At 40.9% G+C, this 72,089-nt stretch overlaps 1 protein-coding gene and 3 long non-coding RNA genes across 5 annotated transcripts in view; all 4 read right to left on the bottom strand.

Moving 5' to 3' along the window:
- The window catches only part of LOC123483487 (variant surface antigen D-like), a 1,865-nt gene extending 639 nt beyond the window's left edge, over positions 1 to 1,226 (bottom strand). Inside the window, exons 1-4 of the mRNA XM_045213647.1 lie at positions 1,195 to 1,226; positions 1,019 to 1,084; positions 419 to 715; positions 1 to 280 (exon numbers count right to left, since the gene is read on the bottom strand). The exon at positions 1 to 280 is cut by the window's left edge and continues 639 nt beyond it. Of these exons, the coding sequence (XP_045069582.1) occupies positions 150 to 280; positions 419 to 715; positions 1,019 to 1,073 (483 nt within the window). The 5' untranslated portion in view covers positions 1,074 to 1,084; positions 1,195 to 1,226 and the 3' untranslated portion in view covers positions 1 to 149. The remainder of the gene's footprint in view (positions 281 to 418; positions 716 to 1,018; positions 1,085 to 1,194) is intronic.
- A 33-nt stretch (positions 1,227 to 1,259) lies between these two features.
- Positions 1,260 to 8,788, bottom strand: LOC123483486. Its single transcript, XR_006658275.1, has 3 exons — positions 8,757 to 8,788; positions 3,530 to 3,580; positions 1,260 to 3,187 (listed from the first exon to the last, which is right to left on the bottom strand). It is a non-coding gene; the product is annotated as an uncharacterized LOC123483486 (long non-coding RNA).
- A 9-nt stretch (positions 8,789 to 8,797) lies between these two features.
- Positions 8,798 to 14,389, bottom strand: LOC121561951. Of its 2 annotated transcripts, none has more exons than XR_006658277.1 (5): positions 14,361 to 14,389; positions 11,929 to 12,075; positions 10,785 to 10,947; positions 10,501 to 10,693; positions 8,798 to 8,834 (listed from the first exon to the last, which is right to left on the bottom strand). It is a non-coding gene; the product is annotated as an uncharacterized LOC121561951 (long non-coding RNA). The 2 variants fall into 2 exon arrangements; XR_006658276.1 differs by lacking the exon at positions 14,361 to 14,389 and adding an exon at positions 12,522 to 12,921.
- Positions 14,390 to 23,361: 8,972 nt separating this feature from the next.
- Positions 23,362 to 37,713, bottom strand: LOC121558371. Its single transcript, XR_005998516.2, has 3 exons — positions 37,690 to 37,713; positions 36,992 to 37,108; positions 23,362 to 23,497 (listed from the first exon to the last, which is right to left on the bottom strand). It is a non-coding gene; the product is annotated as an uncharacterized LOC121558371 (long non-coding RNA).
- Positions 37,714 to 72,089: the final 34,376 nt, after the last annotated feature.

Genomic DNA, 72,089 nt, shown 5'->3' with positions numbered 1-72,089 from the left:
TCTGAGGAGAAGCTGATTGAAATTGGAATTGAATGGTACCTGAGCTACAGTTGGCATGCTCTAGTTCTATCTATTCATCTTCCTTTTTAATGCTACATTTCTGTTGTGGATGTAGTATTTGATAGCAACCCAGTCTCTGTCTTTCAGAGCTACTGGCTCTGCTTGGAGGCAGGAGTCACAGTCCTTTTACCTGGTATTCTGCAGCTTGTTATGAAATTAAGCAAATGCCGCTCAACAGCTTTCACTTCATCACCTGTCCACTTGCTTCTCACCTTCACAGCTTTCATAAATGGAAACAAAATACAACTGATTAACAATGAGCTCTGCTAAAGTGACAAATGGAGGATATGATACAAAGGATTCTAGTTAGTAGTTATATGATGTTATCAATACATGTGAATACAAAATCCTTACTAACCTTGCTTTCCTTTGGAGCACTTTGAGGATGCTTGGGATGTGACTATTTTACCATGTCTTGGTTGTGTGTTGCTCATGTGTACGTTATCCAAGGTGGTTGACTCAGGAGTGCCCTTCATGTTGTCCAGGGTGGTTGACTCAGAAGTGCCCTCCATGTTGTCCAGGGTGGTTGACTCAGAAGTGCCCTCCATGTTGTCCAGGGTGGTTGACTCAGAAGTGCCCTCCATGTTGTCCAGGGTGGTTGACTCTGGTGTTTGCCTCAGAAGTGTCTGGTCCCTAGAAGTCTCTGTTGTTGAGCCTTTGCAAAGTAATAATGAATGTGATTATGTTCTATGAGCTTCATGACAATACGTTTGCTTGCTTGTATTATTCACTGTAAACAACCTCAATGTCAGGCAATATGCAATTCTACATTAGATATTAACTGATATTTGAGATATAAACATAAACTGATTGCAAATCCATAAATGTGGAATTACTTATCACCACCAATGTGATTGTTAAAAAACAGATAGAGGATCATTTCGATAATCCCCCACAGAAATGTGCATTTATGTGACATAACTTAAAGATATTACCACATATATACAAGTCAGGATACCTTTGCATTGATGTAGGTCAGCAATGGTTTCTTCACTGGAATCATCATCACTCATTTCTACTTCATATGGTTGGGTAAAAAAACATTTACGGCCAATTATTTAAATTAAGGACTAACAACACTTATAATAGTTATATTTGAAGTGGCTAAAAACTATATTTCAAACTAAATTTTACCTTCAGGATTGACCTCAATGTCATCCAGCCCTTTCCCCCTGCAGGTAAGGCAGTCTTCCTTTTCGATTGCTATCAACAGTTTGCTGACTTTTGCGAGCTGCAGGGTACTCTCTGGAAGCCGATAGAATTCTCTATGGACACGGATGTCATGTCCTAGAAAGGTGGCAAGTTGATCCATTTCATTTTCTTTGAGGTTTAGTAGTGTGGACAAAGTGGCGACTTGTTTCCGCAATCTTGTTGAGGTGAGTGCCTCTGGGTTCTTTGCACCACATTGTTTGAATACTTGCGAAAGCAGTCGGAGCCTCTGTAATGGGAAAGGACACCTGGCCGTGTAAACATGTACACATTTTCTTTGTGGACTTGACACTCTTTTCTGCTTATCATGAGGAGGTCCATAGCAGTGATCATGTCAGGGGTTAGAAGCACTGGAACCTTTCTTGACCTTTTACCTCGAATCTCAACTCTCTCAAAGTGCTCTGCAAGCTTCCTCTCGAAGTCAGTAAGGCCCCTCACAATGTCTGGATTCAGCTCCGTAAGATCCCTGGATGTGAAAGACTGAAGCTCCATTTTGAAACTTCCCCTTCCCTCCTTCTGTTAAATAGTACTACCTGCATCAAAGTCACTTTAGGAAGATTTCCAAAGCTTTTGCTGTTGGGTTCTTCCTCAAGGTCCTTCATACACTTAGCACGCTCAGTAGCAAGAAACGTGTGCAGCACCGACACATCCTCTATAAAGGGTCAAACCTGTGGTTTATTCCATTTGGCTTGTTGAAGTGTACCCAATGCGGCAGCTGAAATGGACTCTGTCCACTTTTTCTGATGTAAAGTGGCAAATTGCTTTGCAGACTCTGCAACAGCAGGGCGATTTGCAGTGATGGCATTGCATTGAATAATGCCTGCAACTTTGGCTAAACTGTGTCCCAATTTCAAAGCCAATGATGGGATTTTATACGAGTTGCTTTCAACATCATAACCAGCAACATATCTTACTGCCTGTATCACATGGGGAAAGTTACAGGGCATAACAAGGACTTCGGTGCTCTTCAAAGGTGTTATAGCCCTTGCCGTTATCAATAGTCTTGCCATCACTCTAATTTTTTGGCGTATGTAGTCATTCCTTCTCTCATATGGTTTCCTGGAATTCAACAGTGACTCGCCGATACAAAGGAATTCAGTTTCACTCCTTACAACCGAGGAAACGTCATCCTGGTTCATTTCACAAGCAATCTTCCAAACAGTTTTCTTAACTGAGTCAGGTCTTGGTAAGTGCAGTTGAATCCGTTTTCGCCCAACTTGAGGCTCTCCCTCAACAGACTTCTTCGGGCAGTTTCTCACATGTCTCCATAGGGAATTTCTTGCATACAGTCCTTCGCAAAATTTGCAGTCACGGTAGTCATCAGATGGTTTTGCATTACTAGGTCTTTTACAGGCAACCATCTCTCCAGTGCCACAGCTTGCCACTTCAGTATTATGGTCAAAGTTTCATCTCTTCTTAAGAGAGCGTAACAACTCTCTTCTTTTGCGGGATCCTTTATTAAAACTGAAAGCCATTGCAACATCAGGCTTTTCACTGTGGATGGATTCGAGGTGTCTTGCCAATTTATAAATGGCCTTTTTACAATAAAGACAAAATTGCTTCTTGTTGTACTTGCTTCCTTTTGCTGTTATTGACAAAGGTGTGACATTTATGGAGCTTTTCTGGTGTGATGTGTTCTCTGATGAATTGGCACTGCAGCTTATTACTGAAGTACAAGGATTGCTGCGCATCTTTGAATAACTTAATGTTCTTGGCTTCTCTGAACTGGTGGTACTATCCCCACTGTGTGCTGTAACATTCCCTAATGGTTTGTTCTCTGACAATTTGTGGTGGAGATTCTTTTCTGTGGTTTTATATTCCTTACTACAAGAACTTGTAGTACTTATAATAGAAGCATCCGAGGAATTGCCACATGAGTCTGGAAGATAGTCTGCAGCATCCGAAGATTCATCAAGGTCTGAAAAAAAAGAAAAAAAAGCATCTAATTCTGTCAATAACTTTATACATGTATTAATACCTAGGGTATCATACTCCCTACAGTACCATCACATTGTGCATAACACCTACATACTCACAGAAAAATGTATTCTAGTAAACTGATTGAAAGACCTCTGTCTCTCAGCTATCTCTTCTCATAACGATCCTCACAACGATCATGACGGCGCCTCAGATTTTGCAGATGGCGGCTTTTTCTAAGCTGTACAAATTTCTACAATGTTTCCTCACATCAAAAATACCACAATGTGTTAACAAAGAACATGAACTATTTTATCTAATGACAAGAATGCAGCTTTCTTACCTGCTTTGCAGTAGGACACTGGAAGGGTACAATTCCACTGGACTTGCTTGCCTTGAATGAAATTATGAAGAATAAATATTTGTTTTTAATAACACAGTACCGTAACAGTAAATTAGGATATTATACATTATACTGTATGTGAAAATAATTTGGGTTAAGAAATTGACAATACTGTTTTATAGATGACCTATAAATGAAAACATGAATATGTGGATCTGGGGTTTTCAAGCAAGACTCTATAGAAATGGTTAAAACTGTAATATATCTGCTAACCAACAATATGAGGACCGTGTAACACACACACTCTACTCTGGTTGGGTCATACCATATCGGGACGTCATCTGAAACACATTTACGCCTTGAACAGACTAAGTACAAAATGAGGAGATGACGACTGAACACATCTAGAGTCAAGGTTCCTGACTTTGAGTTATCCTTTTGATGTCAAAGAAAGCTCACAACCTTAAAAGTAATGTAAATGGGTCAACTGCAATATAAATTAAATCACGCAAATTGATAAGAAATATGTTAAATGGGCAAAAACATTGCCCCCAAAAATACAAAAACATAGGCATTAGAGAGAATAAAGATTAATTTTATGTTTTGAGGGGTGGTTAGTTCTGACAAATGGTCGGGCTAATTTTGTTTATGCTATGATATCGAAACAAGTGATGGGAATTTTGATATTGTGAACATTTTACACAAAAAGGTTGGTTGTAATACAGTAAAAAGCCATGTAATTTATATATTGGAATGAACTGAGACAACAATTTAATATAAATAGAAAAGATCTACAATAAATGTGTAATAACCTGATGGAAGGATGAAGTGGATCTCTGTCTCACTTCTGGGTCTGCTGAAGGTTGAGCTGGGATCTTGTCACTTGGTGTCTGCAACGAAATACAACAATAACATGTCAGAAATATAGTGTTTTATAATATAGATCATATCTATTTAGTAAACTAATGATCATACTCAGTTCAGTCACAATATATTCCTACCACCTGTCTATCATAATCCCCTTTGGGGTGAGACTCATTGCTGAGGTCAAGGGCTGCATTGACCACAGATGTTAGGAAAGATAATTCATATATGGATCTGGGCTTTTTATGCAAGACTCTATAAAAATGGTTAAAACTGTACAATATCTGCTAACCAACAATATGAGGACCGTGTAACACACACACTCTACTCTGGTTGGGTCAAACCATATCGGGACGTCATCTGAAACACATTTACGTCTAGAACAGCCTTAGTACCAAATGAGGACTTGACGACTGAACACATCTAGAGTCAAGGTTCCTGACTTTGAGTTATACTTTTGTTGTCAAAGAAAGCTCACAACCTTAAAAGTAATGTAAATGGATCAACTGCCATATAAATTAAATCACGCAAATTGATAAGAAATATGTTAAATGGGCAAAAACATTGCCCCAAAAATACAAAAACATAGGCATTAGAGAGAATAAAGATTAATTTTATGTTTTGAGGGGCGGTTAGTTCTGTCAAATGGTCGGGCTAATTTTGTTTACGCTATGATATCGAAACAAGTTATGGGAATGTTGATTTTGTGAACATTTTACACAAAAGGTTGGTTGTAATACAGTAAAAAGCCATTTAATTCATATTTTGGAATGAACTGAGACAACAATTTAATTTAAATAGAAAAGATCTACAATAAATGTGTAATAACCTGTTGGAAGGATGAAGTGGATCTCTGTCTCACTTCTGGGTCTGCTGAAGGTTGAGCTGGGATATTGTCACTTGGTGTCTGCAACGAAATATTATTATTATTATTAACATGTCAAAAATATTGTGTTTTATAATATAGATCATATATATTTAGTAAACTAATGATCATACTCAGTTCAGTCACAATATATTCCTACCACCTGTCTATCATAATCGCCTTTGGGGTGAGACTCATTGCTGAGGTCAAGGGCTGCATTGACCACAGATGTTAGGAAAGATAATTCATATGTGGATCTGGGCTTTTTATGCAAGACTCTATAGAAATGGTTAAAACTGTACAATATCTGCTAACCAACAATATGAGGACCGTGTAACACACACACACTCTATTCTGGTTGGGTCATACCATACCGGGACGTAATCTGAAACACATTTACGTCTTGAACATCCTAATTACCAAATGAGGACTTGACGACTGACCACATCTGGAGTCAAGTTTCCTGACTTTGAGTTATCCTTTTGTTGTCAAAGAAAGCTCACAACCTTAAAAGTAATGTAAATGGATCAACTTCCATATTAATTAAATCACGTAAATTGACAAGAAATATGTTAAATGGGCAAAAACATTGCCCCAAAAATACAAAAAACATAGGCATTAGAGAGAATAAAGATTAATTTAATGTTTTGAGGGGCGGTTAGTTCTGTCAAATGGTCGGGCTAATTTTGTTTACGCTATGATATCGAAACAAGTTATGGGAATGTTGATATTGTGAACATTTTACACAAAAGGTTGGTTGTAATATAGTAAAAAGCCATGTAATTTATATATATTGGAATGAACTGAGACAACAATTTAATTTAAATAGAAAAGTTCTACAATAAATGTGTAATAACCTGTTGGAAGGATGAAGTGGATCTCTGTCTCACTTCTGGGTCTGCTGAAGGTTGAGCTGGGATCTTGTCACTTGGTGTCTGCAACGAAATACAACAATAACATGTCAGAAATATTGTGTTTTATAATATAGATCATATCTATTTAGTAAACTAATGATCATACTCAGTTCAGTCACAATATATTCCTACCACCTGTCTATCATAATCGCCTTTGGGGTGAGACTCATTGCTGAGGTCAAGGGCTGCATTGACCACAGATGTTAGGAAAGATAATTCATATGTGGATCTGGGATTTTTATGCAAGACTCTATAGAAATGGTTAAAACTGTACAATATCTGCTAACCAACAATATGAGGACCGTGTAACACACACACTCTACTCTGGTTGGGTCATACCATATCGGGACGTCATCTGAAACACATTTACGTCTTGAACAGCCTTAGTACCAAATGAGGACTTGACGACTGAACACATCTAGAGTCAAGGTTCCTGACTTTGAGTTATCCTTTTGTTGTCAAAGAAAGCTCACAACCTTAAAAGTAATGTAAATGGATCAACTGCCATATAAATTAAATCACGCAAATTGATAAGAAATATGTTAAATGGCCAAAAACATTGCCCCAAAAATACAAAAACATAGGCATTAGAGAGAATAAAGATTAATTTTATGTTTTGAGGGCGGTTAGTTCTGTCAAATGGTCGGGCTAATTTTGTTTACGCTATGATATCGAAACAAGTTATGGGAATGTTGATTTTGTGAACATTTTACACAAAAGGTTGGTTGTAATACAGTAAAAAGCTATTTAATTCATATTTTGGAATGAACTGAGACAACAATTTAATTTAAATAGAAAAGTTCTACAATAAATGTGTAATAACCTGTTGGAAGGATGAAGTGGATCTCTGTCTCACTTCTGGGTCTGCTGAAGGTTGAGCTGGGATCTTGTCACTTGGTGTCTGCAACGAAATACAACAATAACATGTCAGAAATATTGTGTTTTATAATATAGATCATATCTATTTAGTAAACTAATGATCATACTCAGTTCAGTCACAATATATTCCTACCACCTGTCTATCATAATCGCCTTTGGGGTGAGACTCATTGCTGAGGTCAAGGGCTGCATTGACCACAGATGTTAGGAAAGATAATTCATATGTGGATCTGGGATTTTTATACAAGACTCTATAGAAATGGTTAAAACTGTACAATATCTGCTAACCAACAATATGAGGACCGTGTAACACACACACTCTACTCTGGTTGGGTCATACCATATCGGGACGTCATCTGAAACACATTTACGTCTTGAACAGCCTTAGTACCAAATGAGGACTTGACGACTGAACACATCTAGAGTCAAGGTTCCTGACTTTGAGTTATCCTTTTGTTGTCAAAGAAAGCTCACAACCTTAAAAGTAATGTAAATGGATCAACTGCCATATAAATTAAATCACGCAAATTGATAAGAAATATGTTAAATGGCCAAAAACATTGCCCCAAAAATACAAAAACATAGGCATTAGAGAGAATAAAGATTAATTTTATGTTTTGAGGGGCGGTTAGTTCTGTCAAATGGTCGGGCTATTTTTGTTTACGCTATGATATCGAAACAAGTTATGGGAATGTTGATTTTGTGAACATTTTACACAAAAGGTTGGTTGTAATACAGTAAAAGCCATTTAATTCATATTTTGGAATGAACTGAGACAACAATTTAATTTAAATAGAAAAGATCTACAATAAATATGTAATAACCTGTTGGAAGGATGAAGTGGATCTCTGTCTCACTTCTGGGTCTGCTGAAGGTTGAGCTGGGATCTTGTCACTTGGTGTCTGCAACGAAATACAACAATAACATGTCAGAAATATTGTGTTTTATAATATTGATCATATCTATTTAGTAAACTAATGATCATACTCAGTTCAGTCACAATATATTCCTACCACCTGTCTATCATAATCACCTTTGGGGTGAGACTCATTGCTGAGGTCAAGGGCTGCATTGACCACAGATGTTAGGAAAGATAATTCATATGTGGATCTGGGCTTTTTATGCAAGACTCTATAGAAATTCTTAAAACTGTACAATATCTGCTAACCAACAATATGAGGACCGTGTAACACACACACTCTACTCTGGTTGGGTCATACCATATCGGGACGTCATCTGAAACACATTTACGTCTTGAACAGCCTTAGTACCAAATGAGGACTTGACGACTGAACACATCTAGAGTCAAGGTTCCTGACTTTGAGTTATCCTTTTGTTGTCAAAGAAAGCTCACAACCTTAAAAGTAATGTAAATGGATCAACTGCCATATAAATTAAATCACGCAAATTGATAAGAAATATGTTAAATGGCCAAAAACATTGCCCCAAAAATACAAAAACATAGGCATTAGAGAGAATAAAGATTAATTTTATGTTTTGAGGGGCGGTTAGTTCTGTCAAATGGTCGGGCTATTTTTGTTTACGCTATGATATCGAAACAAGTTATGGGAATGTTGATTTTGTGAACATTTTACACAAAAGGTTGGTTGTAATACAGTAAAAAGCCATTTAATTCATATTTTGGAATGAACTGAGACAACAATTTAATTTAAATAGAAAAGATCTACAATAAATATGTAATAACCTGTTGGAAGGATGAAGTGGATCTCTGTCTCACTTCTGGGTCTGCTGAAGGTTGAGCTGGGATCTTGTCACTTGGTGTCTGCAACGAAATACAACAATAACATGTCAGAAATATTGTGTTTTATAATATTGATCATATCTATTTAGTAAACTAATGATCATACTCAGTTCAGTCACAATATATTCAGTCACAATATAAGTTTACATACACTAAGTTGACTGTGCCTTTAAACAGCTTGGAAAATTCCAGAAAATTATGTCATGGCTTTAGAAGCTTCTGATAGGTTAATTGACATAATTTGAGTCAATTGGAGGTGTACCTGTGGATTTATTTCAAGGCCTACCTTCAAACTCAGTGCCTCTTTGCTTGACATCATGGGAAAATCAAAAGAAATCAGCCAAGACCTCAGAAAAAAATTTGTAGATCTCCACAAGTCTGGTTCATCCTTGGGAGCAATTTCCAAACGCCTGAAGGTACCACGTTCATCTGTACAAACAATAGTACGCAAGTATAAACACCATGGGACCACGAAGCCGTCATACCGCTCAGGAAGGAGACGCGTTCTGTCTCCTAGAGATGCATGTACTTTGGTGCGAAAGGTGCAAATCAATCCCAGAACAACAGCAAAGGACCTTGTGATGATGCTGGAGGAAACAGGTACAAAAGTATCTATATCCACAGTAAAACAAGTTCTATATCGACATAACCTGAAAGGCCGCTCAGCAAGGAAGAAGCCACTGCTTCAAAACCGCCATAAAAAAGCCAGACTGTGGTTTGCAACTGCACATGGGGACAAAGATCGTACTTTTTGGAGAAATGTCCTCTGGTCTGATGAAACAAAAATAGAACTGTTTGGCCTTAATGACCATCAATATGTTTGGAGGAAAAAGGGGGTAGGCTTGCAAGCCGAAGGACACCATCCCAACCGTGAAGCACGGGGGTGGCAGCATCATGCTGTGGGGGTGTTTTTGCTGCAGGAGGGACTGGTGCGCTTAAAAAAATAGATGGCATCATGAGGAAGGAAAATTATGTGGATATATTGAAGCAACATCTCAAGACATCAGTCAGGAAGTTAAAGCTTGGTCGCAAATGGGTCTTCCAAATGGACAATGACCCCAAGCATACTTCCAAAGTTGTGGCAAAATGGCTTAAGGACAACAAAGTTAAGGTTTTGGAGTGGCCATCAAAAAGCCCTGACCTCAATCCTATAGAAAATGTGTGGGCAGAACTGAAAAAAGCGTGTGCGAGCAAGGAGGCCTACAAACCTGACTCAGTTACACCAGCTCTGTCAGGAGGAATCGGCCAAAATTCACCCAACTTATTGTGGGAAGCTTGTGGAAGGCTACCCGAAACGTTTGACCCATGTTAAACAATTTAAAGGCAATGCTACCAAATACTAATTGAGTGTATGTAAACTTCTGACCCACTGGGAATGTTATGAAAGAAATAAAAGCTGAAATAAATAATTCTCTCTACTATTATTCTGACATTTCACATTCTTAAAATAAAGTGGTGATCCTAACTGACCTAAAACAGGGAATTTTTACTTGGATTAAATGTCAGGAATTGTGAAAAACTGAGTTTAAATGTATTTGGCTAAGGTGTATGTAAACTTCCGACTTCAACTGTATATATATATATAAAGCGGTGACAACATACATGTAAGAAGGGACATGTATTTATATATTTTATAATTCTTTGACAGATCCTATACATTATAATATATCAAAGCAGATTTACTTACCAGAGCACGCCATGGCCACTGAGATTATCCATAATCATAGGTTATTTCACTCTCTGCTTGGATGTTTTCAATAGCAAACAAGCAAAGATGAGGTTTACATTGGACTATCATCTTTTTCATTTTGCAATTTGGGGACCTGTGGGCATCATTTACCAGCCTCCCCAGTGAACCATCTTCGCAGGATGCATCTATGCTAAAATTGAAGAGGGAAACAGATTTACGTTTTCTCCACAAAACATATAAACATATAGAGATTAACTGATGTCTTATAGGGTTTTACTTACCACCATGAGCCATTGTTCCATTCAAAATCAAACAAGAAAGCATTTTGCTTTTCCCTATACTTCCCCTGCCTCTTGTCCCATTCATATTGCGATATAAACTCCCCACGGTACTCGAGGACAAAGTATCCCTTTTCAATTGGTGCTGAGGCAAATACACCACGTCCTGATGTAACAAAGTTAAGAACTTAGTATCAAGTAATACAGTTCAAATTAGGTTAATGAATTGCAGTTGATCAGACCCATTTAGCCTGCTTATCAATGTGTATGATTTAATATTTAGGGGGAAAGATCCATTGCAGGGTGCAAACTGGTAAGGACCCAAAAGGTGACATCATTCAAAATAAATTTGGTCTGAAAACTATGAAATCACGAGGAGACGTATTTTATGTTGGATTTAATGACAGATCTACAGCTAAAAACGGAAACGCCGAAACAATGGCGTTAAAGCGGGGCAAAAAGAGATGTGATCCCCGGTCAGGTTCCAGCAGTTATCACCACTAGACCTGCAGTGACTTGCACCGCTGAGTCTGCCTTTGACTCCTCGCTTTAGACCGCTTTATTGCACACTTTGTATTTAAGGACATCAGCGTACACAAAAAATCCCAAATCACAACAGGCAGGGATTACGCACACACCCACTCATGTTGTGAACACTTTGTCGGTAGGCGTACTCGGCGGTGCATTTTCGCTGTTCTGTTAACTTGAATGGTGCCGTATTTGTTCTACACGCTGATACGCATCATTCACATATATTGTAAATTTTTATCACCCAAATGCTTCTACATTCCGTTTATCGTTGGGGTTGTTATGATCAAATGTTAAAAACATTTTTGAATTTAAATCACATTACCGGCTTTCACACATAAGCGCAACGGTCTGCCGACTGGCCAGGAAATTACCACCAATATCACACATTCTAATAGAAGTTGGGAGGTGTAGTTCATAAATCTTGAATATTTTTCCCCATCCCCCAACTGCTTGCAAAAGAATCACAACATAACTTCTGAAATTGGATGTTAAAGCCGCATGTGTCTAATGCAGCGGTACGCAGTGATTTTTTTCACTTGTGTAAGACTTGAATGTGTTTCAAATGACATCCCAATATGGTATGACCCAATAAGTGTAGCGTGTGTGTATAACATACCTTTATAGTCATTGATCCATTTGACTTTATACAAGGCTTGTCACTTCCAGAAATAATAAAATGAATAGCCTCAGCCTCAGGACTAAGTCTGGCTCTTCGTTTTGACATGCTCTTCAATTGCCCATGTGCTCCTCAACTAGAAAACATCTACTTTGGATGACAAAAAGTCAGCGAGACAAATACAGAAAAGACTAATACTTGATTTGAATCGAATAAGGATATATCAAATGGTATTAGTCTGCCTTTAGTCATATCGTGCTCATGTTCTTACTAATGCAGTATCCGGTTAGCTTATTAGGCTAACCGATCAGTGCAAACCTTATGCAACTGCAATCACAATAGCAATCTTTTTCACAGTAAGCACAGTAAGCAATCTTAACACCTTCAAAGATAAATACTGTTATAAAAGTATAGTACTGTAAACTCTACAAATAACATTATCTGAACTGAACAACCAATATCATCACTTTGGCTTTAAATGGAAAAACATGATAGTGCTAAGTAACATTTGTGGTCAAGAACACTTAAATGTAAGAACAGCTTAGATAATAACTATCTCTTTAGTTGTAAATGAAGAAAAATAAATGTATTACCTTCATTTCTCTTGCACTTCTTCCAGTTCTGAATTTTCCATGTGGCAAAAGTCCTTTTCATTCCTTTCAGCTAATTTGCTAACATTAGCTTATCTGGCTAATTGATGCTAAATTACGTTTTTATTTGAGGGATTTAGAAGGATTTTATGATAATAAATAAATAATATGCCATTTAGCAGACGCTTTTCTCCAAAGCTTAGTTATAGTTGACTATGATGACATGTATTATGTGTATTCAAGTAAATCTATCTTGAATAGTTGGAAAGTGTGCTCAAACAAAATCAGGAAATGTCATGTAACTAAAGTGTGTCACGTGACTAAAGTGTGTCACGTGACTAAAGTGTGTTTAAAGTGTGTTAATGTTCCAAAACTGACCACTAGGTGGCGTATTCACAGGTGAGCAAAAGCGTAAACACACACACACACTTCAAATCATGAGATTGTGACATTTAAAGACTTTTCAGATTTTTGGTTTAGGGGCATTCTATGGTCGTCTAGAACACTGTAGTGAGCTCGGAAAAATGAGGACTCCAAAAATGTCCTCATATTTCCGAGCGTCCTGACATTGAAGGTGAGTTGTCATAAAATTGTCTTCATATGTCACCAAAACGAGTACACACTCACACACTGGACACACACACACACACACACACACTGGACACACACACACACACACACACAAACAAACACACACTGGACACACACACTTGGCACACACACACACACACACACACACTGGACACACACACACACTGGACAAACACACACACGCACTGGACACACTCACACTGGACACACACACATACCTACACACACACACACACACAGGACACACACACACTGGACACACACACAAACACACTTGACACACACTGGACTCACACACACTAACTGGACACACACACACACACACACACTGGACACAAACACACACACACTGGACACACACACACACACACACAAATACACACAAACACAGACAGTGGACACACACACGCACTGGACACACTCACACTGGACACACACACACACACAGGACACACACACACTGGACACACACACACTGGACACACACACAAACACACTGGACAAACACTGGACTCACACACACACACTGGACACACACACACACACACACACACACACACACACACAGACACACACACACACACACACACACACAACACTGGACACACACACACACTCACACACTGGACCCACACACACACACACAGACACACACACACACACACACACTGGACCCATCCACACACACTGGACACACACACTGGACACACACACACACACTGGACACACACACACACACACATACACACACACACTGGACACACACACTCACTCACTCAGTCACTCACACTGGACACACACACACACACACACACAGACATACACACACTGGACACACACACACACACACCGTATACACACACTGGACACATACACACAAAGGAATCACACAGAGTGGAAACAAACACACACACACAAACACTAGACACACACACAAACACACACACACTAGACACACACACACACTAGACACACACAAAGTTATATGCTGACTGTGTGTGTGTGTGTGTGTGTGTGTGTGTGTGTGTGTGTGTGTGTGTGTGTGTGTGTGTGTGTGTGTGTGTGTGTGTGTGTGTGGACAAATACACACAAAGGACACACACACACTGGACACACACACACACACACACACACACACACACACACAGTCTTTATATAACTTAGTCCAAGTGGTGGTCAGAATGTTTGTCTTAACTAGCCTGATAACTCCAACATGTCTGATATGAACATTGACATAAACCCTCTAAATACTTGAGTTTCTCCAGTCTGCAGTGTGGATCGTCCAGTCCAGCAGAGAGCAGTCTGACTCCTGAGTCTCCTGGGTGATTGTAGCTCAGGTCCAGCTCTCTCAGGTGTGGGGGTTTGACTTCAGAGCTGAGACCAGAGAAGCACAGCCTTCCTCTGTGACTAGACAGCCCTGACAGCCTGCAAAGAGTCAAATCATATTAAAACCACACTGCTATTCTTTGGTGGTGAAAATAGTGGCAGTATATTTTTTTCTACATATTAAGATATATCAGTGTCCTGAAACCTGACATATCTATTTATAAATGAATGTATCATTATTAACAATAACAAAATATTTTATAGTACGAATATTTGAGTACCTACCAGATCAGTTTAAAAAGCAGTATCAGTCAAAAGACAGACAGTGAGTTATCAGATTTAGATTGTATTGAGTATACAGTCCACACCATATCTATTTTGACAGTGAAGCTAACATTTTAAATGTGGCTCTGTACTCCAGCATTTTGGATTTGAGATCAAATGTTTCATATGAGGTGACAGTATATAATGTCACCTTTTATTTGAGGGTATTTTAATACATATCTGTTTCACCGTTTAGAAATGAAAGGACTTTACGTATCTAGTCCCCCTATTTGAAGAAGTCATAAGAATTCTGACCAATTCACTTATAGTGTATTAAAGTAGTCAAAAGTTGAGTATTTGGTTGTAAACTTTTTGGTTGCATTTGCAGTTTGTTTTGGTTGTGTTTTGGGTTATGTTTTGCCCAATAGTAACTGAATGGTGGATGATGACTGGATTCATCTTCTGTCTAAGTGAGTAGATAACATGTTTCTAAACACTAAATGAATCCTGATGATGCCGTGAGTAAGAAAAATCATGAATGAATCATGAATTATAATGAATGAGAAAGTTACAGAGGCTACAACAAAACATGCTAACCTCTCACCATTACCAATAACAGAGGGGGTATGATCCTTGTTCCTCTGTAACTTTCTCATTCATCATCATTCACGATTCATTCATGATTATTCATAATCATGGTAGCATCCACATGAATGTAGAAGTGTTCAGAAACATATTCTATTCTTACTGACAATACAAGTGAAGTGACTCCAAAATGACAGGACATTATTCACCATTCAGTTTCTATTGGGAAAAATATCATCCAAAACACAACCAAAACAAACTGCAAATGCATTCAACAAGTTTGTAGAATCACAAGCTTGATGTAATCACTGCAGGTAAGGAATATGGTACAAATTCTAAACTTATGACTACTTTAATACAATATATGAATATGTCCAAATTATTACGACTTTTTCAAATGGGAGAACTGGACACATAAAGTGCTTTCATTTCTAAACAGTAACACAGATATGTATGAAAATACCCTCAATTAAAAGGTGACATTCTGTACTGTCGCCTAATATGAAACATTCTATCTCAAATCCAAAATGCTGGAGCATAGCACCAAATGTAAAACTGTAAGCTTCACTGTCCAAACACATATGGTGTGGACTATGTGTGCCTGGTAAACACATGTGGATCTGGTGAACAGTTATCACTTGTTGACCAACTACAGGAATACTGACCTCAGAGTCTCCAGTTTACAGTGGGGATTCCCCAGTCCAGCAGAGAGCAGCTTCACTCCTGAATCCTTCAGGTCATTGTTACTCAGATCCAGCTCTCTCAGGTGTGAGGGGTTTGATTTCAGAGCTGAGACCAGAGAAGCACAGCCTTCCTCTGTGACTAGACAGCCTGACAGCCTGCAAAGAGTCAAATCATATTAAAACCACACTGCTATTCTTTGGTGGTGAAAATAGTGGCAGTATATTTTTTCAACATATTCAGATATATCAGTGTCCTGAAACCTGACATATCTATTCATAAATGAATGTATCATTATTTGAAATTATCAAATTATTGCTTGTAGATAGAAAAATGTATTGTACAAATATTTGAGTAGACTGACCAGACCATTTTAAAAAGCAGTATCAGTCAAAAGACAGACAGTGAGGTATCAGATTTAGATTGTATTGAGTATACAGTCCACACCATATCTATTTTGACAGATAAGCTAACATTTGAAATGAAAGGACTTTATGTATCTAGTCCCCCTATTTGAAGAAGTCATATGTATTCTGACCAATTCACTTATAGTGTATTAAAGTAGTCAAAGGTTTAGTATTTGGTCCCAAACTCGTTGGTTGCATTTGCAGTTTGTTTTGGTTGTGTTTTGGGTTATGTTTTGCCCGATAGTAACTGAATGGTGGATGATGACTGGAGTAATTTTCTGTCTAAGTGAGTTGATAACATGTTACTAAACACTACTAAATTAATCCTGATAATGCCATGATTAATAAAAATCATGAATGAATCATGAACAATTATGAGTGAGAAAGTTACAGAGGATACAACAAAACATGCTAACCTCTCACCATTACCAATAACAGAGGGGGTATGATCCTTGTTCCTCTGTAACTTTCTCATTCATCATCATTCACGATTCATTCATGATTATTCATAATCATAGTAGCATCCACGTGAATGTAGATGTGTTCAGAAACATATTCTATTCTTACTGACAATACAAGTGAAGTGACTCCAAAATGACAGGACATTATTCACCATTCAGTTTCTATTGGGAAAACATCATCCAAAACACAACCAAAACAAACTGCAAATGCATTCAACAAGTTTGTAGAATCACAAGCTTGATGTAATCACTGCAGGTAAGGAATATGGGACCAAATACTAAAATTTTGACTAAATTAATCCTAGTTTGTGTGTTTGTGTGTCCAGTGTGTGCCTGTGTCCAGTGTGTGTGTGTACAGTGTGTGTGTCCAGCGTGTGTGTGTGTCCAGTGTGTGTGTGTGTTTGTGTGTCCAGGTTGTTTGTGTGTCCAATGTGTGTGCCAGTGTGTGTGTGCGTCCGGTGTGTGTGTGTCCAGGTTGTGTGTGTGTCCAGTGTGTGTTTGTCCAGTGTGTGAGTGTGTCCAGTGTGTGTGAACCAAAACAAACTGCAAATGTATTCAACAAGTTTGTAGAATCACAAGCTTGATGTAATCACTGCAGGTAAGGAATATGGGACCAAATACTAAACTTATGACTACTTTAATACAATATAAGGGAATATGTCCAAATTATTAAGACTTTTTCAAATGGGAGAACTGGACACATAAAGTGCTTTCATTTCTAAACAGTAACACAGATATGTATGAAAATGCTCTCAAATAAAATGTGACATTATATACTGTCACTTAATATGAAACATTCTATCTCAAATCCAAATTGCTGGAGCATAGCACCAAATGTAAAACTGTAAGCTTCACTGTCCAAACACATATGGTGTGGACTATGTGTGCCTGGTAAACACATGTGGATCTAGTGAACAGTTATCACTTGTTGACCAACTACAGGAATACTGACCTCAGAGTCTCCAGTTTACAGTGGGGATTCCCCAGTCCAGCAGAGAGCAGCTTCACTCCTGAATCCTTCAGGTCATTGTTACTCAGATCCAGCTCTCTCAGGTGTGAGGGGTTTGATTTCAGAGCTGAGACCAGAGAAGCACAGCCTTCCTCTGTGACTAGACAGCCTGACAGCCTGCAAAGAGTCAAATCATATTAAAACCACACTGCTATTCTTTGGTGGTGAAAATAGTGGCAATATATTTTTTCAACATATTCAGATATATCAGTGTCCTGAAACCTGACATATCTATTCATAAATTAATGTATCATTATTTGAAATTATCAAATTATTGCTTGTAGATAGAAAAATGTATAGTACAAATATTTGAGTAGACTGACCAGACCATTTTAAAAAGCAGTATCAGTCAAAAGACAGACAGTGAGGTATCAGATTTAGATTGACTTTATGTATCTAGTCCCCCATTTGAAGAAGTCAAAAGTATTCTGACCAATTCACTTACAGTGGGGAAAAAAAGTATTTAGTCAGCCACCAATTGTGCAAGTTCTCCCACTTAAAAAGATGAGAGAGGCCTGTAATTTTCATCATAGGTACACGTCAACTATGACAGACAAAATGAGAAAAAAAATTCCAGAAAATCACATTGTAGGATTTTTAATGAATTTATTTGCAAATTATGGTGGAAAATAAGTATTTGGTCAATAACAAAAGTTTCTCAATACTTTGTTATTGACCCTTTGTTGGCAATGACACAGGTCAAACGTTTTCTGTAAGTCTTCACAAGGTTTTCACACACTGTTGCTGGTATTTTGGCCCATTCCTCCATGCAGATCTCCTCTAGAGCAGTGATGTTTTGGGGCTGTCGCTGGGCAACACGGACTTTCAACTCCCTCCAAAGATTTTCTATGGGGTTGAGATCTGGAGACTGGCAAGGCCACTCCAGGACCTTGAAATGCTTCTTACGAAGCCACTCCTTCGTTGCCGGGCGGTGTGTTTGGGATCATTGTCATGCTGAAAGACCCAGCCACGTTTCATCTTCAATGCCCTTGCTGATGGAAGGAGGTTTTCACTCAAAATCTCACGATACATGGCCCCATTCATTCTTTCCTTTACACGGATCAGTCGTCCTGGTCCCTTTGCAGTAAAACAGCCCCAAAGCATGATGTTTCCACCCCCATGCTTCACAGTAGGTATGGTGTTCTTTGGATGCAACTCAGCATTCTTTGTCCTCCAAACACGACGAGTTGAGTATTTACCAAAAAGTTATATTTTGGTTTCATCTGACCATATGACATTCTCCCAATCCTCTTCTGGATCATCCAAATGCACTCTAGCAAACTTCAGACGGGCCTGGACATGTACTGGCTTAAGCAGGGGGACACGTCTGTCACTGCAGGATTTGAGTCCCTGGCGGCGTAGTGTGTTACTGATGGTAGGCTTTGTTACTTTGGTCCCAGCTCTCTGCAGGTCATTCACTAGGTCCCCCCGTGTGGTTCTGGGATTTTTGCTCACCGTTCTTGTGATCATTTTGACCCCACGGGGTGAGATCTTGCTGGAGCCCCAGATCGAGGGAGATTATCAGTGGTCTTGTATGTCTTCCATTTCCTAATAATTGCTCCCACAGTTGATTTCTTCAAACCAAGCTGCTTACCTATTGCAGATTCAGTCTTCCCAGCCTGGTGCAGGTCTACAATTTTGTTTCTGGTGTCCTTTGACAGCTCTTTGGTCTTGGCCATAGTGGAGTTTGGAGTGTGACTGTTTGAGGTTGTGGACAGGTGTCTTTTATACTGATAACAAGTTCAAACAGGTGCCATTAATACAGGTAAGGAGTGGAGGACAGAGGAGCCTCTTAAAGAAGAAGTTACAGGTCTGTGAGAGCCAGAAATCTTGCTTGTTTGTAGGTGACCAAACACTTATTTCCCACCATAACTTGCAAATAAATTCATTAAAAATCCTACAATATGATTTTCTGGATTTTTTTTTCTCAATTTGTCTGTCATAGTTGACGTGTACCTATGATGAAAATTACAGGCCTCTCTCATATTTTTAAGTGGGAGAACTTGCACAATTGGTGGCTGACTAAATACTTTTTTTCCCCACTGTATAGTGTATTAAAGTAGTCAAAAGTTGAGTATTTGGTCCCAAACTCGTTGGTTGCATTTGCAGTTTGTTTTGGTTGTGTTTTGGGTTATGTTTTGCCCGATAGTAACTGAATGGTGGATGATGACTGGAGTAATTTTCTGTCTAAGTGAGTAGATAACATGTTTCTAAACACTACTAAATTAATCCTGATGATGCCATGATTAAGAATAATCATGAATGAATCATGAATAATAATGAGTGAGAGAGTTACAGAGGCTACAATAAAACATGCTAACCTCTCACCACTACTAATAACAGAGGGGGTATGATCCTTGTTCCTCTGTAACTTTCTCATTCATCATCATTCACGATTCATTCATGATTATTCATAATCATGGTAGCATCCACATGAATGTAGAAGTGTTCAGAAACATCTTCTATTCTTACTGACAATACAAGTGAAGTGACTCCAAAATGACAGGACATTATTCACCATTCAGTTTCTATTAGGAAAAACATCATCCAAAACACAACCAAGACAAACTGCAAATGCATTCAACAAGTTTGTAGAATCACAAGCTTGATGTAATCACTGCAGGTAAGGAATATGGGACCAAATACTAAACTTTGGACTAAATTAATTTGTCCAAATACTTATTACTTTTTCAAATGGGAGAACTAGATACATTAAGTGCTTTCATTTCTAAACAGTAAAACAGGTATGTATGAATACCCTCAAATAAAAAGTGACATTCTGTACTGTCGCCTAATATGAAACAATTTCAAATCCCAAATTGCTGGAGCATAGCACCAAATGTAAAACTGTAAGCTTCACTGTCCAAACACATATGATGTGGACTATGTGTGCCTGGTAAACACATGTGGATCTGGTGAACAGTTATCACTTGTTGACCAACTACAGGAATACTGACCTCAGAGTCTCCAGTTTACAGTGGGGATTCCCCAGTCCAGCAGAGAGCAGCTTCACTCCTGAATCCTTCAGGTCATTGTTACTCAGATCCAGCTCTCTCAGGTTTGAGGGGTTTGAACTGAGAGCTGAGGCCAACGGTTCACAGGATGTGTCTGTGAGTTTACAGCCAGTGAGCCTGTCAACAGAGTAAATACCATGAGGGACAGGTCGTATTAAAATGTTACATTTAGCTTTTAAGTTACCCCTGCACTAATAATGTGAACACTGTGTATAGTTGTCTCAATGCTACAACTTTTCTGATCCGTTTATATTACAGTTTGTTTAAGACTTTTCAGCTGATAGAAAGTTTAGTCAGCCAATGAAAATATTGTTGTTCTTACATACAGTAAAGTTTGGTCTGAGGGATAGTCACATGAGTATTTACAGAGCCAGTCAGCCAATAAAAATGCTGCTGTAACTACAATGTATTTTGGTGTGGGATATTTCCATGAATACTTACAGAGCTTTCCTGCAGCCTCTCACAGCTGGGAGCAGTCTCCTACGACCCTCCTCTGATGTCTTGTATACCTTCAGGTCAAACACATCCAGAACCTCCTCTGATATCTGTAGCATGTAGGCCAGCGCTGAACACAGAGAAAGTGTGAGGTTTTTGGATCTCTTCTCTGACCTCAAGTACGCTTGGATTTCCTCTTGTACTGAATGGTCTTTCATCTCTATAAGACAGTGGAAGAGATTGATGTACCTCTCAGGGGAGATGTTCTTCCTCTGCATCACCTTAAGGGATCGGATTGTTTTCTGGACGCTGTCTGGACTGCTTTCTGTCTGTGACACCAGACCTCGTAGGAGTTTCTGATTGGACTCCAGTGACATGCCATGAAGGAATCGGACAAAGAGGTCCAGGTGTCCGTTCTTGCTCTCCAAGGCTTTATCCACGGTACTCTTCAGCAGCTCATGCAAGGTTAGCTCTTCAGATGCAGCTCTAGACTTTCTCTTGAGGAAGGGCTTCAGTGCATCCATGTCCTTGGTTGTGTAACAATGGTACATGTAGACAGCTGAGAGAAACTCCTGAATGCTCAGATGAACAAAGCAGTACACCACTCTCTGAAATAACACAGACTCTTCTTTAAAGATTTGTGTGCACACTCCTGAGTACACTGAGGCGTCTTTGACATCAATGCTCACACTCTTTCAGGTCTTCTTCATAGAACATGAGATTACCCTTCTCCAGATTTTCAAACGCCAGCTTCCCCAGCTTCAGAAGAATTTCCTTATCTGACTCCATGAGCTCCTGTTGATCCATCTCATCTCTTCCATGATATTTCTGGTTCTTCAGGCTGGTCTGAATGAGCAGGAAGTGTATTGACATCTCAGTCAGAGTCGTGGGCATCTCTCTCCTCTTGTCTGTACTCAACATGTGTTCAAGGACTATTGCAGAAATCCAACAGAACACTGGCATGTGGCACATGATGTGGAGGCTCCTTGATGTCTTTATGTGAGATGATTCTGCTGGCCAGGTCCTGATCACTGAATCTCTTCCTGAAGTACTCCTCCTTCTGTGGGTCATTGAACCCTCGTACCTCTGTCACCTGGTCAACACACTTAGGGGGATCTGATTGGTTGCTGCTGGTCGGGAGGTTATCCAGAGGAGAGCAGAGGGGAAGCAGATTCCCCTTGATGAGGTTTGTCAGCAGAACATCGACAGACGATGTCTGGGTGACATCAGACACCTTTTCATTGTGCTGGAAATCCAACGGAAGTCTGCTTTCATCCAAACCATCAAAGATGAACATAGCTTTACAGGCAGTGAGTTTCTTTGCATTGCCTATGTCTAGTTCTGTGTGGAAGCCATTTAAAGTCTGAGAAGACTGTACTGGAGATCTTTAATCAAGTTCAGCTCCCGGAAAGGAAGCACAAATATGATATCCACATCTTGGTTCGCCTTCTCTTCAGCCCAGTCTAGGATGAACTTCTGCACAGAGACTGTTTTTCCGATGCCAGCGATGCCCTTCGTCACACAGTTCTGATGCTTCTCTCTTGGCCTGGTAAGGGTTTAAAGATGTCATTGCAGTGGATTGCTGTGTCATGTGAGGTTGGTGTCCTGGATGCTGTCTCTAGCTGCCACACCTCATGTTCATTGTTAACCCCTTCACTCTCTCCCTCTGTGATGTAGAGCTCTGTGTAAATCCTGTTGAGGGGAGTTTGGTTCCCTGCTTTTTCCATGCCTTCTATCACATGCATACCTCCTTTTCAGACTGTCTTTATGGTTTTACTATAGCTCTCTGCAGGCTGTCATCCACTACAAGGGAAGAGGAAAAATCATGTGTATCAGAAACATTCATTGACAGGATGTAAAGTGGGCCTTCCACAACTACAGTAACTTCTATTATCTCACAATATTGTAGTTACCTACTGTAAATCATATTAAGGTATTGACTTGGCCCACGTGTGCAAGTGGTCTTACTGTTTTCAGAGCCTCGTGTTTTATTGGGTTGACTCAGCTGCTGTAGTACAGGCCGTGTTCTGGATCTCTTTCTACACTGAGGACAGTCATAGTCTCCCTGAAGGAGCAGGTTTCTCCCAGTATCTGGTGATGCACTGTCTGCAGAACCTGTGTCCACAGGTGATAGAGACTGGATCCCTCAGCACCTGCTGACACACTGCACGCCTGGACTGGATCCTCTAACAGAGTAGACCTTCCACTACAGAGATAAAGGAGAGAGAGATTGTAGATGTTAATACTGTTCATAGACAGACAGCTGGGAACAGAATACTCTGCTCTCTGAGTGGTAGTAGCCTCTGGAATAGATAACATGTCCACAGTGGTATTACTAAACTATATGAACTCAGAAGGTTGTAGAAACATGTCCACGGTGTTATTACTAAACTATATGAACTCAGAAGGGTGTAGAAACATGTCCATAGTGGTATTACTAAACTATATGAACTCAGAAGGTTGTAGAAACATGTCCACAGTGGTATTACTAAACTATATGAACTCAGAAGGTTGTAGAAACATGTCCACAGTGGTATTACTAAACTATATGAACTCAGAAGGTTGTAGAAACATGTCCACAGTGGTATTACTAAACTATATGAACTCAGGTAGTAGAAACATGTCCACAGTGGTATTACTAAACTATATGAACTCAGGTAGTAGAAACATGTCCACAGTGGTATTACTAAAATATCCTACAGACACCCGACGAAGTCCCAAATCCCCGTCATTCGCATGAGGAAAAGCGGAGATATCGTGGACGTAGGTCGGGGTGCCTTGTAAGGATCAGACGGCGAGCGAGTAAACTGCCTCTGCCATCAATCCTATTAGCCAATCTTCAATCATTAGAGAACAAATTGGATGACCTAAGATTACGGTTATCCTACCAACGGGACATTAAAAACTGTAATATCTTATGTTTCAATGAGTCGTGGCTGAACGACGACATGGACAACATACAGCTAGCGGGCTATACGCTACATCGGCAGGATAGAACGGCTGACTCCGGTAAGACAAGGGGTGGCGGTCTGTGTATATTTGTAGACAACAGCTGGTGAACAAAATCAAATACTAAGGAAGTCTCGAGGTTTTGCTCCGCCTGAGGTAGAGTATCTTATGATAAGCTGTAGACCACACTATTTACCAAGAGAGTTTTCATCTATATTTTTCATAGCTGTCTATTTACCACCACAAACCAATGCTGGCATTAAGATTGCACTGAATGAGCTGTATAAGGCCATAAGTGAACAGGAAAACACTCATCCAGAGGCAGCGCTCCTAGTGGCCGGGACTTTAATGCAGGGGAAACTTAAATCCGTTCTACCTAATTTCTACCAGCATGTTAAATGTGCAACCAGAGGAAAAAATACTCTAGACCACCTTTACTCCACACACAGAGACGCATACAAAGACCTCCCTCGCCCTCCATTTGGCAAATCTGACCATAACTTTATCCTCCTGATTCCTGCTTACAAGCAAAAACTAAAGCAGGAAGCACCAGTGACTCGGTCAATAAAGAAGTGGTCAGATAACGCAGATGCTAAGCTACAGGACTGTTTTGCTAGCACAGACTGGAACATGTTCCCGGATTCTTCAGATAGCATTGAGGAGTACACCACATCAGTCACTGGCTTCATCAATAAGTGCATCGATGAAGTTGTCCCCACAGTGACCGTACGTACATACCCCAACCAGAAGCCATGGATTACAGGCAACATCCGCGACTGAGCTAAAGGGTAGAGCTGCCGCTTTCAAGGAGCGGGACTCTAACCCGGGACGCTTATAAGAAATCCCGCTATGCCCTCCGACGAACCATCAAACAGACAAAGATTCAATACAGGACTAAGATTGAATCGTACTACACCGGCTCTGACCGGCTCTGATGTGGCAGGGGCTTGAAAACTATTACAGACTACAAAGGGGAAGCACAGCCGCGAGCTGCCCAGTGACACAAGACTTCCAGACGAGCTAAACCACTTCTATGCTCGCTCGAGGCAAGCAACACTGAAGCATGCATGAGAGCACCAGCTGTTCCGGATGACTATGTGATCACGCTCTCCGTAGCCGATGTGAGTAAGACTTTTAAGCAGGTCAACATTCACAAGGCCACAGGGCCAGACAGATTACCAGGACGTGTACTCCGAGCATGTGCTGACCAACTGGCAAGTGTCTTCACTGACATTTTCAACATGTCCCTTACTGAGTCTGTAATACCAACATGTTTCAAGCAGACCACCATAGTCCCCTTGCCCAAGGACACTAAGATAACCTGCCTAAATGACTACCGACCTGTAGCACCGACGTCTGTAGCCATGAAGTGATTTTAAAGGCTGGTCATGGCTCACATAAACACCATTATCCCAGAAACCCTAGACCCACTCCAATGTGCATACCGCCCCAACAGACCACAGATGATGCAATCTCTATTGCACTCCACACCTGGACAAGAGGAACACCTACGTGAGCATGCTATTAATTGACTACAGCTCAGCATTCAACACCTTAGTGCCCTCAAAGCTCATCACTAAGCTAAGGATCCTGGGACTAAACACCTCCCTCTGCAACTGGATCCTGGACTTCCTGACGGGCCGCCCCCAGGTGGTAAGGGTAGGTAACAACACATCTGCCACGCTGATCCTGAACACAGGGGCCACTCAGGAGTGCGTGCTCAGTCCCCTCCTGTACTCCCTGTTCACCCATGACTGCATGGCCAGGCACGACTCCAACACCATCATTAAGTTTGCCGACGACACAACAGTGGTAGGCCTGATCACCAACAACGATGAGACAGCCTATAGGGAGGAGGTTAGAGACCTGGCCATGTGGTGCCAGGATAACAACCTCTCCCTTAACGTGACCAAGACAAAGGAGATGATTGTGGACTACAGGAAAAAAAAAAAGAGGACTGAGCACGCCACCATTCTCATCGACGGGCTGTAGTGGAACAGATTGAGAGCTTCAAGTTCCTTGGTGTCCACATCACCAACAAACTATCATGGTTGAAACACACCAAGACAGTCGTGAAGAGGGCACGACAAAGCCTATTCCCCCTCAGGAGACTGAAAAGATTTGGCATGGGTCCTTAGATCCTCAAAAAATTCTACAGCTGCACCATCGAGAGCATCCTGACTGGTTGCATCACCGCCTGGTATGGCAACTGCTGTGCCTCCAACCGCAAGGCACTACAGAGGGTAGTGCGTACGGCCCAGTACATCACTGGGGCCAAGCTTCCTGCCATCCAGGACCTCTATACCAGGCGGTGTCAGAGGAAGGCCCTCAAAATTGTCAAAGACTCCAGCCACCCTATTCATAGACTGTTCTCTCTGCTACCGCACGGCAAGCGGTACCGGAGTGCCAAGTCTAGGTCCAAAAGACTTCTCAACAGCTTCTACCCCCAAGCCATAAGACTCCTGAACAGCTAATCATGGCTACCCGGACTATTTGCACTGCCCCCCCCCCCCCCCCCCCATCTTTTTACGCTGCTGCTACTCTGTTAATTATTTATGCATAGTCACTTTAACTCTACCCACATGTACATATTACTTCAACTACCTCAACTAGCCGGTGCCCCCGCACATTGACTCTGCACCGGTACCCCCCTGTATATATAGCCTCCCTACTGTGGTCCTCTGTAGCTCAGCTGGTAGAGCACGGCGCTTGTAACGCCAAGGTAGTGGGTTCGATCCCCGGGACCACCCATACACAAAAATTTATGTACGCATGACTGTAAGTCGCTTTGGATAAAAGCGTCTGCTAAATGGCATATTATAATTATTATTATTTTTACTGTTATTTTATTTTACTTCTGCTCTTTTTTTCTCAACACTTTTTTGTTGTTGTTTTATTGTACTTTTTTATAAAAAAATTAATGCACTGTTGGTTAAGGGCTTGTAAGTAAGCATTTCACTCTAATGTCTGCTCTGTTGTATTCGGCGCATGTGGCCAATAAAATTTGATTTGATTTGAATTACTAAACAATATGAACTCTGAAGGTTGTAGAAATCTTCAAAAGTATAGAAAGTACACACTAAGAAAAGAGGGTTCCGCAAGGGTTCTTTGGGAAGGGTGATGGTTCTATGTGGAACCATAATGACTCAAAGAACCCTTCATGCCATTCAATGGTTCTTTGCAGTTCACAAAAAGGGTTATTTGTGTTTAAGTGATAATTCAAATGTAGGGGCGGTGGCTCATTAGAATATTTTGCGGAGTGGATTGTTCATAGCTCTTTTTGTGTAACAGTGAGTGAGTGCCATTGACGTTTCTCTAATGTGATGTGTTATGCAATGACTGTTAATACACACAGTTATGTAGGACTATGGCCAGTGACTGTGTCTTGTGAACGACTCACGTATGGCCTTGTGTCAATTGAGAACGGTTGACTAAGTCAGTGGTTCTCAATTCTCTCCTCAGTGATCTAGTGATGTTACGTTTCATACTGAAGCTCCAAGGCATGCGTTGAAATCGCTAAGCAGCTAACTTCGAAGGAGTGTGCCGATAAGTGTATCACTTTATCAGAAGTACGTCATCAATGATGTCCGAAGCTTCGTTTGATCACATGCTTTTTCAAACTGTGTGTTGCAAAATGCAAGATCCCACTGATTTCACCGTGGTTCTGGTGCTTTCTTCGATTAAGCTGCTTTCAAACACCGACTGCTACTGGATACCATACTTATACATTTAGTTAGGATTTTGTACAAGTAATTTCACCTGACTGGTTTCTTAGCACGTAGAGTAGGGAACTATGGAACATTCCAGGATGTGGGAGTATGAGTTCGAATCCCGTTGAATGGACACTATTTTGAAAATAGTTTTGTGAAACCACACTTTCTGCACTGTTGTTCAAATAATTTGTTTTATTTAGTATAGTATAAGCTTCTCTCTTAAACATCCTCAATAATGCCATAGATTCAATTTTTTTTAAATAGTCCACTTGAAGGCAGAAAACGAAGCATGATGTAAGATGTGAACTGACTGTAGGCTATTAAAGCCAACGACTTACCACCACAGAGTTTTGATAAAATCAGTGGAGAAAAAAATACCTCTATCTGATAATCACACATTGCTATTTATTGCTGACCAGCAGATGTCACTAATGTGCATTGTGAATGAATAAAGAAGCTCAGAGCAATTAACCTATTTGACACAATTGGTTGGAAAGCCTCATTGCATCAGGAAGCTTTGTTTTTCCATCACTACAGTGACCCGCAGCAGTTTGAGAGCTAGTTGAGAGCAACTTGTCACGGCAGGTAGCCTAGCATTAAGAGTCAGTAACTGAAAGGTCGCTGGTTTGAATCCCAAAGCTGACTAGGTGAAAAATATGCAGATGTTCTGGTTAGCCATATACTTAGCCCTAATTGTGCTTGTATGTTGCTCTGGATGAGAGCGTATATAACACCTATGGAATTTTAACAATATAGTATATGGCTAACCAGAATACCAAAGAAATGTAATGTTCTTCAAAAGGATCTACGAAGAACCTTTGATATTGAGGAAGGTTCTTTATAGAACCATTCTCTATAAAGGTTCTATAAAGAACCATAACAAAGGGTTCTTTATAGCCACAAAAAGAGCTGTAACCATAGCGAACCCTTTTTTGGCACTATGTAGAACCTTTAGTTTTTAGTGTGTAACCACTAAATGCATTAAAGGAAAATGATTTGGTGTTACAAACAAACTGCAAATATCAACGCTGTTGTCATAAAATGTTACTATATGTTTTATATATTGTGATTCGTGTAGGTCGAAACATTGCATTCTGTTAAATTACAAAGCCCTTTTTTTATGAATACAATATTTTTGGTTATGGAAAAGATATTTCACATCGGTTTAGATTATTAAATTATTCTCTACACTGTACTTGCTGGCCCATGTTGACTCCAATGCTTCCCACAGTTGTGTCAAGTTGGCTGGATATCCTTTAGGTGGTGGACCATTCTTGATACACATGGGAAACTGTTGAGAGTGAAATAACCCAGCAGCGTTGCTGATGCTCCAACATCTCATTACACCTGATGGTCCAACATCTCATTACACCTGCTGGTCCAACATCTCATTACACCTGATGGTCCAACATCTCATTACACCTGCTGGTCCAACATCTCATTACACCTGCTGGTCCAACATCTCATTACACCTCCTGGTCCAACATCTCATTACACCTGCTGGTCCAACATCTCATTACACCTCCTGGTCCAACATCTCATTACACCTGCTGGTCCAACATCTCATTACACCTGCTGCTCCAACATCTCATTACACCTCCTGGTCCAACATCTCATTACAAAATCATGGCCATTAATATGGAGTTGGTTCCCCCTTTGCTGCTATACCAGCCTCCACTCTTCTGGGAAGGCTTTCCACTAGATGTTGGAACATTGCTGTGGGGACTTGCTTCCATTCAGCAACAAGATAATTAGTGAGGTCGGGCACTGATGTTGGGCGATTAGGCCTGGCTCGCAGTAGGCATTCCAAAGGTGTTCGATGGGGTTGAGGTCAGGGCTCTGTGCAGGCCAGTCAAGTTCTTCCAGTTCAAACCATTTCTGTATGGACCTTTCTTTGTGCACAGAATCATCTAGAATGTCATTGTATGCGGTAGCGTTAAGATTTCCCTTCACTGGAACTAAGGGCCCTGCCGAACCACGCAAAACAGCCCCAGACCACTATTCCTCCTCCACCAAACTTTACAGTTGGCACTATGCATTAGGGCAGGTAGCGTTCTCCTGGCATCCGCTAAACCCAGATTTGTCCGTCGACTGCCAGATGGTGAAGCGTGATTCATCACTCCAGAGATCGTGTTTCACTGCTCCAGAGTCCAATGGCGACGAGCTGGTTGGAAATGTTGCATCCTATGACCGTGCCACATTGAAAGTCACTGAGCTCTTCAGTAAAGCCATTCTACTACTAATGTTTGTCTATGGAGATTGCATGGCTGTGTGCTCGATTTTATACACCTGTCAGCAACGGGTGCGACTGAAATAGCCGAATCCACTAATTTGATGGGGTGTCCACATACTTTTGTATATATAGTGTATGTGTAAAAATAAATACATACATACAGTACCAGTCAAAGGTTTGAACACAGCTACTCATTTAAGGGTTTTTCTTAATTTTTACTATTTTCTACATTGTAGAATAATAGTGAAGACATCAAAACTATGAAATAACACACATGGAATCATGTAGTAACCAAAAAAGTGTTAAACAAATAAAAACATATTTTAGTCGCCACCCTTTGCCTTGATGACAGCTTTGCACACTCTTGAGCAATTTCCAAATGCCTGAAGGTACCACGTTCATCTGTACAAACAATAGTACGCAAGTATAAACACCATGGGACCACACAGCTGTCATACCGCTCAGGAAGGAGATGCGTCCTGTCTCCTAGAGATGAACGTACTTTGGTGCGAAAAGTGAAAATCAATCCCAGAACAACAACAAAGGACCTTGTGAAGATGCTGGAGGAAACACGTACAAAATTATCTATATCCACAGTAAAACGAGTCCTATATCGACATAACCTGAAAGGCCACTCAGCAAGGAAGAAGCCACTGCTCCAAAACCGCCATAAAAAAGCCAGACTACGGTTTGCAACTGCACATGGGGACGAAGATCATACTTTTTGGAGAAATGTCCTCTGGTCTGATGAAACAAAAATATAACTGTTTGGCCATAATGACCATTGTGATGTTTGGATGAAAAAGGGGGTTGCTTGCAAGCCAAAGAACACCATCCCAACCGTGAAGCACGGGGTGGCAGCATTATGCTGTTGGGGTGCTTTGCTGCAGGCGGGACTGGTGCACTTCACAAAATAGATGGCATCATGAGGAATGAAAATTATGTGGATATATTGAAGCAACATCTCAAGACATCAGTCAGGAAGTTAAAGCTTGGTCACAAATGGGTCTTCCAAATGGACAATGACCCCAAGCATACTTCCAAAATTGTGGCAAAATGGCTTAAGGACAACAAAGTCAAGGTATTGGAGTGGCCATCACAAAGCCCTGACCTCAATCCTATAGAACATTTGAGGGCAGAGCTGAAAAAGCGTGTGCGAGCAAGGAGGCCTACAAACCTGACTCAGTTACACCAGCTCTGTCAGGAGGAATGGGCCAAAATTCACCCAACTTACTGTGGGAAGCTTGTGGAAGGCTACCCTAAACGTTTGACCCAAGTTGAACAATTTAAAGGCAACGCTACCAAATACTAATTGAGTGTATGTAAACTTTTGACCCACTGGGAATGTGATGAAAGACATTTCACATTCTTAAAATAAAGTGGTGATCCTAACTGACCTAAAACAGGGAATTCTTACTAGGATTAAATGTCAGGAATTGTGAAAAACTGAGTTTAAATGTATTTGGCTAAGGTGTATGTAAACTTCAGACTTCAACTGTAGATTGTAATATGTATTTTTCTGGCTTGTCTTCCCCAGTGATTTGACCCACGCACTCCTACTGCTTATTATGTGACTTGTTAAGCGCATTTCTAATCCTGAAACTTTTCAGGCTTGCCATAACAAAGGGGTTGAATACTTACTGATTCAAGACATTTCAGCTTTTCATTTTTAATTACATTTGTAAAGACTTCGTAAAACATAATTCCATTTTGACATTATGGGGTATTGTGTGTAGGCCAGTGACCAAATAAATCTGAATTTTATGCATTTTAAATTCAGGCTTTAACATAACAAAATGTGGAAAATGTCAAGGGGTGTGAATACTTTCTGAAGTCACTTTATATACCTAAAATCCGGCAAATTGAGAGCTCTCCACTAAAGTTTTACAAACAATAAAAACCTTGGCGCGCCCGAAAATATTATTAAAAAGTTTGGTCCTTGGACACAGAGGGGTTAAACACTAAAGTTACCGTCCATCTAGTGAAGAGAGGAGAACCGGACAGATGGAGCGTAGGCCAGCATCCGTCAACGAGAGAGGGAGAAGCCCTCCACGGTATTTAACAGGTGGAAGAAACAAACAGGGAGCTCCATCGGTCCACAAGAAATGCAGGCAGCCGGTGATGATGTAGTGGTAGCTAGGATAACTAGGATGCTGCCTTTAGAGTAGCTAGCTTAGCTAGCTGTACCGACTAGCTTGGCTAACTAGCAGGTCGTTCGTCTGTCCCTCGAGGATGATGACGAATCCGGTGAACCACACAATTAACCAAGAATAGCGACTGAAAAGGATCTGGCTACACTCATACTGTCACTGACCATTACGTAAAAAAAGCAAATTGAACAATAAACTTTGGTGTCTCAACACTGTAACGAACTCCGTTGTTGTTCCCCAAGATCACCTCAGCCCACTCTGCGCGTAACTGGACAATATGCTTGGCGCCAAACCGTACGCGGGCGCGGGCAGTTCTGTTCGTGGACGCCGACAGTTCCAGAATGTGGACATGAGCACTGCCACACAATAAACTAAACCAGGTCTTTAAAGTCAGGTACATTAGTAATATTCATTTTTTATTATGTAAAACAAAAATTTATCGTTTTTTAAAACAACATTTTGAGATCTGGGCCCGTATCCACAAAGAGTCTCAGAGTAGAAAATTGGTCCTCTCTCTCCCACCCCTCAGAGCCTGGTTCCTCTCTAGGTTTCTTCTCTAGGTTCCTGCCTTTCTAGGGAGTTTTTCCAAGCCACAGTGCTTCAACATCCGAACATGCGCTGTTAGGCACGCAGAACGACCGATTAGAGCCAATGATGTGTTTCTGCCAATGACCTTCAAATCAAATTGTATTTCTCACATGCGCTGAATACAACAGCTGTACACTTTACCGTGAAATGCTTACTAACGAGCCCTTTCCCAACAATGCAGTTAAAAACGTAAGAAAAATTAGCTAAATAAAAAAGAAATAGTAACATAATGATATAACAATAATGAGACTATAAGGATTACCAGTACTGAGTCAATGTGCAGGGGTACCAGGTAGTTGAGGTAATAACTAGACTATATACAAAGGAGTACCAGTACTGAGTCAATGTGCAGGGGTACCAGGTAGTTGAGGTAATAACTAGACTATATACAAGGAGTACCAGTACTGAGTCAATGTGCAGGGTACCAGGTAGTTGAGGTAATAACTAGACTATATTCAAGGAGTACCAGTACTGAGTCAATGTGCAGGGGTACCAGGTAGTTGAGGTAATAACTAGACTATATTCAAGGAGTACCAGTACTGAGTCAATGTGCAGGGGTACCAGGTAGTTGAGGTAATAACTAGACTATATCAAGGAGTACCCATACTGAGTCAATGTGCAGGGGGTACCAGGTAGTTGAGGTAATAACTAGACTATATACAAGGAGTACCAGTACTGAGTCAATGTGCAGGGGTACCAGGTAGTTGAGGTAATAACTAGACTATATACAAGGAGTACCAGTACTGAGTCAATGTGCAGGGGTACCAGGTAGTTGAGGTAATAACTAGACTATATACAAGGAGTACCAGTACTGAGTCAATGTGCAGGGGTACCAGGTAGTTGAGGTAATAACTAGACTATATACAAGGAGTACCAGTACTGAGTCAATGTGCAGGGGTACCAGGTAGTTGAGGTAATAACTAGACTATATACAAGGAGTACCAATACTGAGTCAATGTGCAGGGGTACCAGGTAGTTGAGGTAATAACTAGACTATATACAAGGAGTACCAGTACTGAGTCAATGTGCAGGGGTACCAGGTAGTTGAGGTTATAACTAGACTATATACAAGGAGTACCAGTACTGAGTCAATGTGCAGGGTACCAGGTAGTTGAGGTAATAACTAGACTATATACAAGGAGTACCAGTACTGAGTCAATGTGCAGGGGTACCAGGTAGTTGAGGTAATATGTACATGTAGGTAGGGGCAGTGGCGGCTCCTGAAAAAATTCTCAGGAGGGGCAATTTTTCTGATGATTTAGGTGACCTACACACATTTAAAAAAAGATATGTCCAGCAACAACATGAAGACAGGGGCAGCATATAAGTCAATACCAGAAGCATTTATTGACTGATCTCAAAAGTGTTGGCTTACCAGGGTTGGTGGAACGGCCCTCAGTTTCATCTTTGCCTCGCAAAGCTAACTCAAACACTCCGCAAAAACTTCACACACACTGGATTAGCCGGCTGAGGATGTGGCGGTTCTTGCTAATGTCGTAGTAAATATATTTGTTATAGTGAATATGGAATATGATATGTTGAGTAAAATGTTGTGCTAAGATCTATTTAGGTCAGGAGCTGGTTATAAGTTATGTTTCCTATCCAATAACAATGGACAAAAGGGTCCTATCTTGTCAGCCTTGTCAGCAGGTGGCCAAGGACAACACCCACGCCATAGGCCTCTCAGTTCTTCCAACTCACGAGTTCTTGCTCTGAGGACACACACACACACAACACACACACACACACATCATCACTGTTAAACACACACACACACACACATCATCACTGTTAAACATACACACACACACACACACACAAAAATCCCCTCTCTTAGGCTGAACATTTGAAGACAGAGAACCCGACTCAGAGCCAATGCAACAGTGACAGTAGCCTGGAGGGGACCTCGCCCAACTCATCAGGACCAATCAGAAGATCAGAACTACTAGATTGAACCTACTTCATTTATTGCATAAAATGTCTGCACACAATGTTTGGCTCTCTTCAGATAATAATAATAATAATAATTGCCATTTAGCAGACGCTTTTATCCAAAGCGACTTACAGTCATGCGTGCATACATTTTTGTGTATGGGTGGTCCCGGGGATCGAACCCACTACCTTGGCGTTACAAGCACCATGCTCTACCAGCTGAGCTACAGAAAGTGGATACTCATGGATGCGCATTGCAATTGTAGAAATGTCAACACAATTGGAGACACCACGTCATTTTGGAGACATGTTATTGACAGTAAACTATTGTAGATGCGACTGCTAACTAAATAAAACATTTTAGCTGGCTAGCTAATCATCTTAGCTAAATGTGGGGCAAACAATTCAGTTATTTACCGTTAATTTGAGGGATTGGGGTGAAAGAAATCGAGTTACATAGTGATACTTTTACGATATACTGTATTGACAATATCGCAATATTTTAGCGCTAGTTGGCTGTACCTGCACCAAAACACCATTATTGTTCCTTCATAGCTTGTTCTCAATCTTTTCACATTGGGAGCCAATTTGTTTTCAGCACTTTTATTTCCATGACTGATCAAAACTTCGTTCTCATGGCTTTCTGATCCCTCTGCAACAGACATATGGTGCGCAATAAAATCACAGTATCGAATCGCAATAGCCGTATAGAATCATGAGACTCGCAATGCTGATGCATATATCTTATCGTGAGGTTCCTGGCAATTCCCAGCCCAGGTTCATTTGCCACAACAAATCTCTTCGCTAGCAAACGCAATGTGTCTCCAGCAATGTTTACTTTTTTGACGTTCTATGGCATCTCCACTTTCCCATATATGACCACATGTAATATTTTGGTAAGTGATGCAAATAGTGAACTATGTAGGGCCAGGATGTAAAATATATGTAGCTGCAGCAATTTCTCTTATCTGATATGGTAAGTAATGGGGCTTGATTTATAGCTCCCTAAGAGTTTGCGAACGGGTCCGTGAACGCGATTGCAGATATCTTTACCTCTGAATAAACTGCCTTATATTATACAATTATCCACCTTGTCCAAAAGTCTCTACTTTTTCTCCGTTCTCAGTAAACTTGTTTTATCAACAATAGTAAGGTTCAATGACACAGAGCAGTTCAATGTCGGGGTACAGTCGCTCTCTTACCAGGATCGCGGTCCGCTCTGACCAGGGTGAAGGTGGCCGCTCCACCTCTCTGCCAGCAGCGTTTTCATTATTTAGTCCGTTGTAGCGGGTATGTACACGATCAACAAGATCAGTCCAAACCGAAGATCAGTCCAAAGCAGAATGTTTGCAGAATGTTTGTAAACTAAGTCTACAAATTAAAAACATAAAATAACGCCACACTGCAGGTCGCAACATAGACGCTGATACCGCCATTGTCTTAGTTACGTTCAACGTTACGTCACGTATGAGACGCGTAAGTGCATGCACACAGACACCCATAGAGAATGTATTGAAAGCTTTGAAATGTGAAAAAATTAGATTTTTACATGACAGGCTATGAGAGACTTCTGGGCGATTTTCAACCTGACTGAAATCGCCCAAAAAAAAGCGGCCGGGGGCCATTTGAAGCACGACTTTAGCCTGATTTGACATTTAGTGGCTGGCAGATCAGACGTGAACACTGATAACTGCTGTTGCCGTGATATATTTTTTTATAAATTTATTAAAAATATATATAATTTTTTTTTTATTTTTTTTATTTTTTATAATTGATTAGAAAAAAAATCCCTTCCTTTTCCCGTTTGGCAGTGCGTCGCCCATATCGCCCTATTGAACAAGCCGTCCCTGGGTAGGGGTAAAAGTGACTAGGCAATCAGGATAGAGATTACATCTCCTCATCCAGGGAGTGCACACACACACACACTCACTGACACACACACACACACACACACATACACACACACACAGGGAATGTTGTGTTTGTTTGATAATGTTTCAGGACTATGAAAATGGAAAAAAGGATTAGCCTATGGATTATGAAAACAACAAAAATAAATGGGAAAATGGGAGAGGAGAAATGACTAGAGACAGTGTTGTTTAACTCACTGACCATGACCCATGAGTTCTTCTTACCTTTGTTCACTAGAAAAGTCTCCCTCTCTAAAGTTTAGAGGTTGTTCCATAGACTTGCCACTCTTCATGGACACACAGCTGGGTACAGGGGAGGCTGGTGTCTCCTGCTTGATTGGACTTCAACACAACAGAGACAAACATTACATCTCTCATCTACTCTGAGCTCAGATGGGGAAACAAGAGTTTCATTCCAAACGCTATATATCCATTTTCAGAAATGTTGGTCAATTAGCTTTTATTGTTTAAAGAAATTATTAAACCACTACAAGGCTTTATAAAGGTGTCTAAAGTGTGTAATTTCCACTTTAAAATGTCAGACTTGATTTTCCCTGATGAAAAATGTATGAACCCCTACAGAAAATATCCCTTAATTATAATCCACCGAAAAATACACATTTGCTATTGCTGCAGGATTATGTTTCTGCTGTGAGAAACTGGGTCAAATTAAGATATGGCATCTGTAAATGCATTCATCTTAAGGTAGCTAGGTGAGACAACCACGTATCACAGTCAAATATACAGGATACGAACATTACATTCCAGCTAAACAATGGTTTTAAATCACATCTATAATCTACAATAGTTACATTGAAGGTACCTATTAGTAATCATTTCTGATGAAAAACCACAAATGTGATTTTCTTTTCTCCTATATAGCATTTTCGAATATAAATTCTTAAACAATATTTTCAGCTCACCTCTTAGTTTTGGTGTCATGTTCCCCAGAGAGACTCATTTTTAGAGGCAGGGCCCCCTCCTCTCTCTCTCCCCAGAGAGACTCATTTTAGAGGCAGGGCCCCCCTCCTCTTTTCCTCCCCCCAGAGAGACTCATTTTAGAGGCAGGTACCCCCTCCTTTCTCTCCCCAGAGTGACTCATTTTAGAGGCAGGGCCCCCTCCTCTCTCTCCCCAGAGAGACTCATTTTAGAGGCAGGGCCCCCTCCTCTCTCTCCCCCCAGAGAGACTCATTTAGAGGCAGGGCCCCCTCTCTCTCCCCCAGAGAGACTCATTTTAGAGGCAGGGCCCCCTCCTCTCTCTCTCCCCAGAGAGACTCATTTTTAGAGGCAGGGCCCCCCCTCCTCTCTCTCCCCCAGAGAGACTCATTTTTAGAGGCAGGGCCCCCTCCTCTCTCTCTCCCAGAGAGACTCATTTTGAGACCACTGACCCTAAACAGAGATGCAGCATGTTGGTTGTGGTGAACACAGTGACAACTCATTCTAGAATGTCAATTGTTCTCTTTTACTCATGATCTCTTAGAAATAAAACATTTACTAACAGACACTATCGAAACAGTCAGGTTATTTAATGCAATTACTTTTTCGGAGCCCAATGACTCCTCAAAACCCGCCCCACAAGGCCTGAAAACTAGGCCAAACATAGACCCTGATAGGCCTACATGTTATTTCAGACAGCCTCCAGTAGCCTGGGCAAGATGTAGGCAAGATGTAAGCTGAATGATTTAGCAGCTTGCTTAGTTCAAATTGACAGATTAATTTATTTAACATGAACAGCAAGACGATGTTGAGGTAGGAAGTGCTTCTGTTGCCCAGTAGCCTGCTGGAATAGGCTACTGAGGATGGGGTCGTAATTTCAATCAATGAATCAAATTTTAATAATATGGATATGAACTGAATAGGTCTGTGCTTGTCAACAACAGCCAGGTATTATTTTTTTTACCTGTAGCCTAATCTGGCTGACTGTTACCTTCAATCTAATGCATTCTAACATCTGATCAGCAATTGAGATAGAACTGTGACCATGGTGACACTTGATAACTTCCAATTGAATGAACTAAACACGGCCATTAATAATTACATAATAACACAAGGCTACAACAACAATAAACTGAAGTTAAAGGCTATTTATTACATCTGTTTGCCAGCTCCAGGTTGGCTACACAAGTGGCACAAAATAATTTGCATCGACTCCAGTCATTTCAACATATTTATAGTATAAAATGGCAGGCTACAGTAGCCTAGACAGGCATAACAATGAATAGGCTACTTGATGGCCAACAGATCTATCATTCTCCACATTTAATGTCAGTTTCATTGTGGAGTTTTTCTCCTAACAGAAGCACATGATGGAGTTCCATAACTTCCATTTTCAAAATGTACTACGAGAAACCCAAGAACTGAGCATGTGTAAAAACCTTCGCATGATATGGTTTTCCATAAGCAAAGTCGACATTAGAGTGCAGTTTAAACCACCTCCGACAGAATGTATCTAACGTGCTCTAGAGCGCCTAAAGTAGTTTTCCTGTGATTTGTCACCTTATTTCTTGATGTGCATCAGTTCTACAGCGTTAATATGTTTCAAGGAATAAGGGTTGTAAAATAGGTGTCTCCATAATGACAATGATAATGGCCTACCTGATAACACATAGACCTACTGATTAGTTTCCACTTTGAAAACTGCTGTCTGTCAGCAACTCAGCTCAAGTAGCAGTTCTACTAACTAGTAATATCTCATTCCAGGTATTCATTCTTACTCTGTCCTTTAGAATAGATTATTGTTCAGAAATACTTAGAAATACTCACTTTATTTTTTTGTTCTCTCCATATAGTGTTTTCTGCTCTGTCGTCTCAAAATGGATCCTGTAAAAAAACAACATTTACTTTCTGTTTCACTCAGCATTCTCCCCATCCTGATAATAAAGTGTTTTATTGGTATCTTCCACTAGATGGCAGTAACCACCTGCTGTAACTTGACTTTACAATAGTAAGTGTTCGGTTTCTTGGTCCTGGTGACTCCTGGGAAGTGTCCCAGAGGAGGAGTGCTGACCCAGGATCAGGTCCCCCTGTCCATGTAATCTTATTCATTATGATTGTTTTGTCTCATGTCTCTTTATATTAATATACCCTGGGGACCATGTAGCTGTATTGAAATCACCTTGTTTCATAACCTTCTTTGTTGCTCAGTGGTACTTCAATTGGCCGGACCATGCCCAATTCTTTCACACAGTAATGCTCCAGCATCCACTCAGAGCTTATGCATCTAATGCATTCCTCAAATACTGCAGAGTTGTTAAGCAAGTCCCATCTTCATCCACATTTATTTGCTTATTTGTAAGATGAAACCTGAGGGGATCACTGTAGTGTGTCATCAATGCATCAAAAATGGTTCTGAGGTCCTCAACAGTGCTATTCTGTACCGTAGCTGGGATGCTGATTCCTGATTTTCAAAATAAAAAGACAGATATTGTTTTTGAGACCTTCAATTAGCTGCTCAGTGTTGATCTCTGTGGCTTGAACATATTCAGCCTCTGGCAGACTCTCTACATCACTCATGTCATCTTCAATGGGATCAGTCCCCGTCTCAAATTCATCATGAGGGCAAATTTTCATCTAAGTTGGCTCTTAAAAGCTCTGTGGTTTTGGTAGATGTGTGACCGATAGGTGCTGAAACATCTATTTGTTTTCCCACACCCATTAATTCCACAGGTAATTAGAAAATGTGGTTCATGCTGGTGATAGAGGCCAATATGTGTGAGTCGTCTGGACACAAAGACAGTATGCTCGTTGCAAAGTGGACAATTGAAGAGAGTTGGCATTCTTCAGAAAGATTGTGAACCTTGGAATGATGGGATGGAATCATGGAGATCATTGGTACTCAGCCACTTGCAGACATCATCAAGGGACCAGTCTTCCACAGCCACACTCAAATTAAAGTTGACACATGAAGCAAAAGTGGGGAAAAAAATGTGTCTTTCCAGACAACCACCTTTCCTCCTAATTTGTATTCATGGTTGTTCCATAAAGAAGCAGAGCTTGTCAGGAAAGGTGAAGATGTCTGTCTCTTTATTTATCTGACGCCATATTTCTTATTATGGGACATTATGGGATTCTGCAGTCCCACATTTAAGTGTTGACTCAGATAATATGATGCTCCAAATGGGGCATTAAGTTCTTCTTCCATGTCAACCCAAATTGGCCTATTAGAGTTCTCAATAAAGAGAGTCTATTTGGGCAGTTATAAAGGCGTCTTGCTATAATTACATGTTAGGGAGCTTTAATCCTCCCTTCTAAATCTTTACCTGTAATCTAGCTTGGTTCAACCTGGCCCTTTTAATAGTCCAAATGAATCATTTTGTCTATGGTGTTAAAGGTGTAGGCAGGTATGGACAGTGGAAACATGCTGATGATGTAATTCAGTTTAGGAGCCTTAACCATCTTCATAACATGTGGCCTACCCCACAATGAGATTTGTAGCTTGTCCCAGTTCTTCAACTGGAGCTAGCGAATAGCTAAGGTTCACTCACCTTTCACGTCAATCCGTTGCAAGTCATCTCTTATTGGTCGCGTCTCTCCAACCATCCGCGCGCTTCCCGCTTCCAGTTGTCTTTTGACCAACAGTCTCAATTTGAATTCTACGCTCGCGCGCCCTTTACTCACGAGGGCGCTGCTGGTTCCAAACCGAACCCCTCTTTTGAAAAGGCTTCTTCAAAGAACCCCTTTAGTCTACAACGGTTCAACAACGAGCTGATGGCAGAGTATAGGCTTGTAAATTCATCTTAAGGTTTTTTTTTTTTTACCTTATATTATCCTAAAGGATCCTACAGGAAGCTTTTCTTTTAAGAGTGTAGTTCACTTTTACTATCGGCAAAACCATGCCTTCCGATTTGTAAAGGGGTGGCCAGCCACATAATTAGTTTTAAAAGTCTACCATGACAACAACTATTCCATTGACTATATCCAGTAATAGTTTCTTATTGTTCTAGTTAAGATCTCACAACACAGTTACGCTACTACAATTAAGGCATAAGACATAAGTATATATCATTTGAAAATGCAGACAAAATTGGCTTGAACTTGTCGTGTAATAACAATTTTGAAAAACACTAAAAAGGCTATGTATTCTCCCAAGGTCAATACTTCAAGAAAATAATGAATCATAAAATGTTTGTCCTCTGTAGTTGCGTGTCTTTCTTTTTTTTGCTGAAATCCATACTTTTTCATTAAACGTTAATGAAATTCAACCACCGACTTTTTGCAAATTTTTTTTGCAACTGTGTCATTTGAATATCCAATGACTTAGACCAAGGGCTCCAAATACTCGTTGTCCAATCAAATCACACAATCTACAGATGGGCTGTCAACCAATCAACATTTCGCAGATCATTACAGGCGTCAGTAAACACAAAATGTGGCGCATAACTTTATTGACTTGGCACATTTTCTGTCCAGAGACACTGAGAAAAAACAACCAGGAAAGATAAATCATAGAAAGATATGTTTATTTACATATTACAATAATTGTATAGCCTAGGTTTCATTTACAAACAGACACATTCACTACATTTGTTTAATTATTCACTTAATTACTTATTATGTTCAGTAAACTCTTATTCTATAACATTTATTGTTTTATCATTCACACTGTAAATTCTATAAATATAATATATAATTATCAATATATAACCATATAATAGATATATAGCATTTACTATATAGACACACACACACACACACACACACACAGAGTATTGAGAGATAGGGAGAGACAGACAGTTGTGAGGACAATATGTCTGAGAATCAATATGTAGGTTGTAGTTTAGAATGAGTTAAAGGCAGAGGAGGGTACAATAGGACAAGTGTTTTGTCCCTGACCAGTCCTCCTACTGCCAGACCACTGGATCCTGTGTCTCCATCTAAAACCTCATTTCTGTGCCGGGCCGTGCTGGCCACACTAAGAACCAAGACCCAGAAGAAGGGTAAGAAGAGAGGACATTGGCTGTTACACCAGCTAAGGAGAAGAAGGTGAGATTGGCATGTTACACCAGCTAAGGAGAAGAAGGTGAGATTGGCTGTTACACCAGCTAAGGAGAAGAAGGTGAGATTGGCTGTTACACCAGCTAAGGAGAAGAAGGTGAGATTGGCTGTTACACCAGCTAAGGAGAAGAAGGTGAGATTGGCTGTTACACCAGCTAAGGAGAAGAAGGTGAGATTGGCTGTTACACCAGCTAAGGAGAAGAAGGTGAGATTGGCTGTTACACCAGCTAAGGAGAAGAAGGTGAGATTGGCTGTTACACCAGCTAAGGTGAAGAAGGTGAGATTGGCTGGAACACCAGCTAAGGTGAAGAAGGTGAGATTGGCTGTTACACCAGCTAAGGAGAAGAAGGTGAGATTAAGCTGTTACACCAGCTAAGGAGAAGAAGGTGAGATTGGCTGTTACACCAGCTAAGGAGAAGAAGGTGAGATTGGCTGTTACACCAGCTAAGGTGAAGAAGGTGAGATTGGCTGTTACACCAGCTAAGGTGAAGAAGGTGAGATTGGCTGTTACACCAGCTAAGGTGAAGAAGGTGAGATTGGCTGTTACACCAGCTAAGGTGAAGAAGGTGAGATTGGCTGGAACACCAGCTAAGGTGAAGAAGGTGAGATTGGCTGTTACACCAGCTAAGGTGAAGAAGGTGAGATTGGCTGCTACACCAGCTAAGGTGAAGAAGGTGAGATTGGCTGAAACACCAGCTAAGGTGAAGAAGGTGAGATTGTCTGGAAGACCAACAAAGTCCCCTGTCCCCGAGTGAAGAGGACACCTCCAGTCTATGGGTCTGGTCCCCTTGCCAGGGCCAGATATTACCTGGATTGCCATCAATACCTCCATGCTTTGTTTATGAGGTCACACGTGAAGAAGTACAAAGAGGACATCATCAAGAGGGAAGGTAGTAGAAGTATGTGATAAGAGTGATTGTTTTTTTAGACTTGAGATTATAATTCAGTTGATATGCCATACCATATATCTACAATGTAGGATAATAGGTTTGTGCAATTTCTTGTACTTTCAGAGAAAGGAGTTAGTGCAGGAAAAGATGGTCCCTTGTCCCAACCGGTGGAGACAGAGGTCTTTCAGACCTTTTCCTGGAGTGAGACTCTGGCGTGGGCAGAGGGGAAGGCACCTTTGATGACCACCTGTTAGAGGGCAACCCTTCCCCAGGCCAGAAACCTCAAAGTAGACCTCATCAAAGGTAGAGAAATCACCACAATGTGAGGATTAACCCAATATCATGTTCACACTAGATGTCCAATATCAATCATTTCACAATTTCCATGTTGTATATAGTTGTACCGTGTACCGTCTACAAGTCAATTAGGAAAGTAAGTACGCCTCTGACATGTAAGCCTTGTCCGAGACAAAAGACAAAACTAAGAGAAGAAACCTTCTAATGTCTCCTCTTTTCAGAGACAACTTTCAACGTAAGAAGCAGGACCTCCTTGACAGAGGGACATGGATGGTGCTGTCAATGGCCTTGTTCACCAGCAGGAAAAATAAAATGAAGTTTGTACCAACATGCCTGGAGATGGAGCTGTGGAGGGGAGGATGCTGTGAGAAGATGTTCTTCACTCTGAACTCCATGGCCATCTGCCTATGTTCTGATGCCACTAGAGGACATGTTAACAGGTTGAGGGTCGGCAATGATACCCAGATCATGAAGTGGAAGAAACAGGCTGAGGTAAGTGTGAGTCTTAAACATATGTAAACAAAATCTGATTCAGCCTATTTCATAATTCTGTTATTTCAAGGTGATTACACAGGCTACCTTATTTATGAGTACAATGAGTGGTTATTACGTGTATGTCAGTAATGTCAATGTTAATTCCAGACTAAGATATTTAAGAGGAGACTGGCCTATTCACAGGAGGAAACTGTGATGTACGGAACGTTCTCAATGACCTGGGACAATGTCCAAGCATATCCAAAATGTGTGGTCTAACATTATATTTATTAGTGTGATACTTCAGTAAAACAATAATATATCTTCCAAATGGCATTTCCCATATACAGTGCATTCGGAAAGTATTCAGACCCCTTCCCTTTTTCCACATTTTGTTACGTTACAGCCTTATTCTAAAAAAATAATAATAATCCTCATCAATCTACACACAATACCCCATAATGATGAAGCGAAAACAGGTTTTTAGAAATGTTTGCAAATGTATTAAAAATAAAAACTGAAATGCCTTATTTACAGATGTATTCAGACCCTTTGCTATGAGACTGGAAATTGAGCTCATGTGCATCCTGTTTCCATTGATCATCCTAGATATGTCTTTACAACCTAAACTGAATGGATACGTAATACATAAAAATGTACGCAGAAATAAAATGCAAAAATGCAAATGAAATGTTCTCGTTATTTGAAATGGGTGAATTATTGTTATGGTCATCAAAGAGGCCAGAAGGATGGCTGAGCAGCTGATTAAAAACATGTATTATACCCCCTCCTAACTCAGGGTCATGTATTATACCCCCTCTAACCCAGGGTCATGTATTATCACCCCCTCTAACCCAGGGTCATGTATTATACCCCCTCTAACCCAGGGTCATGTATTATACCCCCTCTAACCCAGGGGTCATGATTTTACCCCTCTAACCCGGGTCATGTATTATACCCTCTAACCCAGGGTCATGTATAATACCCCCTCTAACTCCAGGGTCATGTATTATACCCCCTCTAACCCAGGGTCATGTATTATACCAGCTCTAACCCGGGTCATTATTATACCCCCTCTAACCCAGGGTCATGTATTATACCCCTCTAACCCAGGGTCATGTATTATACCCCTCTAACCCAGGGTCATGTATTATACCCCCTCTAACCCAGGGTCATGTATTATACCCCCTCTAACTCAGGGTCATGTATTATACCCCCTCTAACCCAGGGTCATGTATTATACCCCCTCTAACCCAGGGTCATGTATTATACCCCCTCTAACCCAGGGTCTTTGGGTGGGAAGGAGAGGTTCCACACAGCTACAGCTGAAGAAACGGCTGCAGGTTAAATGATACCAAGTGACCGATTGGCTAGCAGAGCAGGATGCTTACACTTTGCATAAACCTGTGCGAAAACAATTTTCATCGAAATATAGTTTTTTCTATTCATCCCTTGTCACAGTTTCAGGCTGATCTATGTGACATGCACACTTGCCGATAAAAATGATGGAGATCGAGACATGCTAACGGTTATAGACGTTTTACTCTAAAATAGCTTTTGTAAGGGTCTTAAAAAAATAAGAGTGGGGCAGAGGAGACTCAGGCCTTTGACTCTATCATGGAGGAAGGAGGAGCACCCAAGAAAGTAGAGACTGAGTGTAAAGAATTTTTCAGAAACTCGTGAAGAAGCACAATATCGTGCATTTTCTACAGGCTCTGATTTTAAAGCTTCAGTGGTCGAACGCTTTAATGGGACTTTGAAGGAGAGGATGGGGAAATACTTTACGGCTCACAACACCGTAGATATGTGGCTATAGTTCAAGATTTAGTAAAGGGGTATAACTACAGCTACCACAAGAGTGTCCGTATGAAGCCCTGTGAGGTGTCTTTGGATAACTCTTTTCATGTCTTTAAAAATCTGTATGGGTTGATCCCCTTCACCGTAAGAAAGACATTGATTTTAAATTCATAGTTGGTGACTTGGTACGTATCTCCAAGTTGAGGGGTGTTTTCAGACAAAACATATGAGCAAGGTTACAGCGATGAGCTGTTCACAGTTACAGAATGTTCACCCCGTATACCTCCTGTCTACAAGTTAAAAGATGATGATGGGGAGCATATAGAGGGGTCCTTTTACGAGAAGGAACTCCAGAAGGTAAAGATGGGTATAGAGAAAGTCGTTCATGTGGAGAAGATTCTGGATCAAAAGAGAGAAAAAAGGGGAAAAAATGGGTGTTGGTCCGTTGGAAAAACTGGCCCCAAAAAGTTCAACATTTGGGTATTAGAGGAAGAGGTCGTGGAGGCAGGGGGCGTAAACTTAACCCCTCACGCATGATAAACACACTTCCATTCCAGTGTACACTGGAGTGCATCATGGAGCACAGTGGATTGTACCCGACTCTCCCCAGTAATTCGTCTGCAGATATATATAGGAATAACACAAGTTTGGATTTTACAACCAATTTTCCAAAACCTATCGAGTTATCAGAGGCCTGGGAAGTAGGTCTCAGCGAGATTACATACCCCCATAGTTGGTATAATGTCAAGGAAAAGACAGTGATTTTTATTTTTTAAAGGATATCTGAACCCCCTAAACCTGTTCAGCTGAAAAAAGGATTCTGTAGAACTGTAGAGAGGATGGTCTTTGAGATGACGGCCTCCTAGCCCTGAATCATATGAAAATAGTGTTGACCTACAACCCTATTCAACAACGTGTATAAATCACAGGGGGTGATGAGCTAGCTATACAGACCAGTGGTCATTTATCCTCCATGTTGGGGACGACGCCCAATAAAGGGGTGGCTGTGACAGATAGATTATTCCCATACCCTGTGGATATCCATGCAGGGTTTTACACCATGTTTGTGCATACCGACATCATATCCTATCAAAGGGTAGGAGACAGTTATGTACCCCTCCTGAGAACAGTTCATATAGATGGCAAGGATGGGGATGTAGTCAGTGTTAACTATGACAAGCCACACTACGTAACTGTAAGCAAGAAATATATTGAAAACATTCAGCTTGAGATCAAAACGGATCAGAACCAAAATATAGAGTTTACTTCTGGAAAAGTGATTGTAAAACTCCACTTTAGACCTGTCAAAGCTTCTCTACATATCTAATAAAAAACTAAAACAATAATAATAATAATAATAATAATAATAATAATAATAATAATAATAATAATTAATTATTATTATTATTAAATATATATATTTCAATACAAAAATAAAATGGTTATGGTAGACAAATACCATCTCGATCCTAACCACTATGTATCATACTATGTTGATCAAGTGGGTAATGGATTTCCCGGTTATTATGGAACCCAGACCATGTATGGTTCGGGATGTATATATCGTAACCTCTTTAGGATGGTTATACCCTTTATGAAGAGAGGCATTAGCATAGCCAAACCTAATTTAAAATCAGCAGCCAAAAACATAGTAAGTGAAGTGGTGGCTAATGCTATGACTAGACGTGGGTCATCAGATCCTGACCATCAAGAAGGATCAGGCCTCATGCTGTTGTCTCAAAGACCAAAAAAGAGACCTCTGGGTAGAAGACGTATGTCCTCCCTTAAAAAGAGACCTCTGGGTAGAAGACGTATGTCCTCCCTTAAAAAGAGACCTCTGGGTAGAAGACGTATGGCCGCCCTTAAAAAGAGACCTCTGGGTAGAAGACGTATGTCCTCCCTTAAAAAGAGACCTCTGGGTAGAAGACGTATGTCCTCCCTTAAGAAGCGGAGGTTAACCGCTGGAAGAAAGTCAGTAAGTCAAAGACGACGTAAAGTGAGGAGGTCTCGACCAAAAACAATCAACATGTAACTTTTACACCGCATGTCCTCTGAAGCTATAAAGACAGAGCTCCATCTTTTCACGGACCCCTTAACCCAGTTTCCAATAGATAGGTCCTGTTATGTGGAGATAGCCCCACTCTCTGCCATTACAGACAATGGACCTATAGAGTTGTCCATCCCAGGCCATGGTGACAACTACCTGGACCTCAAAAACACAGACAATGGACCTATAGAGTTGTTCACCCCAGGCCATGGTGACAACTACCTGGACCTCAACAACACAGACAATGGACCTATAGAGTTGTCCATCCCAGGCCATGGTGACAACTACCTGGACCTCAACAACACAGACAATGGACCTATAGAGTTGTCCATCCCAGGCCATGGTGACAACTACCTGGACCTCAACACACAGACAATGGACCTATAGAGTTGTCCATCCCAGGCCATAGTGACAACTACCTGACCTCAACAACACAACAATACTTAGTTGTCCATCCCCCATTACAACTACCTGACCTCAACAACACAGACAATACCTATAGTTGTCCACCCCAGGCCATGGTGACAACTACCTGGACCTCAACAACACAGACAATGACCTTGAGTTTTTTTCATCTCCAGGCCATGGTGACAACTACCTGACCTCAACAACACCGACAATGACCTATAGGGTTGTTCACCCCCAGGCCATGGTGACAACTACCTGACCTCAACAACACAGACAATGACCTATAGAGTTGTTCATCCCAGGCCATGGTACAACTACCTGACCTCAACCACAACAATGACTTATGGGTTGTCCATCCCAGGCCATGGTACAACTACCTGGACCTCACACACTTATTACCTTTCCGTCTCAGAGTGGCCTAAAGAGATGGACCAATATGCAAATGATGCCAGTTACCTCATTAATTCCCTTGGCTACCATCTTCTCCCAAGTGGATTACTTTGGGTGCCCTTATCAGTCAAAGCAGTGCCACCTATCCTTACAGGGCTATCCTGAATGTTTACTAAACTACTCCGAAGACACTTTGAAGACACAGTTCAGCACTGGGCTGTTTAGCAAGGATACTGCTGGAGCTTCTATGGAAGCCATAGACCCCCACACTGGTGAGTCTTTATTTTGTTCATATTATCTAACATTTCTCCGGTTACGTGCTGAACATGTGTTAACATGTCATGCAAACATTATCTTCAACATGTATTTGATCTTCACCTGTAAGGTCTCTCCCATTACCAGGGCACCTCTCTCTATGCTCTTCCTCCTTTAAGAGTTCGTAGAAAGCGATAAATGGTTGGTCTCTCTCTCACCTTGTTTTACCAAGGCCAAATATCTTGGCAAAAGGTTTGTATATTTTTGACCTTATCATAGATTAATCCTTTTCTGTTCAAAATACACTTATTTTTTAGAGACAGTAAACCAAACCTTGTATTAATACTCATTACATAAACCAACCCTTGTATTAAGGGACCTAACATTAGACATAAACCAAACCTTGTATTAATGACCTAACATTAACTAACCCCTGTATTAATGACCTCATTAACTAAACCACCTTGTATTAAGGGCCTAACATTGAGACAGTAAACCAAACTTGTATTAATGACCTAACATTGAACTAACCAACCCTTGTATTAATGACCTACATTAACGTAACCAACTTGTATTTTTATGTTTCTCGGGTTAAAAAATCAAGGATGCAAGGATATGCTGAGCACTTTGTACGTTAATGCAAATGTTTAATGATTTGGGTTGTTCACATACCAGCTTTCTTAATGTTACAAACTATCTTGACAAAAAACTCTACCTCATTTTTATTACTAATAAACGAAAGGGGTATTGATATACTTGTTATATAAAGGAGGTGGCTAAGGGTTTTAACGGTACCAAATGTTATGATGAGTTTCTAGGGTGCTCAAAGAATCAAGGATGCAAGGTTATACTTAGACATTCTGTGGAGATTTCATACCAAGTATTTATTGAATCACGAGCTCGTGGGTTCATCTAACCAGCGGACGTGGCTTTGTCCTTCGTCAGTTGAACTCCTTTACAACGGAAACCCTCTACCTTATATACCCTTCTGTTACCATCTTCCTGACATACATCTGGCAAGTCTCCATGGGCACTCCCTGTCTTTGATGTTCATCACTCTTTACCCCAAAGTCAGTATCCTGCCCATCCATCATGCTATCCTAAACATCAGTAATCTCCTTTGACATAATATAATGTAGACTTTCTGTCTCCTAACCACTTATCCAATAACTCTTCCCTGGTGCCCACAACACTATGACATGACATCATTATACCATAAAAACATCATATCAATCCACTCTTTTCTTTTTTTTTCTTCTTTTTTTTGTGGTAAGTGACATGACTTAACCTCAACAATTCACATATAACTTTATATAAAATACAATATTCTCTACTCAGTATCACATATATATCTGACTAGATCCTAAACTATGCTAGATAACTGAGAATTGATCCCCTTCTACATTCTATACCTGAATCCAATATTTAATCAACAAAGGTATAAATTCCCAGTCATCTATCTTATGCGATATCAAACCTCTCAAACCTCTATAAACTCAGTCTGAGTAAAAGATAAACACATAATTAACTACTATATATTCATGATAATAATCTATGTAGTCAAAACCTTATTTTTATATATAAGGAAAAATCCCACAGACATCCTCCCTTTTAAAATGACCCCTTTTTCTGATACATGCTAATCAAATATTCCCATTACTTATTCATGCTACCAAGAAAACATACATCAACGAAATTGTGACCATCCTGACATCATCACTACAAATACAAAGATCCATGACACTTTGTACTCACATGGATATTATAATCTGAACACATGAATATAAAAATAACAAAAACATCCGTCTACTTCATCCACGCGCAGTCAGAGGAACCCCAAGTTTCTCCCTGGTCACAAGGGGCTCTATCTGATCCACTGAGATATCCATCTTCGATCCTGTAAACCTTAAATGCCATGGTATACATTTCCAACTTAACATTCCCATTCCTCAATCAACATTATTAATGGAGTCTAAACTGGAACAAGATGACATAGAAGAATAATTAGTCCTCTCCCTCCTTGTATTACCATTAACTGACACATCTCTAACTGTAATCACAGGCATGTTAGTAATCGTTTGTACAGATCTTAAAATCAATCCCCGAAAATTTGAAAACAACACCCCATAACTATAGCTACAGTAAGTACTATTGCCACTAGAGGACATATAATACTTGCCATCCATGTTCCTATGGAATTACCACTAAAAAAACTTTGAAAAGACTTCAACAGCATTCAAATTACCATATCCTCCTAATCGTAATATAATAGCATCCAATTCTATGTGATTATCAATTACACATTCTAATGATTAACATCTCAGACCCAATTGCTTAACAACCCATGATTGTTAAAATATACAATGTTAAACTCCACCTTTGTCCTCCTAATATACCTGATATAACATACACATTATAACACTCTATTACCACTCCCTGTTACATCATCACATCCCTAGACTATTCCTGCTTTAAGAATTCAACCAAAATCACATCATATGAAAATATCATAACCCCATGATAGGAACCAATTAAGTACTTGCCTATCAACATATATATTTACCACTCTAAACATCCATATCAATATCACCCCATACTTCAAATCTATATCATTACTAATATGTTAATACTTTAACCCAATTAATCAACATGTTCATGATTTCATTCACAATCCTCACCTTAACTTCCATGTTTCAAACAGTATGATTCAACAATGTCTATTCAATAAATCATATAAATGTATCCTAAGACATGACCTTAATGTATCACTGTTTAAACCCCTAATATCTATAGAAAACCTTTCTATCCTTATACATACTAATAATTAACTTAAATCACTCATTAATCTTATAAATTATAACCAACCAAATGACTGAACTCAACCAAATTTAAAATGACAATTCTTATTCCCTTTATCCTTATCACTGAAAATGAAACCTCTCAACTGAATCACCCATTACAACTTTCAGAATGTATACTTATATTAACATACATTATAAACATTCAGAATTCAATTATGACTTTCCTCATCCTGAAAGTAAATACAGATCATTATCTCAATGCATTCTCAATACTATCACTTTAGCAGTGTATATACCTACTATCATCTCCAGATTGCCAGTTTCCTCGTAGCCATCTGTAGCATCGGTTGACCTGATACCTGTTCAATCTCCCCTCTATCCATACCTCCGTTGGTGTAGACTGTGTGATGATGCATGAACCTTCTTCCTTCACTAGTTCTCTGATCATGCAGAGTCCTTCTCCATTTATCACCATCTCTCTGTGGAGTGTATCCTTCTATCAGCGTACCAATAGTCTCTGCTGCAAAAACACACAGACAAAACAAAAACAATGCTCCGCCGAAGCGGTGCCACCTTCCTCCTTTGCGTTAGAAAAGTCCTCCAATGGTCCATATAGATCTAGGAATCTCTCTCTCTTACTTGGCCCTCCATCAAGGTAGCCATCAACCCCTATTACTAACCTTCCCACTTGGGTGTTGTCCATCAATGACTTCCTTAATCCTTTACCACCACATAGTCTCCAAGTCACAGAAAATGTACAGATTCTCCTGGTAGGTCTGGCAGAGAAGCCTTCACCTTTTCTAAAGAAAGTCTGCATAACATTGTTAGTTGAGACACAGCATGCTACTTCATCCTGTCTTCTTATCAGTCCTGATAAGCCTTTTATATTAGGAAGTACACATTCTCAGTTTGTTACCTGTATAAAAGACACCTGTCCACAGAAGCAATCAATCAATCAGATTCCAAACTCTCCACCATGGCCAAGACCAAAGAGCTCTCCAAGGATGTCAGGGACAAGATTGTAGACCTACACAAGGCTGGAATGGGCTACAAGACCATCGCCAAGCAGCTTGGTGAGAAGGTGACAACAGTTGGTGCGATTATTCGCAAATGGAAGCAACACAAAAGAACTGTCAATCACAAAATCAGCAGGGGATCAAATACTTTTTTCCCTCACTGTATGTGTGTATGTATGTGTGTATATATGTATATATATGTATATATATATATATATATATATATATATATATATGTGTGTATATGTATGTGTATGTGTATTATCTCCCGAGTGGTGCAGTGGTCTACTAGAGATCCTGGTTCAAATCCAGGCTCTGTCGTAGCCAGCCGCGACCGGGAGACCCATGGGGCAGCTCACAATTGGCCCAGCGTCGTCCAGGGTAGGGGAGGGAATGGCCGGCAGGGATGTAGCTCAGTTGGTAGAGCATGGCGTTTGCAATGCCAGGGTTGTGGGTGTTCGATTCCCATGGGGGGCCAGTATGGAGAAAAATATAAAATAATGTATGCACTCACTCACTCTGGATAAGAGCGTCTGCTAAATGACGTAAATGTAAATATGTGTGTGTGTGTGTATATATATATAAAACATGGGGGACTGGAAGTGATGCAGACAATTACATTGATGGAAGATACAATCTATCTGCAATATTAAGCTGATCTACCCCCTTAAAAAAAACAAATAAATAAAATAAATAATAATATTAATTACCTGAAAATTGAATGTCATCCAGTCTTAAAATGTCTGCAAAAACCAAATATTGAAATACTGTTAAATATTTTAAAAAACATTGTTATCCATTGAGTGAATTGTTATCCATTGAGAGAGGGATATAGAATAGTAAACTATCGTGATAGGTAATTTTTTTCTACAACTGTGATGTAACTGAACATCCACTAGGTGGAGCCAGTGGTCCACTCTTGATTAGACACTTCACATAAAATAGAAATTTGTTTGGTAAAAACAGTAGGATAAATACATATGTAGGTAGATATATATATATATAATATTATACTAACATTCTAGATACACACACACACACACACACACACACACACACACACACACACACACACACACACACACACACATAATCAATTGACTAGTAATTTTTCTATAACTGTGATGTAGCTGTACATCCACTAGGTCTCATTCATTATATACTATATAATTTCATACAATAGATTATTAAAAACATTTGTTTATAATATACAACATACATAATATATATATATGCATAGTTAGATATAGAAGCCTTCATCATATTGAAAATTCAACTCACCTTCAAAATGCTCCATGAGGAATAAATTATTCAAGGAGTCTCTTTAAGATGTATGTCTTCAGGCCTTCTGGTCCTCTGGGTCTTTTTTCTTAATTATTATAATAATGTTTTTCTTAGAAGAAAAGCAGAATCAGCATTTTTCTCAGTTTCAGGGGCCTTTTGTAACCCGACACCCCCATCAGTCTCCAAATCCCCGTCTTCAAGCTGTGAGGGACTCAGTTGTTGCCTCTTCCACGCAGGCTCTCCATGGCCATCAAGTTTTCACATGTTTTCTTTTCCATGATAGATCAACCTTCTTGCCGATAAGCCCAAGTTTTGTCTTGAGAACAGAAGGGACCATCTTCGTAAATGTTCACGATGGTGGAAAAACTGTTGCACTTGTTTCATCATATCAAGCACCTTAAACCAATCTCGCCACTTTAAGCTAAAGACAGGCACAAAATAGTTGACCTCTGTGCAAGCGTTTGAAAATACATACGAACTAACAGATTGGGTGGCATTTGAGCTATTGAATTCAGAACAAACTAAAATTGCCACTTTGGAGTCTGGACTCTACGCTACTGAAGAGATTCGTATGACTTTCAAATCATCTGGCCCACAGACTTCCATTCAGGGCCTTTTAGATCTGACATAGAGCAAGTCTTATCTTAAGCCATTCCCTCATGCGAGAAAAACTCCCGGTTTTTGGCTGAAAAAGGTTGTTGAGACAGCTGTGTGTGAAAATCTTCACTGTTGAATCGCCCGGTTGGCCTCCACTCATATCAATCCCACCATTAAATCAATCAGGTGCATCACAAAGAATGGCATCGATGGTTTTGTCCTTGTGGCCCAGACATGAAGGACACAATACACCTAGAATTGGTCTAGGAGACGTGTTTTCTGGAGTTTTCTGTGGTTCATCTCTCTTGAGGTTTCTTGTCGCTCGAAATGTTCACAGGACTAGTCTAACACTTACTTATACTCAGGCAGACCTTCCCGGAAATTACTATTTCATTCTACAAGGGGTCACAAGCTCACTACACAGCAGCTCCATAAGTTCACTACAAAAATTCCCAACTGTTTCACATTTTTCAAACAGTTCAAACTTGAAGTTCAACTAGGTCAGTACACGACACATCAATCACCAGGCCATTACTTTTTATTTCAAACATGTTGTAGAGGGTTCTTTGCACAGTGCTGATATTCTCTTATTCTTAAACAAACTTTAAACTTTAGAAAATGACACAGACAACGGCTTCTGAGTATATGTAAAATATCTTTAGTTATGCAATTGCAGGCAGAAGTTACCGTATTGGTCCGAATATAAGACGGCCTTTTTTCCCCTCGAAATAGGTCCAAAAAAGTCGGGTCGTCTTATATTCGGGGGTCTATATTCAGAGCTCAGTTTCTCTTCTTGGCCTCCCTTTAAATGTCAATACACATTCGCGGGCACAGATGGCGCCAAAAATTCGTTCCGGACGGGGAAGAGGCGTCCTTAACAACCAGCCCGTTACCGGTGTTTTAAAGATGGAAAGACAGGCTGACCATTTAGAGACAAGTGGCTCAAAAAGTGGGCCAGGTCAATAAACAACAAAGCGGAGGAGCTATGATGCCAATTTCAAAATAATGGTTGTCAATAAGGCAGAGTCATCTAACAACTGCCAAGCTGCCAAGACATTCGGGGTCACTGAGTGTAATGTAAGAAGATGGCGAGCAGAAAAACAACGTCTAAAAGATGCTAACAGTCAGCGAAAATCCTTCCGTGGTCCTCAAAGTGAGTCGTTTCATTGAGGTTGACCGGAGGGTTTTGAATATGTCAGGGAAAAAAAGAAGTGAGGAATGCCCATTACCAGAGCTGTCATCCAGGTTAAGGCCCTGGAAATCGCCAGAGAGCTCAACATCACTGGATTTAAAGCCAGCCTCGGCTGGTGTCGTAGGATGATGCGGCGTAATGGACTGTCACTTAGACGGAGAACGAGTTTGGCCCAACGCCTGCCGTCAGACTTCGGAGAGAAGTCTACTGTGTGAATGGATCCTGCATGCATGGGATGCTATTCCCTCACAGAGCATCATCGATGGCTTTAAAAAATGTTGCATCTCAAATGCATTGGGCGGCAGCAGGACGACGTGCTTTGGGAGGAGCCGGTGGAAGCGGAGCAGCTGGGGAGCGATGACAGCGAGAGCGAACACAGCGGGGCAGAGGACGTGTGTGAGGGATAGAGAACATCGGAGGAGAAGTTTGGCAATTTTTGTTAAGTTTAGTTAAATGTGTGGCCTGTATTTTCTCTGTTATTTAAAAATGTTGCTTTATTATTGCTTGATATTAATTTTGAATCATACTGTACATAGTTTGCCTTTGTGTTTAATTCACTGTGTTTTTAATATTGTTATTTTAAAATAAAATGAAGTTCTTTGTTCGGCAAATCTAGTCTGCAAATCTGTTTTTCTAAATGTTTGTGTTGAAAAACGGGGGGTCGTCTTATAATCAGGGTCGTCTTATATTCGGACCAATACGGTAATACAGAGTCAACAGGATTTGTATAGCTCTTCATAAGTTCTGCAAATTGTCCAAAACAATCTCTGTTTTTCATGCAAGCACGCCCCTCCCTGGCAGATCAGGAGCCACCATGTTTTCTTCTTGTGGCTGTGTGGAAGCAACGAGAAATTGAAACAATCCAGGTCTACCTGTTCCTCCAGTTGATCTCTATCCCATGTCCTTGACTACACGCCCAGACCAGCTGCAGGAAGATAGAGGGAACCATCCTTACCAAAAGCACAGCATTGGTAGTTAAGAAATGTCTCTACTATTGTTAAGCATATTCATTGTTAACTATTAATATTTAACAAATCAGGTAAATATGTGCTCTTTCTCTCACAGCATAATAGATCATATATTCCCTCATCAATGTGCTTTACTTCAAAGAAACAGCTGCACTATCAAGTTACATAAGCACACCTAAATAGTGAAGAGAAACGTCCGGACAGGATGTCCTTAAAAGGTCATAAACACAGGACACAGGAAAACTCACCAATCACTTTTTGACAGCAACTGTCTACTATATTCTCTCTCACAGGAGTCTGTGAAACAAGACAGTTGGAGATTGAACATTGTATGTGTATTCCCTTCCCCCAACTGCTCTGTTCACTCAGACAAACAAACCAGACTGCAGTTTCCCACGCAAGAATTGACTTCAAATCCTAAATTACTTGATATCTTTCAGAAATACATAATTTCCCCCCTCATAATTCCATAGGTCTATATGAGTGTCCCAGGTTTTCATTACAACCATTTCTAGTGCATATTGTATATGGTTTCAATATCTTACTATCAGATTTGATAAATAACAGATTATAACATGAAAAGCTCAGTGTTGATTTTAAATATAAACATTAACAGTCCACAAAAATGGTGTGTAAAACATTATGTTGGCTTGGCTGATAAAAAGGGTAGATTGAATTTCTCTTGGCAGTTGTGGCTCCCAGGTCTACAGCCAATCAAGGACTAGCTACCCATCCCCCACTGCTGCTCTCACCCCCACCCCCCACCCCATCCCCTGACATGCTGGACTCTCAGGTTCTGTTCAATAAAGTGCAGCACAGTACAGTACAGTACAACTTTATTAGTCCATGTTACAGGGAACAAAGGGAATTTGTCTTTCTGAAAGGGGGTTGGTCACAGATCTGCCAGTTCAGATCCAAATCCCACGTTTTGTTGTCTGGCTCCGGACTCAAACCAGTGACCTTTCAGTTACTGGACTAATTCTCTAACTTCCACCTCCTAACACTTCTAGCATGGGCTTCCTAGGCAAAGTTCCTTTTACACTATCCCATGTGTGTAGAAAACATGAGTCTGTCTCATGATCTGGTAATGAGGTAGTCCTGCCTTCAACTTCAAAATCAGTGTCACCGTCAGGTCAAGAGGGCATTACCTCTTGGTCTAATGGTCAAGACACTGGTTTTTCCCATGGGTCACCTGTGTACAGATCCCGCCCATGAAATGTGCACACCTCTCCCAAGGCAAGGTTTTGCAGGGGGCTGTATTGCAGTATCACATTGCTCAGCTGTGTTCAACCCTACATTCCATAGGGTCATCAGAAAATGACTCGTCCCTGTAGTCATTCAAAGTTTGAACTAAGGCTTCAACTAAATCAACAGCCTTTGAAAGGTCAAGTGATGAAGACTGTGACCTCGTGCCTCAACAGATCTGTCACCGTTGTGTTCTTGGACTATGTCTTGCAGGACTCGCTTAACGGCAGGCAATCTATCCATAATAGTATGTAGAGCCATATATCGACATGCCCAGCGAGTGTCACTTAGTCTCTGAAGCTCTCTAGGTGCACCTGGGTACATCTCTCTTTGTACGCTAAGCCATTTTTGATGCACATGTATGACCCAGATGTGAAGACATACAGTCTTTCTAGTAAGGAGAAGAACTGTCCTACCTCAGGGACAGCTTTGACTGTATCCACTAAAACTAAGTGTAGACAGTGTGCACTGCAGTGGAGGTAAAAGGCTTTGCTTGTTCTTTAATGCGTTGCCTGGACGCCTGAATGCTGCCGCTCATAACTGAAGCACCGTCATATGCTTGGCCTACTAGGTTGGTTTTGTATTCAAGACCATGACCTTCTAATATGTGTATGATTTAGTCAGTAAGCCCTGCTGCATCTAGTGGATCAGCCGATTCAAAGTGGAGACAGCTCTCATGGACAGCTCCACTGAAATAGTACCTGAGTACTGGAGATACCTGATCCTTTTTTGTTTTAACATCTTTTGTTTTCCGTCTGCCATTATGCTGAAGACCTCACTGTCTTCCACTTCTTCTATCATCTCTGTTGGAACCATGTCTGCCAAACAACTCAGAACCTCATTCTGAATCCCTTTGCTTGTGTATTTTGCATTATGAATGGAAGTCAACCTTTTTTCCACAGTTGTGTCATGCTTAGCTATTGTTTCTAGGATTGCCATGAAGTTCCCTTTATTATCAGACTCTGCAGACTCATCGTGTCCTCTTTGTGCAATGTTTTGTGTGGCTGTAAGTAGTAGTACTTCTCCTATTGTTTTAATAAAGTCCCCATTTTCTTGAACCTGTTTGTTGTATTCCTTGTTTAGGGCATTTACCAGTGTTGCATTACTTTTTACAGCTTTCTGATAGACTCTCCACGTAATCATTGCTTGTTTGTGCCGCTCAGACCTTGCATGAATTGTAAATCCCCCCGTCTTTGTAAGTTGCCTTCTTCCAGTTGTTAAAACCCCATTTTGAATCAAATCCAGTCTCTGAGACAGGCGTAACAAAACACAGAGTCTGATTTGTTTGAATATTGAAGCCAGGGGTGGATGTGGTACCAGGCCGCCTTGAAGCTCCTCCTCCTGTCCCCCATCAGAGTTCTTGGGTCCATGTTCATCACTGGCTGCACCGGTGGCTCCTCCCGGGATTGGCTGACATCACTCTCAGTCTCTCCAATGGTCTTCCTGCTCTCTCTCTCTGCTCTCTCTTGCTCTCTCCACACCTGAACCCTCTGGCTCTGTCTGACTTTCTGCCTCGTCTTTTCTTTGGAAGAAACATGAAGTCCTTTTTTCTCTTCATGTTGGTGACAACTATAGAGCAAAAGCAATGGGGACCAAGCTTATTCATTCATTTACTGAACATAACTGACTCGCTAGGTAGCTAGCTTTCATGTCTAACCTTTTAACGGTACAATGCGTTTACTGAGTGTGGTTTAAGTAAAAGCACTCAGCAACATGCGTTTTTGATCAAATATTATATCATTTTTTATATTGCCATACATTTTCGATGCCTGACTGTTAGAATTAGCTACACAACTAAACCAAAAACAATGCAAACGAATACATAGCCCAGGATTCAAGCCCATTCCTTCATTAATTCACAAAGAAAGTAACAAACGGACAGGTTAACATTAGCTGATCTAACGTTACACTTCTGTAATGCATTTAATAGTTAACGATGTTACAAATACAACATATTCAACATGTTGCTCACCTCTCTTAATTTCCTTCTTCTTGCTTGAACGATATTATTCGCGCCAAATTTCTTTCAACTTCTGAATAGAAAAAAACTTGAAGATCCATGTGGTACGATACTGTTGTGTTCCGCCTAAAGAAGTCCCACTAGAAAATGTGTTGGGTTACTTTAGTGTTCCGCTTCGCCACTGTCTAATAACGGATGTAAAAAAAATCAATAAAATAAAACATGATCGCAAAAATGTATTCTGTGATAATTATTTCAGACTCCGCATTTAGAGGGGCCACAAGGGGGTCCAAGCTTGTTGTCACAGGGGCACTGCCCCCCCCCCCAGAACCGCTAGTGTCTGACAGCCCTTCTTCGGCCTCGGCAGATGCTAGCTCCGAAGAAGCACCAGCATGGTTCAGAATGGTGATGGACAAGGGTATAACTAAAATACAAGAGACACTTTCCAAAATGAACATTTCCAAAAGTGCTCAAATTTGAGATTTCAAGGTTTCCCGGAGGCCGTGGAGGGACGAGACGCCATCTCCTTTCTACAGGAATGGATTCCCAAAATTCTGGACTACCCCCTTCCGCGCACCCACTGGAAATGGAGAGGGCCTATCGCACCCAGGGCATTTGTCGTTACATTTCTACGGTACCAGGACACTGTCCGCATCCTCTCTGCTGCCCGAGCAAAGGGAGAGCTCAAGTACGGAGATGCCAGAATCATGATCTTTCCGGATCTTTCTCCCATACTACACAAGAGGAGGATGGGTTTCTCCCCACTGAAGAGGCTTCTGCGGCAGGCTGGCTCGGCATACGGCCTGCTGCTACCCGACGACTTTGTGGACGTAAACCAAGAATGGTGAGCGCACATTTGACTCTGGGAAGACGGCTGAAACATAGATGATGAAAGAACTCCCTGACTTGTTCCCGTCTACTACATCAGGAGGAACTGTCTTTTGAAATTGGATACAGTGGATAGTGAACTGTTAGAACATGAGGATACAACCAAATGACTCATAGGATCGGCTGGCTGGCTGGCTAGATGGCTAGCGCCATAATGACAGGCCAGGTAAAGTTGGATCATAGCTAATGTTGACTGGCTGGCTGGCTAGATGGCTAGCGCCATAATGACAGGCCAGGTAAAGTTGGATCATAGCTAATGTTGACTGGCTGGCTGGCTAGATGGCTAGCACCATAATGACAGGCCAGGTAAAGTTGGATCATAGCTAATGTTGACTGGCTGGCTGGCTAGATGGCTAGCGCCATAATGACAGGCCAGGTAAAGTTGGATCATAGCTAATGTTGGCTGGCTGGCTGGCTAGATGGCTAGCACCATAATGACAGGCCAGGTAAAGTTGGATCATAGCTAATGTTGCCTGGCTGGCTGGCTAGATGGCTAGCACCATAATGACAGGCCAGGTAAAGTTGGATCATAGCTAATGTTGACTGGCTGGCTGGCTAGATGGCTACCACCATAATGACAGGCCAGGTAAAGTTGGATCATAGCTAATGTTGCCTGGCTGGCTGGCTAGATGGCTAGCGCCATAATGACAGGCCAGGTAAAGTTGGATCATAGCTAATGTTGACTGGCTGGCTGGCTAGATGGCTAGCACCATAATGACAGGCCAGGTAAAGTTGTATCATAGCTAATGTTGACTGGCTGGCTGGCTAGATGGCTAGCACCATAATGACAGGCCAGGTAAAGTTGGATCATAGCTAATGTTGACTGGCTGGCTGGCTAGATGGCTAGCGCCATAATGACAGGCCAGGTAAAGTTGGATCATAGCTAATGTTGACTGGCTGGCTGGCTAGATGGCTAGCGCCATAATGACAGGCCAGGTAAAGTTGGATCATAGCTAATGTTGACTGGCTGGCTGGCTAGATGGCTAGCACCATAATGACAGGCCAGGTAAAGTTGGATCATAGCTAATGTTGACTGGCTGGCTGGCTAGATGGCTAGCGCCATAATGACAGGCCAGGTAAAGTTGTGTCATAGCTAATGTTGACTGGCTGGCTGGCTAGATGGCTAGCGCCATAATGACAGGCCAGGTAAAGTTGGATCATAGCTAATGTTGCCTGCACTATTTAGCCAGCTCGCTAAGTTTACCAGGGTGTTACTATAGCTACAGCCACACTATGCCAGGTAGTTACATTTTCTTTCTGGATACTTTTATTTTACCCATAGAGGTCCAGTGGGGTTTGGTTAAATAGTGTGGCTTTTGACTGGGTTTCAAGCCTAACTATGTTGTTTATATTACTTCAGGGAATTTTTAGCTACTATTACGTTTGCTGGCTTGTTTATTGTTAGAGATGTATGCTAGCGTTAGTGATACCGAGGCAGGGAGAAGCTACTCACTGGCTGGACACCTAATTGCCAGCTAGCTGATAGCTGTACAGTTGTGTGTGTGAGTACATGTGTATATAAATATATATAATGGGGGGTTGGGAGGGTGAACTCAGGAGGATGGTGATTGTTTAACTAATTGTCTCTATTTTATATTTGAGGGATAATAGTTATCGTCTGGTAAAGGTTTTCATTTATTCATCATAGCTTGATGTCTTTGTTCCTGTGCTGCTTGAGTGAGTTTGTTTCACAGCGCAGGTTTCAGGGCGCCTTGGTGCTTTATCTTGGCCAGGTCACAGTTGTAAATGAGAACTTGTTCTCAACTGGCTTCTCACCTGGTTAAATAAAGGTGAAATAAAAATAAAATAAATAAAAATGCCGATTGGTTGACGTTTGTGTGTGCGGGTAGGCGCTGTTGGTGACTATGAACACATCCTCTGTTGTTGTTGTTGTTGTTGTTGTTGTTGAGACATGCTCAAGTGGGGCTAAATAGTCCAGTCATTATTGTTGCCGATGTTTGTCTCTTTGATTCAAATTGTATTTTGTGACCCGACTAACAATATATTCATGTTACAGGGAACAGTCAATGCACTTCTAATGCCATATACATATAATTTAGAATGAACCTCTTTGGGGCGATGCTATGCATAGCAGGTACATCTATCTTAAAGACTAGCGTCTAAGGGTATGGTTTATTAACTCCCTCAGTTGGGGAGGGGGTTGGTGGGTTAGTGGTAGGGTCAGGGTATTAGCTCACCAGATGGTTACTATTTTATACTTTCATCATTTCATTTAGTTTCTATCTTTTTCCCTCCTTCTTATTATCTTTAAAGATGCACCTAATTACTATACATTTATGCCACTTAACATTAGGGTACTGTAATGAATACTCAGGGAGAAAAAGGTGTAGATTCACGCGCAAAGCGGCAGGTGTTTGTTACGCCTTTACAGAAGACAGGAATCGTGGTCACAGGCAGGCAATGGTCATACACAGGAAGGCAAACAGGCAGGAGAATCAAAACTAGGACTGAAGGCTATAACTGGTTCTCACAAACGAGCTAGGAAAAGTCTTAGTAACTAGTGGTTCTGGTGAAAAATGTCCTTTAAGTATCTCCACAATATCCCCATACGTCTTATTACCTGTTCTGTCTGGCTGTAGCAGGCTGCCTAGTAAATTAAATGTCTTTGGCCCCATTACACTAAAACATGGAGGCACAATGTTGTCCTCATCCATGTCATTTACAAGAACTAAATATTCAAACTGTTCTGTATATGAGCTCCACTGCTCAATACTTTCATCAAACTGTCCAATGTTTCCAACAATTCCAATAATTGTTCATTTCTCAATAAGTTCCTGATTGTCACTCACTTCAATATTGTCCTCAACCAAAGCAATATTTTCCTCAGTCACGTGATCTTCATTCACTTCACTCACTGACGTTTCCTCCTAAGTTCGCTCATTTAGCAGATTTAAATAAAAGGTTTGTCTTCACAGTTGAATAAATGTCCTTTCCTTTAATCACTGTATATTCCTCCTTTTTAATCACGTTGTTTTCCCACTCCGATGTCCGTCTCCAGTCCTTTTCTGCCCTCCATGACGATGTTAACTCCAGTGGTGGAAAAAGTACCCAATTGTCATACTTGAGTAAAAGTAAAGATCCCTTAATGGAAAATGACTCAACTAAAAGTGAAAGTCACCCAGTAAAATACTACTTGAGTAAAAGTCTAAAAGTATTTGGTTTTATATATACTTAAGTATCAAAAGTAAATGTAATAGCTAAAATATACTAAAGTATCAAAGGTAAAAGTACAAGTATAAATCATTTCAAATTCTTTACATAAAGCAAACCAGATGATTTTCTTGTTTTTAAAATGTACGTTCATCCAGAGGCACACTCCAACATTCAGACAATTTACATAACGATGTTAACTCTCTTAAGTAGTACTCTAAAGTATTTTTACTTAAGTACTTTACACCACTGGTTAACTCTCTTTCTTAGCTAGCTCGACTATGCACTTGCCTCTGCTAGCAATACACTGTGCTAACATTAGCCTAGACTGTACCACAGAAAATAACAGTTTTAAACAGTTGTAAAAACCCACTTCTTACAGACAGAATAGTTCCTGTAGATTCAGACTTACTCTTCACCAATCTTTTGTTATGTTTCGTGGGTTTCATAACCACGTCTGTATAACAATTCAATAATGATGAGACAGGAGACAGGAATCAGTTCAACGATTTATCTGGAACATGATCATCTCAACACATACAAACCCCCATGATGCTCTGCAGCACAACCCCAATATACAACAAATACATAAATAAGTAAATGGACACGAAACAAAACTCATAGAGGAATTTAAATGTTCAGTTGTAGAAAGTAGGGCCATGGGATAGGGTCAGAAAGGTCAGTATGTTTGATAACTGGTTACAGAAGTGACATAACAAGTGTGTGTGTGTCCAGTGTGTGTGTGTGTCCAGTGTGTGTGTGTGTGTGTGTGTTCAGTGTGTGTGTGTCCAGTGTGTGTGTGTCTAGTGTGTGTGTGTGTGTGTGTGTGTGTTCAGTGTGTTTGTGTGTGCGTGTGTGTCCAGTGTGTATGTGTGTGTGTGTCCAGTGTGTGTGTGTGTCCAGTGTGTGTGTGTGTGTGTGTGTGTTCAGCATGTGTGTGTTCAGTGTGTGTGTGTCCAGTGTGTGTGTGTCTAGTGTGTGTGTGTGTGTGTGTTCACTATGTATGTGTGTGTGTGTCTCGTGTGTGTGTATGTGTTTGTCCTGTGTGTGTGTGTGTCCAGTGTGTGTGCGTGTGTGTGTCCACTGTTTGTGTGTGTGTCCATTGTGTGTGTTTGTGTTTGTGTGTGTGTGTGTGTATCCAGTGTGTGTTCAGTTTGTGTGTGTGTGTGTGTGTGTTCAGCATGTGTGTGTTCAGTGTGTGTGTGTCCAGTGTGTGTGTGTGTCTGTGTGTGTGTCCAGTGTGTGTGTGTCCAGTGTGTGTGTGTGTATCAAGTGTGTTTGTGTGTGTGTGTCCAGTGTGTATGTGTTCAGTGTGTGTGTGTCCAGTGTGTGTGTATCTGTGTGTTTGTGTGTGTCCAGTGTGTGTGTGTGTATCAAGTGTGTTTGTGTGTGTGTGTCCAGTGTGTGTGTGTTCAGTGTGTGTGTGTCCAGTGTGTGTGTGTGTGTGTGTGTGTGTGTGTGTGTGTGTGTGTGCCAGTGTGTGTGTGTCCAGTGTGTGTGTGTTCAGTGTTTGTGTGTCCAGTGTGTGTGTGTTCAGTGTGTGTGTCCAGTGTGTATGTGTCCAGTGTATGTGTGTGTGTGTATGTCCAGTTTGTGTGTGTGTCCAGTGTGTGTGTGTGTGTGTGTGTCCAGTGTGTGTGTTCAGTGTGTTTGTGTGTGTCTAGTGTGTGTGTGTGTGTGTGTGTGTGTGTGTGTGTGTGTGTGTGTTTTGTTTGTGTCCAGTGTGTGTGTGTGTGTGTGTGTGTCCAGTGTGTGTGTGTGTGTGTCCAGTGTGTGTGTGTCCAGTGTGTGTTTGTGTGTGTCCAGTGTGTGTGTGTGTGTGTGTCCAGTGTGTGTCTGTGTCCAGTGTGTGTGTTCAGTGTGTGTGTGTGTACAGTGTGTGTGTGTGTGTGTGTGTGTATGTCCATTGTGAGTGTGTCCAGTGTGTGTGTTTCCAGTGTGTGTTTGTGTGTGTCCAGTGTGTGTGTTCAGTGTGTGTGTGTATGTGTGTGTCCAGTGTGTGTGTCCAGTGTGTGTGTGTCCAGTGTGTGTGTGTTTGTCCAGTGTGTGTGTGTGTGTGTGTCCAGTGTATGTGTGTGTGTGTGTGTGTCCGGTGTGTGTGTGTGTGTGTCCAGTGTCAGTTTGTCCAGTGTGTGTGTGTGTGTGTGTTTGTACAGTTTGTGTGTATGTCCAGTGCGAGTGTGTCCAGTGTGTGTGTGTTTGTCCAGTGTGTGTGTGTGTGTGTGTGTGTCTAGTGTGTGCGTGTGTGTCCAGTGTGTGTGTGTGTATGTCCAGTGTGAGTGTGTCCAGTGTGTGTGTTTGTCCAGTGTGTGTGTGTGTGTGTCCAGTGTGTGTGTGTGTGTGTGTGTCCCCAGTGTGTGTGTCCAGTGTGTGTGTGTGTGTGTCCAGTGTGTGTGTGTGTGTGTCCAGTGTGTGTGTGTGTTTGTGTCCAGTGTGTGTGTGTGTGTGTGTGTGTATGTTTGTTCAGTGTGTGTGTGTGTCTAGTGTGTGTGTTTGTCCTGAGTGTTTGTGTCCAGTGTGTGTGTGTCTAGTGTGTGTGTGTGTCCAGTGTATATGTGTGTGTGTGGGTGTGTCCGGTGTGTGTGTGTGTGTCCAGTGTGTGTGTGTTTCCAGTGTGTGTGTCCAGTGTGTGTGTGTGTCCAGTGTGTGTGTCCAGTGTGTGTGTGTGTGTGTGTGTGTGTGTGTGTGTGTGTGTGTTTTGTGTGTGTCCAGTGTGTGTGTGTGTGTGTGTCCAGTGTGTGTGTGTGTGTGTGTGTGTGTGTGTCCAGTGTATGTGTGTGTGTGTGTGTGTCCGGTGTGTGTGTGTGTGTGTGTCCAGTGTCAGTTTGTCCAGTGTGAATTTGTCCAGTGTGTGTGTTTGTCCAGTATGTGTGTGTGTGTGTCCAGTGTGTGTGTGTGTCCAGTGTGTATTTAACATAGGGACACCGAGTACCAAACCCTAAACCCTGGATAGAGGGGCTCAGTGAATGTGGAGTGGAATGTGTTCAGGTGGGTCAGTGTGTCAGAGGAGACTCTGTAGAAGGACAGAGTGCCGGCAGGCCAGTCCAGATACACACCTACTCTGTGGGAGCTGGAGGAGGGGACGTCTATGGTAGTGGACTTATTATTGTGTAAGGCTCTGTAACTTTTGCCAGAGCAGAACAGACTCCAGGACTTGTCATTGGATCCAATCACACAGTCCTCACCCACTCCTCTCCTGCTGATTCCTTTATATGTCACTCCTATAACAGCCCCTCCCCCACTCCACTCTACCTCCCAGTAACAGCGCCCAGTCAGACCCTCTCTACACAGCACCTGTTCCCAGACCTCAAATCTCTCTGGGTGATCAGGATACGGCTGCTCCTCTCTCCTATATGTCACCTTTCTGTTCTCCTCAGACAGAGAGAGGCATCTGTTTACTGTGTTTGGGTCCAGTGTGAGATCACAGACATCTGATGGATGAAACCAGACACAATATTAGAAATCATCATCATTCACATTAGAATGTTAACTCACTTTTCACTAATTAATTTAATGTAGATGTTTCTAGGTATCAAAAGGAGAAGTTAAGGTAACTTGAGACTTGTTCAATGATCATATGTTATACTGTATGGTAATATAAAACACACTTATTCCCATTAATTACACACACACACATACACACACACATCCTGAACACACATACACCCTGAACACAAACACACACATACCTTCATGCATGCATGAATGAACACAAACATTTATAAAGTAACACAAACACGCCACACACACACACAGACACACACATTGTCAAAGCAACTCTTTGTAAACTTTGGTGTCCCTGATTTGTGCTTCTGTAGAACTACAGCTGATATTTAATATGACCAAGTAAGTAATGATGGTGGTCTTTGACTTTGACTTCACTTGAATTAAGACTTATTCTTAGTCATATTCTTCACAGCAGTCAACACTCACATTTTCTAAGTCCAGGTTTCATTGTGTTCTCTCCACCATGTTCCACACTGTAGCGGTAAGCAGAAGAACAGACAGTCATTGAGGGATACACCTGAACTCACACACACACACACTTGACACTCACACACACATTCAGCATATAACTTTGTATAAGCGGTGGTAAGAATGTTTGTCTGTGTGTGTGTGTGTATGTGTCCAGTGTGTGTGTCCAGTGTGTGTGTGTGTCTGTGTGTGTGTGTGTCCTGCTTGTGTGTGTGTGTGTCCAGTTTGTGTGTGTGTGTCCAGTGCGTGTGTGTCCAGTGTGTGTGTGTGTGTGTGTCCAGTGTGTGTGTGTCCTGTGTGTGTGTGTGTCCAGTGTGTGTGTGTGTCCAGTGTTTGTGTGTGTCCTGTGTGTGTGTGTGTCCAGTGTGTGTGTGTGTCCAGTTTGTGTCCAGTGTGTGTGTGTGTGTTTGTTTGTTCAGTTTGTGTGTGTTTGTCAAGTGAATGTGTGTGTCCACTGTTTGTGTGTGTGTGTGTCCAGTGTGTGTCCAGTGTGTATCCAGTGTGTATCCAGTGTGTGTGTGTTTGTCTGTCCAGTGTGTCCAGTGTGTGTGTGTCCAGTGTGTTTGTGTGTGTGTGTCCAGTGTGTGTGTGTGTTTGTCCAGTGTATGTGTGTGTGTCCAGTGTGAGTGTGTGTGTGTGTGTGTGTGTGTGTGTGTGTCCAGTGTGTGTGTGTGTGTGTGTGTGTCCAGTGTGTGTGTGTGTGTCTAGTGTGTGTGTGTCCAGTGTGTGTCCAATGTGTGTGTGTGTGTGTCCAGTGTGTTTGTGTGTGTGTCCAGTGTGTGTTTGTCCAGTGTTTGTGTGTGTCCAGTGTACTAATACACGTGGACCCACACACACACACTGGACACACACACACAGACACACACACACACACACACTGGACACACACACACTGGACACACACACACTGGACACACACACACACACACTGGACACACATACACACACAGTCTTTATATAACTTAGTCCAAGTGGTGGTCAGAATGTTTGTCTTAACTAGCCTGATAACTCCAACATGTCTGATATGAACATTGACCTAAACCCTCTACATACTTGAGTTTCTCCAGTCTGCAGTGTGGATCCTCCAGTCCAGCAGAGAGCAGTCTGACTCCTGAGTCTCCTGGGTGATTGTAGCTCAGGTCCAGCTCTCTCAGGTGTGAGGGGTTTGACTTCAGAGCTGAGACCAGAGAAGCACAGCCTTCCTCTGTGACTAGACAGCCTGACAGCCTGCAAAGAGTCAAATCATATTAAAATCACACTGCTATTCTTTGGTGGTCAAAATTGTGGCAGTATATTTTTTCTACATATTAAGATATATCAGTGTCCTGAAACCTGCCATATCTATTCATAAATGAATGTATTATTATTAGAAATGACAAATTATCAAAGTATTGCTTGTAGAGAGAAAAATATAAAAGTACAAATATTTGAGTATACTGACCAGAGCAGTTTAAAAAGCAGTATCAGTCAAAAGACAGACAGTGAGGTATCAGATTTAGATTGTATTGAGTATACAGTCCACACCATATCTATTTTGACAGTGAAGCTAACATTTTAAATGTGGCTCTATACTCCAGCATGTTGTATTTGAGATCAAATGTTTCATATGAGGTGACAGTATATAATGTCACCTTATATTTTAGGGTATTTTCATACATATCTGTTTCACCGTTTAGAAATGAAAGCACTTTATGTATCTAGTCCCCCTATTTGAAGAAGTCATATGTATTCTGACCAATTCACTTATAGTGTATTAAAGTAGTCAAAAGTTTAGTATTTGGTCCCAAACTCGTTGGTTGCATTTGCAGTTTGTTTTGGTTGTGTTTTGGGTTATGTTTTGCCCAATAGTAACTGAATGGTGGATGATGACTGGAGTAATTTTCTGTCTAAGTGAGTAGATAACATGTTTCTAAACACTACTAAATTAATCCTGATGATGACATGATTAATAAAAATCATGAATGAATCATGAATAATAATGAGTGAGAAAGTTACAGAGGCTACAACAAAACATGCTAACCTCTCACCATTACCAATAACAGAGGGGGTATGATCCTTGTTCCTCTGTAACTTTCTCATTCATCATCATTCACGATTCATTCATGATTATTCATAATCATAGTAGCATCCACATGAATGTAGAAGTGTTCAGAAACATCTTCTATTCTTACTGACAATACAAGTGAAGTGACTCTAAAATGACAGGATATTATTCACCATTCAGTTTCTATTAGGAAAAACATCATAAAAAACACAACCAAGACAAACTGCAAATGTATTCAACACGTTTGTAGAATCACAAGCTTGATGTAATCACTGTGGGTAAGGAATATGGGAACAAATTCTAAACTTTAGACTAAATTAATTAGTCCAAATAATTACGACTTTTTCAAATGAGAGAACTACATACATTAAGTGCTTTCGTATCTACACAGTAAAACAGATATGTATGAAGAACCTCAAATAAAAGGTGACATTCTGTACTGTCGCCTAATATGAAACATTCTATCACAAATCCAAAATGCTGGAGCATAGCACCAAATATAAAACTGTAAGCTTCACTGTCCAAACACATATGGTGTGGACTATGTGTGCCTGGTAAACACATTTGGATCTGGTGAACAGTTATCACTTGTTGACCAACTACAGGAATACTGACCTCAGAGTCTCCAGTTTACAGTGGGGATACCCCAGTCCAGCAGAGAGCAGCTTCACTCCTGAATCCTTCAGGTCATTGTTACTCAGATCCATCTCTCTCAGGTGTGAGGGGTTTGACTTCAGAGCTGAGACCAGAGAAGCACAGCCTTCCTCTGTGACTCCACAGCCTGACAGCCTGACAAAGAGATCATCATGATTTCACAAACACACTGTTAATTTAACACCAGTAGTGTAGAAGGACAATGGCAGATGCATTTGGTTTATTCTCTTAAACAACATATAGATTAATCTTCCGTCTCCTAGAATTGCATGGTCATATTGTTATACTAATGTGAACACCAATGCACTGATTCAATATGTTATTTCATAATACATATTTTTCTCTAATCTGAATATATTTTCCTGATGATTAGTACTTAAATATAATTGTATTTACTCACAGAGCAGCTCTGGAGGCTTTGACCACTGGCAGCAGCCTCAGAAGACCTTCCTCTGATCTGGAGTATTTCTTCAGGTCAAACACATCCAGCTCCTTTTCTGAAGTCAGCAACACAAATACCAGAGCTGACCACTGTGCAGGTGACAGTTCTTCTTCTGAGAGACTTCCTGAGCTCAGGTAGCTTTGGATCTCCTCCACTAGAGAATGGTCATTCAGTTCATTCAGACAGTGGAACAGATTGATGCACCTCTCTGGAGAGGGATTCTCACTGATCTTCTCCTTGATGTACTTGACTGTTTCTTCATGGCTCTGTGAGCTGCTTCTTGTCTTTGTCAGTAGACCTCGTAAGTGCTTCTGATTGGACTCCAGTGAGAGGCCCAGAAGGAAGCGAAGGAACAGGTCCAGGTTTCCTGTCTCACTTTGTAAGGCTTTATCCACAGCACTCTTGTAGACAGTAACTTTACGCTTGTGTCTGATCCTCACAGAAAAGTTCCTGGACGTTGATTGAGGTTTAGCCATTAGATTCTCATTGTTGTTGATGAATGAGAGGAACACATATACAGCAGCCAGAAACTCC

This window comes from Coregonus clupeaformis, unplaced genomic scaffold (assembly GCF_020615455.1).
Source record: "Coregonus clupeaformis isolate EN_2021a unplaced genomic scaffold, ASM2061545v1 scaf0134, whole genome shotgun sequence".
In the NCBI taxonomy this organism is placed as follows: Eukaryota; Metazoa; Chordata; class Actinopteri; order Salmoniformes; family Salmonidae; genus Coregonus; species Coregonus clupeaformis.
Note: the sequence above shows the minus strand (reverse complement) of the source record. Positions and strands in the feature narration are given on the sequence as shown.